This window comes from Eschrichtius robustus, chromosome 12 (genome assembly GCF_028021215.1).
Source record: "Eschrichtius robustus isolate mEscRob2 chromosome 12, mEscRob2.pri, whole genome shotgun sequence".
In the NCBI taxonomy this organism is placed as follows: Eukaryota; Metazoa; Chordata; class Mammalia; order Artiodactyla; family Eschrichtiidae; genus Eschrichtius; species Eschrichtius robustus.
In genome coordinates this window covers 83,242,058-83,311,602 of record NC_090835.1, presented here as the reverse complement: position 1 = coordinate 83,311,602, position 69,545 = coordinate 83,242,058, and the positions used below count along the sequence as shown (strand labels likewise).

General features: G+C 43.8%; 1 protein-coding gene across 3 annotated transcripts; it reads right to left on the bottom strand.

Moving 5' to 3' along the window:
- Nucleotides 1–9,218: 9,218 nt before the first annotated feature.
- On the bottom strand, nucleotides 9,219–48,330 carry PAQR8 (progestin and adipoQ receptor family member 8). Of its 3 annotated transcripts, XM_068558968.1 has the most exons (4): nucleotides 22,160–22,674; nucleotides 21,077–21,158; nucleotides 20,418–20,506; nucleotides 9,219–13,961 (listed from the first exon to the last, which is right to left on the bottom strand). In XM_068558968.1, the coding sequence occupies exon 4, from the start codon at nucleotides 13,940–13,942 to the stop codon at nucleotides 12,878–12,880; it is 1,065 nt and encodes a 354-aa protein (XP_068415069.1). In that variant the 5' UTR covers nucleotides 13,943–13,961; nucleotides 20,418–20,506; nucleotides 21,077–21,158; nucleotides 22,160–22,674; the 3' UTR covers nucleotides 9,219–12,877. The 3 variants fall into 3 exon arrangements, with proteins under 3 accessions (XP_068415069.1, XP_068415070.1, XP_068415068.1); XM_068558969.1 differs by lacking the exons at nucleotides 21,077–21,158; nucleotides 22,160–22,674 and adding an exon at nucleotides 45,932–46,007; XM_068558967.1 differs by lacking the exons at nucleotides 20,418–20,506; nucleotides 21,077–21,158; nucleotides 22,160–22,674 and adding an exon at nucleotides 48,238–48,330.
- Between the last annotated feature and the right edge of the window lie 21,215 nt (nucleotides 48,331–69,545).

The following is a 69,545-nucleotide window of genomic DNA, read 5'->3' as shown; positions in this document are numbered from 1 at the left end:
GCGTGCCGGTCAACCACTTTGATCTTTGCAAGGTATGGAGAAAGGTGAGAGAAGCCCTGATTTCCAAGCGGATTCTGGAACAGATTTAGGACCCACAGGAAATCTTCATTTGACACAAAAATCACACTGTTTGGGTTTAGACTGTTTTAGTTTTGCAGTGGGCTCCTGCCAGGGGGTTGAAAAAACTTGTGTTTCTGATGCTTTTTCCTCTAAGTCAAACCCATTCTATGACTTTACCTGATTTACTCAGAATTCCCTTCCCTCTGAAAAATCCTATCAAACATGACCTCACAGAATTAGAGATTCCATAGGATGTAAGCACAGGATAAGTGCTTTGTTTTGTTCAGTGCCATTTTCTCAGCTCCCTCCACAGTGTCTAACACCTCTTAAATACTCAATAAACAGTTGTAAAATGAATGACCAAGTAAATGAATAAATGATGACTTGAAAATCACCTGGTAAAGTATTTTTCAAATAGCCAGTGGATCCCCATTACTAGGTCTTAAAACCATCTTAATGCTTGTGACAACAGCTAGAATTTTTTTAAAAAAGAAATAGAGTATAAATGATCAGGAGGCATCCCATGTTGAATGGGTAAGAATAATTCAGTGAAAAAGTATTTTAAGATGTATACAAACATACGCATTGGTATCGTGGGTATTAGTGCGGTCAGAGTCAAAAAACTTGGAAAATGATTAACACAACCCAGCCCCTCATTTTACTGATGAGAAATCCCCAGATCAAAAGAGATTAAGAAACCATGGGTTAATGACTGGTTACTAATCAGGTATTTCTTTCTTTCTTTCTTTCTTTCTATACTCAACCTCAGTCCTCACACAGCTGGGAAGGATATTCTTCCTTCAGCACATGAGGGATCATTGATCTTAGCATCCAGCTTGTAAGACATCTGTGCCTTAATCAGGTTCTTCACAGGATGGAGAAATAGAAGTGTTAGAGCGATATGGCAGTAATATATTGGTTATAGGTTTAGATTCCAAATGTGGACAGGGCACGAATCCATTGATCCAGGTAAATGGCAACCTTGAACATGGGGAAATGCCTCTGATTCCTCCTCTCCCACTGAACATCTCAATCCACTCATCCTTCTCTCCTCTCACATATGCGGCATGGAACAGAATGCATGCAGCATGGAACAGAAAGTGAAATGCCCGTTTGGGAGTCCTGAGGGCTACATTCATGTCCTCACTGTGTCCTGAATATTTGTGTGAGCTTGGACAACTTACCTACCTGTGTTTCTGGTTTCTTCATCTCTAAAATGAAAAGCCTGGACCAGAATTAATGATCATTAATCGTTTTGAAAACCTAGTGAAAGCTATGGGTCCTGTCTCCCCCAAATGTGCATACTCACAGGTATAAATTTTAATTATGATTTTATGATTTTATGGAGCCCCAGTGGGTCTAGGGTCTAGAACTGTTCCCTCTCTGAAATACGATACAGAAGGAGTCCGTATCATAGCTCTCCAGAGGCGGAACGACGTGTAGGTAGAGAGTACTGACTGTAGGAAGCTCTTCAGGACAGATGACCCTTTTTTGCCAACAAATGAATTGCAGGGAGGGGGACAAAGAGTAAAGTGGAAGGGAAACCAATAGTTTAAAAGAGACAAATAAGTCGTCCAACTGCAACTTGTGGGCCCTGTTGAGATCCTGATTCAAACAAATACACTTTAAAAATAACAATGCCATTTATGAGACCGCTGAGAATTCGAATGTGAGAATGTTAAGAAATTGTTCTTCAATTTTTTAGGCATGATCGGTATGACGGTTTTGCAAGAATGTCTTCATCTTCTCTAAAAACTTTTAGAGATACATACCCAAGTGTGTATCATGGAGAAAAGGGTAAGATGTCTGGAATTTGTTTCAGAATAATATGAGAAGGAGCAAGTAAGTGAGGGTAGATGACACCAGATTGGCTGTGAGTTGACCCTTGTTGACATGACTAAACACTTCAATAAACATTTCTGTCTACTTTTGTATATATTGAAATTTTCTATAATAAAAAAGTTTAAAAAAAAAAAGTACGGACTCTGGAGCCAGATGGCCTGGGTACAGGCCCTGATTCTATCACTTACCAGATCTGTGACCTGTGGGAGTGTCTTAACCTTTCCTTACTATAAACATATAATAATAATTATTTGCAACTCATAAGGTTGTTGTGAGCATTAAATGAGTTAGTATATGCAAGCATGAAGCATGGTGCCTGTCACATAGGAAGTACCCAGTGACTGTTTGCCATTAGCGTGGTCTAGGGGACTCTTCTGAATGGACTGCTTGGAGAGTGACTGGGGACTTGGAAAAATTGTGGATGATCAACTAAAGACAGGAAGGTAAAAGGAAGACAGGGAAGGGGGCAAGTGTGTTAGGCATTTTAAAGCCTGTGTAACATTTAGAAGGTTTGGCACATGTGACTTATGTCTTTCCCCTTTACTCTTGTACCCTCCAAACTCTCTCTAAACATCTCACAGAGACAGACACACACACACACAGACATACACACACAGATACACACAGACACGCAGACACAGACACACAGACACACACAGATACACACAGACACAGAAACACACAGATACACACAGACACACACACGCAGACTCACAGACACACAGACACAGACACACACAGACACAGAAACACACAGATACACACACACACACAGATACACACAGACACACAGACACAGACACAGATACACACAGACACAAACACACAGATACACACACACGCAGACACACAAAGATATACACAGATACACACAAACAGATACACACAGACACGCAGACACACAGACACACAGATACACACAGACACAGAAACACACAGATACACACAGACACACACACAGACACAGAAACACACAGATACACACAGACACACACACAGATACACACAGACACGCAGACACACACACAGATACACACACACACACAGATACACACACACACACAGACACAGACACACACAGATACACACAGACACACACAGATACATAGACACACAGATACACACAGACATGCAGACACCCACACAGACACACACAGATACACAGAGACAAACACACAGACACACACAGATACACACAGACATGCAGACACACACACACAGATACACACAGACACGCACACATACACAGATATACACAGACACAGAAACATACAGACACACACACAGACACACACAGATACACACAGACACAGAAACGTACAGACACACACACACAGATACATAGAGACACACACACACAGACACACAGATACACAGAGGCAAACACACAGACACACACATAGACACAGATACACACAGACACACATACAGACACACACAGATACACAGAGACACAGAAACACACAGACACACACAGACACAGAAACACAGACACACACAGATACACAGACACACAGACACACACACAGATACACAGACACACACACGCACCCCAGATCCCTTTAGGGGGTGGGACTCCAAACTCTCTTTGCGGTTTGGGTTACAGAAAAGCACCAGCCTCCTCCCGTGCGCTGTGGAGGAGGCTGGGGACCGGAGCTTCCCACAGCGCCCCGACCTTTGCCCTGTTCCTGGGGTCACCACCTCCTTTCCGTCACCACTGGGATGGAGAGCAGACTGTGGTTTTGCAGCCTCTGCAGCCGAGGGTGAAGGCATGAAGGTGGACAGGTCGCTGTGGGAGCTGAGAGGAGGCAAGGACCCGGGAGGGAAGTTGCCAAGGCGGCCCAGGAGCCCCTGCTTCACTGGGTGGAGTACTGAAACTGGCCTTTTGGAATTTCTTCTCTGTATTTAACCTCCTATCACAGAGGTGCTACTGCATCACACGAGTGATAAGCTTCCCAGGAGTATTTCCACTGATTTCACCCATGAGACCACAAATCCCATTTCTCCCTTTAATGGAGTGTGGGTGGGGACAATGGGGTCTCCATGTTCTCTTCTCCCCCTGAGCCTGCTGAGCCCAGGGCCACTGGGCAACTAGATTGTATCAGCTGATAGAAGTAAAAACTGAGAACGGCCTTGAACCGGGTGTTAATTTCCTAGGGAAGACATCACACAGTAGCACAACAGAGGGGCTTAAACAGCAGAAAGTTCTGCTCTAACAATTCTGGAGGCCAGAAGTTGGACATCATGGTCCCAGCAGGGTCACACCCTCCCTCCTGGCCTCTGGCTGTTCCCATCCACCCTTGACCCTCCCTGCCTGCATAACTCCAGCCTCGGCCTCTGTTGTCACCACTGTTCTCCCCATGTGTGTCTGTGCTGTCACGGGGCTCTGCGTCCTCACCTTTTCTCCATGTCTCTCTCTTCCTATAAGGACATCGGTCACCTTGGACTAAGGGGCCACCCTACTCCAGTATCACCTCCTTACATCTGCAGCTGCCATTTCCAAAGAAGGTCACTTTCTGAGATCCTGGGGGTTAGGACATCAACATATCTTTGGGGGGGGGGGGATGTAATTCACGACATAACAGATGTGAATCAAGAAGTAAAAAATGAGGGGAGGGATAAATTGGGATTGGGATTGACATATACACACTACTCTATATAAAATAGATAACTAATAAGGACCCACTGTATAGCGCAGGGAACTCTACTCAATACTCTGTAATGGCCTATATGGGAAAAGAATCTAAAAGACTGGATATATGTATATGTATGACTGAATCACTTTGCTGTACATCTGAAACTAACACAACATTGTAAATCAACTATACTTCAATTTAAAAAAAAAAAAAGTAAAAACAGTGAGTGGAGCAGTGGGGTTTCCTGCATAGGCTGAGAACCCCTGGGGACCACAGTGTAAAAGGACCAGACTGCTAACCTGTCCAGGTGGGTCTGGGCACTGCAGGAAGCTTCTCTGCTGATGCTTGTGATGGTCTGTGACATGCAGACAGAGTGACGAAGGAGGAACTCCCACCCAAACACACGCAGAACCCTGGGGGAATGACATACGCCTTAATCTGTCATGGGTGGAGAGCGACCCTTCCCCAGGGCAGTGAGCTCCCACTCTGGTGAGAAAGTTTGGGAGCCCACGGGGAGGGTGGGCGAGTTTGCATAGAACCCACAGTTCCCTGCTCAGGGGAAGCGGTAGAAATCATAACAATTAAGACGATTGCCACTTGGAGTGATTGAGCACAAACTTTGTGCTGTTTTTCCCCCCAGCAGCAAAATTAGTCAGATTCTGAACTAATTTGTTCTTGTTGGAAAAAGAAAATACACTGAATGGAGATGTTTTGCATGTTGTTATTAAGTTGCTTTTAAGAAATTGTTTTAACTGGAATAGTGTTCTGATTGACTTTGAGGACTAGGATATTTTTAACAGGTTCTGAAGGCAAAGAAGGCTTCATGGGAGAAGCATAGGGAAATGATGTGAGGAGAGTCGGTGGTTCTTCGAGCTGCCTGGAGTCCTTGGAGGTTATCCAGGTGGTTACAGATGGCCTCTGAGACTAACGTGATTGCCTCTGAGACTAACGTGACGGCCTCTGAGACTAATGTGATGGCCTCTGAGACTGTGACGGCCTCTGAGACTAATGTGACCAGGTGTGCGTTGGAGTCCAGCACAAAGTATATTTAAGAATCTCACCATTGGTATCACATCAACGGTCACCACCTAGGGAATTTTCTTGGCCAAAGTGCCTAGAAATGAAACAAAAACTGCCTCTTTCAGTTTATTTCATTTATCAGAGCAAAAAAAAAAAAAAAAAAAAAAAATCCTCATTACATTTCCCTTTCAATTCTACACTTTTTCCAGTTCACCCAATTGGTAAAGGTCTGAGTTTCTGTGAGATTCTATTACTTAATAGCAGGTAGTTTGGGGGAAATTTATTTAATCTACCGGTTTCCTCATTTATAAAGTGGGAGCAATAACAGTACCTACCTCCCGAGGATTACATGAGGGTTAAAGGAAAGAATCTAAGCAAACAGCTCAGTGAAGGACTTGGCAAGGAGTGAGCACTAAATAATGTACACTGTTCAAGTTGTTATTATTCCTGGTTTGCAGATTCTGCCCTGGATGTTTCACTGCATTTCTGCCTGGAGGATTACCCAGAGCACAAACCAGGGTCAGTAGGACTTAAGGAAACATTCAAAGCCTGTCTGGGAAGTGGAGGTCAGCATCCTGTGAGCTTAAAAAATGCTCTGAGAATTTGGGAAGAATCCTGTGAGCACGAGAGTGTGTCCACAGGAATGCAACCTATAGGGCTAAGCCCGCAAGTAGAATAACTTAAATGATAAACTGGTTTCGTGTAGATGGCAGGCAACAGAATTTGCTCTACGTTCTGCCAGCAAAGGTCATGTGCAATTAGTAATTAGTCCACATAGATAAATGGCTACCCTGCAATTTTCTTGGGCAGGATTCTTCCCCAGCATTCCCCATCCTGAAGTCACAGTAAAAGCCCGACTCCTTACAAGGATCTCACAATCTGTCCTCATCTCTGACTCCTCGACCCCTCTCCGTTCAGGCAGGCTCTGGCCTCAAGGCCCTTGCAATTCTTCCCTCTGCCCCAGGGAGAGAAAAACACACACACACCTCTTTCTGTAGTCTCCCCTGGTCCTGGTTGAAGTTGCACACTCACTCCATCCCTCTGGCCTCTCCTTCCTTGCTTTCTGTTTCTCCTTGGCACCAACACCTTCTAACACCTTAACTCTCTGATGTATTTATTTGGTTTGTCTTTTTTTTTTTTTTGGCCGCGCAGCTTGTGGGATCTTAGTTCCCCCACCAGGGATTGAACCCGTGCCCCTTCGCAGTGAAGGCACAGAGTCCTAACCACGGGACCGCCAGGGAAGTCCCGGTTTGTTGTTTGTCTTGCCCTAGCTCCCCCACTGCTGAGGGTAAGGCTCTGTCAGGGCTGGGATTTGTTTTGTCCATGGCTGTATCCCTGGTGCCTAGAACAGGGACTGGCACCTGTGGCTCAGTGTTTGTGGAGTGTGGGGCTGGATTCACACAGAGTCCTTTCAACGCGAGATAATGTATCATTGGCTTTGTTTCATAAGCCAGTGTCCCAGCCACAGCACCAGCAAATTACCTACATAAATGTCAGAAGGGAGTGTCATGTGACTGTAAACTGAGCCAGACTGTTGATTGATTGTTTTTGTACTTTACAGAATCAAAGCATTAGGTTGCCTAAAAATTCCTAACTTCTGGCTTTTCAGGAAGCTTTATATCACACTGCTAATTTACTTATTGACAATGTTTTGACATGGCCTTATTCTTACTCTGAAGGGACTCATTTTAGTGATGTGTCCATGAATTATCTTTTTTCTCTATTTTTTAGCATTTTCTTTAATAAGCCTTTATTACTTGGAAATGAGAAATAACCAATGACTTTTGAGGGGGCCTTCCTACTAATGTGTGCAAAACTCTTTTATGAGGCAGAGAAACATTTTTAAAGTCATTGTCACTTGTCAGAATCCCTGGAAGAGCCAATCGTTTGAAGAATTGACAATCCCAGTGAAAGAGCAGAGGGCGGGGTTGTATCATCTTGGCGAGATTATCAATACTGGGTTTCTCTTCCCAGGATTCGAAGGTATTTTCAAGAAGCCATGATTGGAGAGTGAGATTTGACTTTAAAATCTAGGCCACTGAGGGCCTACAGCCAATGGAACTTTCTGGTTTCTGAGGAGACCATGAGATGCAGAGAATGCTTTATTTGATATCCAAGGACATCCACGATGTACTTCTTAATTCCCAAAGAAGTGATACAACCCTGGCTATTCAAGAGGTATTTAGGAACAAAAATTAAAATGAGATTAGGTAAAGTATACACAATACGTTAAAAAGTGCTTTACACACTGCAAAGGGCTCTGCAAATATTTGGTGTTGATGTTTCAAATTAGCTGGGCCCTGAATTTATCTGAAGGAAAAAGGACTTTGAGTTTAAACATTCCTAGTTGTGTGACTTTGAAGCAATCATTCTACTTTCTTAGTGTGTTTTCTGGTTTAATGGAGCTCTTTTTGGTTTTACCTCACATGACTCTTTAGGAACGCAAATGGTTGTGGAAATATTTGGGGAAGCATAGTGCTCTATATAATCTGAGCTGTTATTCTGGAGCCGTTGAATTGGCCAAGGCCTCCTAGAGTCTAAAGTACAGTGCATAATTTCCTATGAGAATCATGTTGGTAAGAAGTGCCTTACCTTAGGTAGATATGCTCCCAAAGTTAGTATCTAAATGAATTTTCTCTTTAATACAATGATTTTCCTTCTATATTAAATATTTCTAAAAAAATTCCATAAGGGATAAGGTGGATTTTTTTTTTTTTTTTTCCAAAGGAGGAAGCCAGGGTGTAGCATGCTGTTTCCAACTTACCAAATCAGGAACCTGCACTCAGGTTGGAACCCTACATCCCTTTCCCTAAAGGATGGGCTTTATGGGAAGTCTATACCACCTGTGGAAATATAGGCCTTCTCTCTGAGTCTGGCTGTGTCAAGGATTCCCCAGGACTGGATTAAATCAACTAGAGGGCAGGAAGATGGGCTGGGGAGGCAGCAGGAGTATCAAGACGGGTTGAGGTGACTCTAAGGTGACAGCCTTGCTGGAGTGGGAAGTATTTCCAGCCTCTGGAGGGGAAAGGAGAGAGCTCAATCCTTTTGAAAAGGGGCTGGCCCAAAGCAGGTCCCAGCCTCCCGTGGGTTTGGCAGGCCAACTGGCCCTCAGGCTGTGACTGGAACCAAGTCCTGGAGAGGGGCCCCTATCATGGCCCAAGGTGGGAAGACACTGGTCCTCCGTTAGCATGGAGGGTCCCGGTTTTTTACCCTCACTGTGGTTATCTCCTGAGCCAACATGGAGTCTGCTACCAAGAGATGCTCATAAATACTTGCTAAATCAGTAACTGAAGAGTGGTTAAACTATTAGCAGTGACAACAGAAGTATTTGTAAACTGCCCAGGGTCCCTACTGGTGATAAAAAGGATTTGGGCAAGAGGGGTATCCATAATTCTACCAGTGGAGCCTCTAGCCAGAGAATGCTGTTTTCTTCCTGTTATGGTGATCGTAGAATCACCTTTTCCACAGCTATTTAAATCTAATAGTTAAGGCTACAGAATCCTTTGGTTGATAGGTGCCACATTTCACAACCATAGTACCTGTTACGGTATAACAGAAGTACAGTTCATAATTTTTAGGTTTCAAAAAATACAGTCTATCAATTCAAAAGTTTGGAATATTTAACACTATTGTCCATGAGATTGAACTATTTATTCAATTAGATTGAAAATCCTTAGAGAAATCAACTCCATAGCTTTTGGGGAGGGGACCCATTTTGATCTACTCACAAGTGGGGATTTGGGGGAGGGGGAGCATATTTTGCGATTTTGGGTATGGAGATTTTTTTCAAAGCTTTTATACTTTCCTACTTCTAGGTGGCTATGAAGTGTCCTGATCTTCTGGCAATGTCTGTCTAGGTAAAACCTTTCTTTAAGACAGGCCTTGTCAAAGACACAAGGTAGCTGTTGAGAGTACAATAATGCATTTACAAAATCTGTTAAATGGTCATTTGTGTAAGGAGATTTATATAAACAGAAAATAGTTCTATTTTTTCTTTGCCAAGCAATCAAGCAAAACCCTAGGAACAACAAAATTAGGCGGAGGCCTTGGGGACAATGGCCATGCCTTCTCTGAGTAAGACATGAGCACCATCTGGAGGACCCATTTGAAAGTACAGCGTGGCAACTGAAGAACCTAATGTTTTCAAGCATCGGGGTACAACTGGTGAACAGGTGGGCAACAGAGGCAGGAAAGAACTACCTCCATTCCATGGCTTGAGCGCCTACTGTTTCAAGCTTCCAGTAGAGGACTGAGAATAGAGTTACTGAGTGAGGTACTTTCAGCCAAGGTGGGAGATGAAACCCTAACATCTGAAGAGTATTAACATTAGCTCCCTAGTAAATATAGGTCAGGAAGTGCTTGCAAGAGGGAAACAAACAGGCAAATAGGTCCCCAATTCGCTGCATCCTGTTATTCCCTCTCTCTGCCCTGAGTAGCGGGCCACATACAATACCCATTTTATTCCCAAGACATAAATGACTAATAGTTTAGTTTAGTTTTTGTTTTTTTTTTTCCCCAGAGGCATTTACATTTTAATAGGTTGAAAGCCTTAGTAAAAAAGAGATCAATAACAGGAGAATTTCCAATAGATGTCAACTTTTGGCTTTGGTGGAATAAGAAGAACCATCCCCTTTATCAAATACTTATTATTCCTTTTAAACAAACTAGGTCTCTTCCTTACTGATTCAATCGTTTGAATGAAAATATTTTAAAAGGAGTATTTAACCCCTTAAGAGTCTGAGTATTTAAAAACGCCTGCATCTCCTGTTTCTCTATTTCTCATGAGATACTGGAATTTCTAACCAGAAAGTAGTCCCTCAACACTTCTCAAATATCTCTGGTGAAAAAAATTTTTTTTAATTTCCAGTACTTGAGGGACCAATACTTGGGTAAATTAAAATCAAAATGTTATGAATTTTATGTTCATATCTAAGAGTTTAGTGTCTCTCTGTACTTATCTTGTCACAGACCAATAAGTGTGCAGACTGGCACTGGTCTGCGGATGGCGTTGGAGGATCACTGCTGTACCTTGTGTTTTCTCCCTTAAAAAATACCTGCATTTGGCCTAAAGATCTCTGCTCACCATGACCACCACGGTTACATGCAAGAGCTTGACTTACATCTCCCTTCCAATTTTTAAAAGAAGATAGCCTCTGAATCCATAATTACAGACATTTCAGACACTTTCTCATCTCCATTTAAACTGACCCTCTACTTGCACTGTGTTGACACAACTTTCCATTCCCTTGTTCATCAGTTCAACCGGTTTGGTGTTGCTAACTTTATTGGCGGTGAATTTGGCCTGGATGCCAGAAGTTCGTGTAAGACACTTGGGTAGCACAGAAGTTCAGGTATTTGAGGATTCCCAGGAGAAATCCATCTAGGAAAACAACATAACTGACAAGACATATGCTTGCTTTTTTTTTTTTTTTTTTTTTTTGGCCACTCCACAGCATGCAGGATCTTAGTTCCCCGGCCAGGGATCGAACCCACACCCCCTGCAGTGGAAGTGGGGAGTCTTAACCGCTGGACTGTCAGGGAAGTCCCGACATACGCTTTCTTGATATAAAGATTACAGGAAAGCCTCAGTTGAATTTTTCCCTCCAAAATACAGGTTGAAAGAGTCTTCTGATGGATAAGCAATTCTGGTATTCTGAAGTTTTTTCATCCATGGGTTAGAAGGCAATTAATTCTTTTTTTCTTATCCCTATAACCCCAAACTGAAAATTCCATGTGGCCATGTATTAAGTGTATTAAGTTGTACATTTCCACTTATAAGGCACAAACCCTACGCATCTCTCAAGAGAAAGGAAGAAAACAAAGATATGAAGACGACAAAGTAATCTAGGAAGAGAGGAGATTCATCAAACTGGAATGAAAACCCACCTCCCTTTTTAGTAAACAGAGGCCTTATACTGACAGGAAATACAGCCTCTGGGGAGGGTTCCAATGCAGCTCCCTTCACTGGATCAGTGCAGAAGGCAGTCCTCAGGGGGGCTGCGTGGCCAGAACACATCAACCGCAAGCCCCCCCCCCCATCCCATAGAAGCTGCTGGGCAACTATGTCCTAAACAGAACATTCTGCCTACAGGGTGCCCAGTTCACCATCCTCACCCAAAGGAGCCTTCGGGGACCAATCCACCATGAATGCACACATGTGCCTGTCCTGGGGCTTGATTAATTTAAGCTGCTCTAAGCTGAGGTACAACTGCCTCCCCGAGGACCCTGAACTAGGGTAGTTATGCGGGTCCTTCATGCGGCAGCGTCTATTTAAGAGGCTGGACCTTGAGTTCCTCTTGAAATAATCAGATCCCTAGTGGGACTCTTAGAACCAATTCACTCTACCAGGGGCTTTTTGAACATGCTGGTCAAAATCTGGAGAAGATGCTCTGGAAAAAGCTCCAGACCTTCTGGCATGTAAGGCAGCCCTAATAGATCTCAAGTAATCCTGCAATGCACAGGTATAAAACAGAAGGGTCCCATGACACCAAACGGTATCCATGCTTGCCGGCTGGACCTTCTGATGGCTCTTGGCACTGTGTTTTCTACTACTGTTTCCATTAGTATTATATGAGAGTAAGTTTCCTGAATGTCCACATGGATCCAAGCATTTCCTGGAAGTATGACTGCTTCATCGTCCTCTCTATCACCATGCAAGGTACAGATGGGACTGAACAGCACTTGGGAGAAAACAGCCAGGAAGACATCATCCTGAGAAAAGGGTCAGTGCTAGAGTGGGCCAGAGAAGGGACCAGAAGTCAGACGAACCGAGTAATTCATGATGTCTGAGGGTTTTACGGAATCTTCTTGAAGATTCTGACTTCTCCACCCCGGACAATCTGAAATCCAAATGAAATCGGGTCCTTGGGCCAATGTACCCAATTACCAAAGACCAGCATCATAGAAGAATGCTCATTTCAATACAGTGTGGTCCAGCCACCTCCTAACTTTTCCAGTCCAGTTGGATCATCCCTTTAGACCAGGCCTTGCCCCTGGAGGCCACAGTCAGAATTCTACTAAATTTTCAGCCATGACGATGGTTCTTAATTCAGTGTCCGATGAATCTTAGCCAAGGTCCCTTCCCTTCCTGTGTCTCGTAAGGCTACAACCCAGAGGATAAAGGAATACTTTCATTCACAACAATAACAGCAAAACTCTTGGACCCTTTGGCTTCCTAATGCCATAGCCATAGCCACCCTTGGAAATATGTACTCATTTAAAAGCCTGCTCTAAAAAACAAAAAGTCAACTCCTACTGTTGATTCAAGTTTTCCCCAAATCATATCAGGCCAGCTCCACACCACGCCCCACCTGCCAGCCTCAAGAATCTTTCTTGGTCAGTCTGGCCTTGATTTTTTGCCTCAAGAAGGCTGCAGTGGCTGCACTGCAGGCGACCAAGAAGAAGAAGGAGAGGCAGGCCACGTAGATGGACAGGGGGCTGTGGCGTTGCAGGAAGACCTCCTGTCGCCCCTTGTAGTCTAGGAGGATGGCCTCCAGCTGGGACAGTGTGCAGACAGACAGAAAAGCGTGGAAGATCTGATGCCCGTGGCCCACGATGTCACAGGAACCCGGGAAGTACTTCTCTGGAACCGGGCAGGAGAAGAAGTAGGCACTGACCAGGAAGAAGACGATCTGGAGGGAGTGGTACCAGACCGCCTGCTCCTGGCAGCCAGACAGGTGGCACAGAACCACGCGATGTGCCACGGGGCTGATGTCCAGGATGAAGGCCAGCCCCGCCGGCACCACCTGACAGATCTTCCTCATGACTGGGTAAGGCCTGCGGTAACGGTACTTAGCGTAGCAGCAGCCGGCGCAAGATAACCAGCCACAGAAGGCAGCTGCGGGCAGGAAGAAAAGCCAGAAGTGCTCGTACCAGGCCTGGTCGGAGGTGTAGAAGAAGTGGACCAAGGCACTGCCGTACTGGTAAACGCTCACGCCCACGTAGTCCACAAAGTAGAAGGTGTAGTGGGAGAGCTCGGACTTGGACTGCAGCAGGTGGGCCAGGAGGCTGAAGGTGAGGTAAGTGATGGAGGACAGGACGTAGAGGAGCAGGGGCAGGGCGTGGGCAGAGGTCCACGGCAGGCCCTCGGCCTCCACAAAGGCCCAGAACCGCAAGAGGACGGCCAGAGCCGCCAGCAAGTGGGTCCAGACGTTGACCACCTCGTTGTGTTTCTGAAAGAGGCTGAAGAAGTAGTAACGCCACTCGTGGCCGGTGGGGCGGTACCCAGCATGGATGTAGGGCTCCCGGAAGAGCTGGGGCACGTCGGTCTCTGGGACGGTGCCGGGCATCTTGGGCAGCCCATCCTCCAAAATCTTGGGCAGGCGGCGCAGATGCTGTCCACTCACGGACAGGGTGCTCAGACGCTCCAGGATGGCAGTCGTCATGGCTACACGGGGATGCAACCTACAGGAAACAGAGTAAAATGGGCAAAGATGCGGTGAGGGGGTGCTGAGCAAAGACTGTGAGGGAACTATGGGTTTTCTAGTGCAGCTGGGGAGGCGGGACTGCAGACAACTTCTTTGAGCCTCCTTTTTTTTTGTATGTAGGATAATAGAGTTGCACCAAGATCGCTTACTGCTCTGACATTCTAACTTTGTCTCTACTACTCACTACAGAGTGAGGCAAAGTCACATCTTGTAAAATGGGAATGTCAGCCACCCCATTTTAATGACATCTAGAAGGTAAGTGAGGGTGCCTTTAAAGCTTTCGAGTTTGCTAGATGATAATAAAATGTAACCATCAGGGCTTCCCTGGTGGCGCAGTGGTTAAGAATCCGCCTGCCAATGCAGGGGACATGGGTTCGAGCCCTGGTCTGGGAAGATCCCACATGCCGCGGAGTAACTAAGCCCGTGCACCACAACTACTGAGCCTGCGCTCTAGGGCACATGAGCCACAACTACTGAGCCCACGTGCCACAACTACTGAAACCCACGTGCCTAGAGCCCATGCTCCGCAACAAGAGAAGCCACCGCAATAAGAAGCCTGCACACCGCAATGAAAGAGTAGCCCCCGCTCGCCGCAACTAGAGAAAGCCCGTGTGCAGCAATGAAGACCCGACATGGCCAAAAATTAATTAATTAAATAATTAATTTTAAAAAATCACAGTGAGCCACAAACTCACTAAAAATCGCTAAAATTAAAAAAAAATGTAATCATCAGACAGGCTCTATCAGTACGAAGTTTAAGTGTTTTTTTTTTTAAGGAATGGTATAGCAAGAGACACTGTTCCATTTTATTTATAACAGTAAGAAATTGGAAAGAACTTTCTTGTTCAACAATAGGAAATTGGTTTTAAAAAATCATAGAACCATAATTTAAGCCGTAAAACAGAATTGTGAGCAAACAATAGAAATATGTTGTGAATGTATTTAATGACATGAAAAGATCTAGCTGTATATTCATTGTCTATTATCCCAATGTCTTCCTAGTGGAACCTAGTACTTTTCTCTCTTCAAATCTCCTATACTTCTTCATCCATCCTCACTCAGTCTAACATTTTTCCTATTTTATTGAGAAAATGCAATCAATCAGAAGAGACTTCTGCAATCTACTACCACAACATTTACCCACCAGCCAGCATTTCTGTCACATATGCTCCTTTCAATGGCTGGAACCATCTTGGTGAAGACCAACCCTTCACTATTCTGTCCCTTGGCGCCATCCATTGAAGAGTTGCACATCATTGTAATGACACAAGAGGGCGCTTTAAATGAGGGATCTTGTAAACCACTCCAAATCAAGTCTCGAATATCGTCTTGAACTGGCATAGACACAAGCACTCTTCAACCATACAAAGCTTTTTTATGTATTTTACTTAGCATGAAGTATTACACTGAAATACAAAAATTATCAATGTTGATATTACTAATGAGAGCCTACATTTCTTGAGCACCTAATCTTAAATTACCCACTAATTTCACTGGGAACTTGAAAATCTGAGATAAGCAATAGTTACTTGAACCTCAAGGTCAAATGGGTCATCAATCAGGTTGGTAAAAACCAAGGCATATTCTGAGAAATATTTTTTATAATTAATTAATTAATTAATTTTTGGCTGCATTGTGTCTTTGTTGCTGCGCATGGGCTTTCTTTAGTTGCAGCGAGCGGGGGCTACTCTTCGTTGCGGTGCATGGGCTTCTCATTGCGGTGGCTGCTCTTGTTGCAGAGCACAGGCTCTAAGCGCGCAGGCTTCAGTAGTTGTGGCACATGGGCTCAGTAGTTGTGGCTCGTGGGCTCTGGAGCGCAGGCTCAGTACTTGTGGCGCACGGGCTTAGTTGCTCCGTGGCATGTGGGATCTTCCCGGACCAGGGCTCAAACCTGTGGTCCCCTGCATTAGCAGGCGGATTCCTAACCACTGTGCCACCAGGGAAGCCCTATCCTGAGAAATCTTAAGAGCTGAACAAAATTAACATGTGGCCTAAATTTAATGAAATCTAATTGCAAAGACTGTGTGTGTATTTTTTTTTTTTTAATTATGCTCTGGAAAGCAAGTGGTTTTGGACTTGCCTCTCCTGAGAACCCAAATATGTATGCAATAAATTTCAGCCCTCACAAATGTTTAACTTGGGCTTCCCTGGTGGCGCAGTGGTTGAGAATCCGCCTGCCAATGCAGGGGACACAGGTTCAAGCCCTGGTCCAGGAAGATCCCACATGCCGTGAAGCAACTAAGCCCATGCACCACAACTACTGAGCCTGCGCTCCAGAGCCCACGAGCCACAACTACTGAGCCCGCGTGCCACAACTACTGAAGCCCACGTGCCTAGAGCCCGTGCTCTGCAACAAGAGAAGCCACCGCAATGAGAAGCCCATGCACCGCAATGAAGAGTAGCCCCCGCTCGCCGCAACTAGAGAAAGCCTGCGTGCAGCAATGAAGACCCAACACAGCCAAAAATAAATAAATAAATAAATTAAAAAAAAAAAAAAGAATGTGCATCAACCATAGAGCTTTTTCAGAGCAAGGATTGTCTGCTCAACAATATTCCAGGCTACCAAGGCCACAGAGGAAGAATAAAATAAGACCACCTACCTCAAGCCGCTTACAAGAAGAGTCAAACTTCACGAATCAACAGCCACCACCAGACCGCACGTAACGGAGTGTTAAGTGGAGAGAAATACAAACAGGCCTCTACGGAGCAGAGCTGCTCGGGGCGGCTGGGGTGGCCGAGGGGGACACAGGCCTGTGCTGGGCCTGGGAGGATAGGACTTACACATGTGAAGGGGTGAGGAGCGGGCCTTCCAGGAAAGGGGCAGAACACGACCCAGGATGCTATGGCCTCTGTGGGCCCACGAGCAGAGGGGCCGATGCGGAAAAAGGAGGAAGTGAGTGCGGTGGGTGGCGTGGCATTAGCAAAGTGAGTTTAGGTTTGATGTTGCAGAAGGAAGAGGGGAGGTTTCTCATCCCTGGAGTTTTTGCTTGTTCAATCCTTATGTCACGTGAGCTCGGGGGACTCATGCTATAGACCAGCACCTCCTCTCCTGGCTTAAGTGACACTGCCCTCTGTGGTCCCGCCTCTGCTTTCTTCTCCCATCACCCTGTCAACTGCGGCATCTGTCCCCAGGGTTCCACCATCGGCCCCCTTTTCTGCCTCTGGTACCTCTCACACAGACACTTCTGCCATGTCCTTGGCTTCAGCCAGGCCCTGTTATCATAGGATCCCCAAATACATGCCTCCAGCCAGATCTTTCCTGAGCTTGGATTCAAATATCCAGCAGCTCTGGTTTTGTCCAACTGAATATCCCACGGGCGTTTCAAACCCAACCTCTTCAGCCTCCTCCTTCAGCCCAGACTTGACCCGTCCCTACCTCTAATCAGTCATGGAGGCCTGTTGATTTTATCTCAACGTTTCTGGAATCCATTTGTCCTTTCCATTTCTACCGCTTCCCCTTGATTTGGGCCTTCAAGATGAACTTGTGTTGATGAGGAAAACAGCGGTCTCATAACTGACCTTTCTTCCTCAAGAGGTGGTTCCCCCACCTCACATCCCTAAACCCGCCCTCTAGTCTCCAAACCACTTCACGGGGATAGTTTAAAAGCGGAGACTGATCACTACTCCCCTCCTCAAAGTCCCTCAAGAGCGCACCATTGTCTACCACACAAATTCTCAGCCCGAATGTGCAAACAGGCCCTTCTGTAGACCTCCTTCCCCGTTCCTATTCCAGCCTCCTTTCCCAGAGGCCACACCCAGGCCACTTGGATGGCCTGGATCATAACACTGGGAGTTTTTCAAAGGTGCAACACTCTGTCTCCCCTGTATGCTTCTGCACAAAAGGGCAGCTCCAGCAACCCCAGCTCATCAACACTCTGCCCAGGCGCCAGCTCTGCCTGTGGGCTTTCCTAACCCCAGGCTGGATGAGGGCGCCCCAGCTCCCACCTACCCTGGCCTTGCCTCCCCATCACACTTCTCTCCTGGGGCCCTGACCCTTGGTGATGAGCTCACTTCCCACCACACCCGGCTGCTTTAAGGGCAGGGGCTGTGTGGCATGCAAGTTCCTATGTCTAAGATGATATGTGGCATATAAAATAATCATACACCTAATCATGATTTACTGAACAAATAGTTCTTTAGGCCCAGACGTACGGCATCAATTTCCTTTTGTTCTGCCAGGTTAAGGGAAAAAAAGAAATAATGGTTTGCAAGTCGGGAAGTCTGGCTGTTAATATTTGCTCTATACAATGAGCTATGTGGCCATGCCCAAGACATTCAGCTACTCAGGGTCATTTTCCTCATAAATAAGGGTGGGTGGGAGACGATTTCCTGTCTCTCTACCTCTCAGGAAAAAAAGAGAGTCGATAATGATAAAATGGGCAGTAGCTGAATGATGCTTTGAAAAGGCAAACCATGCACATTAAAGTACCAGCAATATCTGAACTAAAGAACACACAGAAGGATTATAATTTAGTAATATATATATATATTTTTCTACCTTATAATTGATTTTAATGCAATCTTTGAAAATTGAAAAGGAATATAATATTTTTAGTTACATTTCTGGGATTCTTCCAACTGCTTTATTAAGAGCTTTAATTAGATTTAGATTATAATGGGATTGGAATTAAAAGTTCTATTTCTTGAGTACAACATCTGCACCATGAATTCAGTTAACATTCACAAAAAAGTGTTATAAAATGTTACATCATGCCTTGGACTCTTTAGGGGTCCAATCTTAAAGTTTTATCTCAGGTCCTCCTTTAAAACTATTAATAATGCTAATAGTTTTACATCTAGAGTATGCCATCTAAAAAAACTAAAAGCTCCATGTTTGCGAAACGGACATAGTTTGGTACTGATGACATTTTATCCGGAGGCCAAATAGAGGACTCTAAAGCAATGGTGTTCCCTGATCTATTACAAGGGCCCTATGGGAACTGACCACAAACTTGGAATAGCTGATTCCCTGGAGAAGCCCTGGATGAGGAATTAGCAGTTCCAGCTCTACCACTGACTATGGGATTTTAGGCACATCACTCAACTTCTCTATACTTGTGTCTTTGTCCATAAATCCGGGGGTATAATCTCTACAAGTTCTAATGCTAAGAAATTCTGTAGTTCATCTGGACTATGTTTTGCTTCGTGCTAAAGATCCAGCAGTGTGCTGAAGTCACCAACAAACAGATCCTGTGACATCACCTCGTGTCACGGCCTCATGCAGATGTCAGGAAGGTGGCCTGCTGGTTGCTGGACAGAGAACAAAAGAGCAGCAATTTCCATCAAAGAGGGCAGAAGAAACGCTTCCAGAATCCACAGAAGCCCAGCCTCCCACAATGCTGCAAAACCATAAATGGCTGAGAAGGAACAGCAGCCAAAATGCCAGCTTGATACCCATTTATAAGGCCTGGAACCCTGCTGTGAGCAGCCTTTGGTCTGACCAGAGACAGAGGTAGACTTGCAATGGCCTCAGACAACCCCAGGACCTCCTCAGTCATCCATCAAGTGAGAGGCTGCTGGGCCCACACTGATCTTTGCAGCCACATCTGCCAAGTATCATACCACTGTTTATAAAGTCATATTTTAAAAAGCGGCAGTACCAGCAGAATCCTATTATGAGCAGAGACAATTTTAACATGGATTCAGATTCACCAACCGTTAATGCATAACCACTCCATATTTAAGAAAACCTAAAAAACAAATAGCATTTCAACATCCAAAAATGGGAGATCTGATTTAATGATGATAAATCTATACAATAGAATACTACACACCCATTAAAATAATTATGTAGATATATTACACTTATTGTTATGGAGAGATACGCAGGACATAAATATGTGCTCTATTTGTTTCTCACTGCAGTCTCCCCGACACTTAGAACAGTGACTGACCAGCACATAGTAGATGCTCAACAAAGATTTGCTGAATGAATACATGAATGGAAGACATTAGTACAAGGAAGAAGCAAATTAAAAGTATGCATCCCATTTTTGTAAAGATATACCTATGGCACAGAAAAGGTATGGAATTGCAAATAATCAAAACATCAATACAGACATTGCTAAGTGGTGGGATGACAGGGGAATTTTACTTTTTGTCTGGAGTCGATACTATTGTTATAGTACTTTTGATGATGAATATTTACTACTTTTGTAAATGAAGTTACTGCTATGCAACCAATAGGAATATTTGACAGAAATTTGTAAAAACTGGTAAAACGATTAATTAGTACAATTAATTAGTACATCCTCCCCCCAGCTGCCAAAACACCCCAGCATTATAAAGGAATACATACTTATTTGTATTATTCTGTGGATTTTGAGCTCAACTAGTTAGCAGATCATGTAATAAAGTTATTGTCAGGAGTGTCGATTAGAGAAAAAACACACAACCTAGAAGTTGAGAATTATGTTTTATTCGGGGAACTTACTGAGGACTATAGGCCAGGAGTCAGCCTCTCAGATACTCTGAGGATCTGCTCCAAAGAGGTGAGGGAGGAGCCTGGATATATAGGAGTTTCTGTTGGAAAAACAACAACAACATGTAGCAGAACATCGCAAGATCACTGCTAATCTCGAAAAATAGACATCTCAAGTTAATGATTTTAGTGCTTTTCTATGTATGGGCAGATGCAAGAGTCTGGGCTCATTGAAATTATTCCTCCGATTTGCATCTTAACTATGTAGGGCCAGTATCCAGTTTTTCTCCACCCTGAATTCCCCTCAGGGCTCACTGCAGGGGCAGCTGCAGTGGATGAGGGCTTGATGGTGGACAACATTCACCGTTTACTGGAATGGCAGGCAACACTTTTTGTCTGCAGGAGTAACCTAGCTATACTTGCCAGCACGGATGTAAGCTAATGGTCATGGGGCTGGGGGTGGGGCGTTAAAGGCGAAAAAAATTGTGTAACATCTGCTGGTAAGGCAGCAATCACGTTCTCTTAGCTTGGGAAAACCAGTATATGCAATATTGTCGCAAGACTTTTCCCGCTGCGCACAAACCCAAACAGAGTTAAGAAGGGAGTCAGTCCCCGACCTTGTGGGCACCTGGCGCAGCTGAACCCTGCCTATAAAAAAAAGCGAGGCACACCTGTGTGCCAGTGTGCCAGGAACACATGTCACCTGGGCTCAGTGACCCCTCCACCTCTGAACGTCTTCCTCTGTGGCTCCGCCTAACGTGGGCAGGAGAAAGAAAAGACAGCGTTATAATTTGCTGCTCTGCCCTGGGGATTTTTCTCTTTCTCCAGCTGGAACTCTCAGCTGGGACTCCTTGTATTTTCTTTTTTGTTACTTCCCGTCCTTCCCGCATCTCAGCTCACCTCCTCACTTGAGCAGGTACTATTTTCAAAACGCATCAGTACAGACCCAGAATGCACCGCCCACACGCAGTAAGTAGTATCTGTGTTTAATTCTAGCGGGAGAATTCGGAGGAGCTGGGAACAGTTTAGAACGTGTTGAGCAGTCTAAGGTCAACGGCCAGGCTGGCTGGTATGGTGATCCTTTTCCTTCAGAGACTGCTTGTTTGGGTAAAGGTAAGCTCTGATGTCTGAACAGCCTGTTAATTAAAGCCTGGGGTCAGGAAGCCTCCCGGGACTTTCCACAAGAGTGTAACCACTGGCTTCATTCAGCATGGTCTGGCTTCAGCTATGCAGCCTCTCGCCTGTAGGAAGCTTCATCACCTATCGGCAAACCTGCTGGGACCCGGGCCAGCCCAGGTGAACTCCGAAGAGAGCCGCAGATTGCCATTGGCAGGAAATCAATCCTGGAAATGTACTTTCCATAGCAGAAGAATCTGATAACCAAGAAAAGCCGGGTTGGTGCGCTGTGTAAGGAGTTCGGCGTTTCCTAGCAATTCAACGTTAACCCCTTTGCAGCTAATGCTGTACACGCCCCTGGTGGTCCCAAGACCTCGGCTTTTTATTTGCTACCAAGAATCAAGCAGGTTGCTTCATTCTCAGTTTCTCTTTAGACAGCCTCAAGGCCTTAGTTCAATTCCACATTGGCCATGAAGTTTTCTCCAGGTCATCTTAATTTCTTTCCTCCCAGAATGCTTACCTACCTACTCCACACGTTTCGGTTAGCAGAACGTCTGGACTTACGTGCTACTTCCCTGCTGTGTGTGCAGAGAGCCCTCCTGGGTTGCAAGTTCCCTGAGACAGAAACACGGACTTACCCATCCTTTATTCCTCCTATCAGCAATTATCAGAGGAAAGGTGGCCCAGAATGTGTCAATGGATGATTGTTCAAAAACAGAGTGAAAGAAGACTCTCCTTTGGCCCTCTTTGCTTCTAAAGGTAAAACCGGTGAGATTTTAGACAAGGAACATGTTAGGGATTTTTCAACAGGAAACAACATCTGACTTGGATGTTGTTTATCAGGGTGTAGTTCATCCACTTGGGAGGTATCCATAACAATATTTAAATTGTTCACCGGATTTCCAATCACCAGATGACTTTTAGTCTATTTCCTCCTATCATTGGTACTTTTGTGCCCAAGAATGCCTAAGCAAAGATGCAGGGAAGGGAGGCCAGGCAGAAGAAAAATAAAGTAAAGGAACATTGAGGCGGAAGAAAAATAAAGTAAAAGAACATTGGAGCAGGAGTTAGGAGACCTAGTTTTTTATTCTCATTGCATAGAAAAAAGCAGAACAGACTGTCCTGGTTCCCCGAACAAGCCACACACTTCGCATCGCCAAGTACCCCTCTACGCCTGGCAAACCCTGCTTCTCTCTCAAATCCAGGCTCAGCTATAACCTCCTCTGTGAAGTTTAGCAACAGACTCAAGCAGAATTAATCACAACCTGTTATATCCCCTTAGCCTTATGATGCAGCTGGTAGTACGTGTGCCTTCTTTATATTAAATTGTGAAATTCATTGAGTTGCACAAGGAAGTCACTCAAGACATTAAAAAAATCTAAGTTTGTGTTACTTAACTGTGAGACTACCTGAGGCATGGAGAATTTTTTTCGAGTTTCCACTATTATCTTTTTTATGCATATAAAAATTTGCATTTTTAATTTTTTAAAAATAATTTTTATTGAAGTATAGTTGATTTACAATGTTGTTAGTTTCAGCTGTACAGCAAAGTGATTCCGTTATACATACACACACATATATATATATATATATATATTCTTTTTCAGATTTTTTTCCATTATAGGTTATTAGAAGATATTAAATATAGTTCCCTGTGCTATACAGTAGGCCCTTGTTGGTTATCTATTTTATATATAGTAGTGTGTACGTGTTTAATCCTGAACTCCCCTGCCCCAAGACACAGAGAACTGAAGTGATTTATTCACAGCTCTAAACCGAATCAGCCCTAAGGTAGGGGCACTGCTTCTGACTTTCCTGCTCAAGAGCCCAGCCACCTAGGTCTCCGAAAATGAAAGCCCATAAAACACAAATGGAATAGGAAGAGCTGGATAAGACCTGGGAACCCGTGTGCCTGTGAGCTGACAGCAGGCTAGGAATCCTGGCTCCCGCTGGGACATCTGGCTATGTTGTCCAGAGCCCTCACCCAGGACATTCCAGGAGGCTCTCCTAAGGGAACCCCTCTCCACTGTGGCCTTTTCTACAATATGAAGGAGAAACTCATAATCAGTAGCTGATCTGGTTAAAAATCCTTAGTTATTCCACAGGCGAGTTTCATCGGAAAAGTTGATTATTCAGTTCAGACCAACAGCTGTGAAATGTCGCACTGCTCTGGTCTTCATCTCCATTCTATTACAACCTGGCTTGCAACAAGGCGGTAGTGGTTTCTCACTCGGGGTTACTCGAGCTCCAGGATCTCAGATTTGACGTTCCTCCTTCCTGATCACAACGCTCCTGATTTCCACCTGGACTATTTCCTCACCCCAGCTCACACGCTCCGGGCTCCTCATAACCCCCAGCCCTTCTGTCTTACTTCACCTGCTTCACTTGCCCCACTGCCATCCCAACGTGCCAGCCCCTTTGCTTCTACCCTGGAGTACTCCAAGCCTGCCACCCAGCCCCATCCTGATGACATCGAATTTTTCTGTTTCCCTCACCAGTACTGTGTACTGCTTTAAAAAGGCATCAACATTATGAGACCATGTTGTATCCGTGCCTTTTAACCTCAACAAGACTTCACTTTATCCATCTGGAGATCCCATCAGCATCTTAAGCTTTGCGTGTTTAAAACCAGACCTCTGCTGGGACTTCCCTGTCAGTCCAGTGGTTAAGACTTCGCACTTCTACTGCAGGGGGCGTGGGTTCCATCCCTGGTCAGGGAATTAAGATTCCACATGCTAAGCGGCGCAGCCAAAAAAAGTAAATAAAAAACAAACAAAAAATCAAACCTCGGCTGTGCCTAGTTCTGTTACCAGTGTGACCAATCTCCTAGTCACCAAGCCTTGAAATCAAAGTGAAATTTCTCCTTTTCCTCCTTCCCTCACATTCCAGTCATCAAATCCTGCCCTCCCTCCTTTTTTTTTTAATTGCAGTATATTCCTTCTCTCACTCCCCTGCAGGCTGGTACACTGTCCCAGCTAAACCATGATGATAACCTCCTAACAGACCTTGCCTCCTCCAATCTCTGATTTAGCTAAAGTTCAGCTCTGATGAGGATAATGCCCCAAAGCTGCCAGGAGCCCTCTCCTCTCTGCCAAGTAAAGCTCAAATCCCTGAGGCTGCCGTCAAAGTCTTCCCTGCCCTGATCCACATCCTCAACATTATCCACTGTCGATTTCATGAAGAACGAAACAGAGTGAAGGGAACAGAACATGTCAGGGTGCACCTCACACATTAAGGATAAGTACTGTCATGAAACTCCTGGTTCCTAAAATAAAATAGATCTCTTACTAAGGGTCACGTTAAAGTTTGAAAACCACGGATCTATATACCATTTACTATTCCTAAACGTGCCCTGTGACTTTCTCTTTCATTCTGAAATTACAAAATACTTCAAATATACAGAAAAGTATAAAGGATGATACGACAAACAATTGCTTGTCAAATCTTATGTCATATTTACATAAAAATAAAATCTTGTCAGATTTTATTTTAAAAAAAATTTTTTAAAGGTTTTTTTTTAAATTTATTTATTTAATTTATTTATTTTTGGCTGCGTTGGGTCTTTGTTGCTGTGCGTGGGCTTTCTCTGGTTGCAGTGAGTGGGGGCTACTCTTCGTTGCGGTGCGCGGGCTTCTCATTGTGGTGGCTTCTCTTGTTGCAGAGCATGGGCCCTAGGCGCCCGGGGTTCAGGAGTTGTGGCTCACGGGCCCTGGAGTGCAGGCTCAGTAGTTGTGGCGCACGGGCTTAGTTGCTCCGCAGCATGTGGGATCTTCCCGGACCAGGGTTCAAACCCATGTCCCCTGCATTGGCAGGCAGGTTCTTAATCACTGTGCCACCAGGGAAGCCCTTCTTCAGATTTTAAAATACATTCATGATCCAGAGAAAACTCTAATTTGAAAAGATACATGCATCCAGTGTTCATAGCATTACTATTCACAATAGCCAAGACATGGAAACAACCTAAATGTCCATCAACAGATGAATGGATAAAGAAGATGAGGTAAATATACAATGGAATACTACTCAGCCATAAAAAAGAATGAAATAATGCCATTTGCAGCAACATGGATGGATCTAGAGATTATCATACTAAGTGACGTAAGCCAGAAAGACAAACACCATATGATATTACTTATATGTAGAATCTAAAATATGCTACAAATGAATTTATTTACAAAACAGAAACAGACTCCCAGACATAGAAACAAATGTATGGTTACCAAAGGGGAAAGGGGCGGGGGAGGGATAAATTAGGAGTTTGGGATTAGCAGACACAATCTACTATACATAAAATAGATAAGCAACAAGGTCTTACTGTATAGCACAGGGAACTATATTCAATATCCTGTAATAAACCATAATGGAAAAGAATATGAAAAAGAATGTATATATATATATATATATATATGTATCTGAATCACTTTGCTGTTCACCAGAAACTAACACAACATTGTAAATCAACTATACGTCAATTAAAAAATATATATATGCATGTATATAAATATAAATATATGCATGTACGTATATATGTGTATGTGTGTGTATATATATGTATGACCGTACGTGTGCCTGTATGTATCATCTATGTCTATAATGCAGGTAACTGGGACCTAGCCTCCTATAATCACTCATTCCTTTCCTTCTTCCCCAGCAGCAGCCACTATACACTGAACCTGGTGTTTTTCATTCCCACTGTTTTCTTATGAAAACATTATGAGATTGTAAAATTATATAACTACATGTAATAATATAATAAAAAATCATAAAATTAAAAATCCAGGGCTTCCCTGGTGGTGCAGGGGTTAAGAACCTGCCTGCCAATGCAGGGGACATGGGTTCGAGCCCTGGTCTGGGAAGATCCCACATGCCACGGAGCAACTAAGCCCACGTGCCACAACTACTGAGCCTGCGCTCTAAAGCCCGCGAGCCACAACTACTGCAGCCCACGCACCTAGAGCCCATGCTCCACAACAAGAGAAGCCACCGCAGTGAGAAGCCCGCGCACCGCAATGAAGAGTAGCCCCCGCTCGCGGCAACTAGAGAAAAGCCCGCGCGCCGCAACGAAGACCCAATGCAGCCAAAAATAAATAAATTAATGTTAAAAATTAAAAATAAATAAATAAAAATAAAAATCCATAAACTATATATATTGTTTTGGATATTCTTAACCTTTATATAAATTTTGCACCTAACCTCCTGCAGCCTTCTTTCTTTCATTTAATGTTTTGTGTTTTTTCCACATTAATTAATTAATTAATTTATTTATTTATTTATGGCTGCATTGGGTCTTCGTTTCTGTGCCAGGGCTTTCTCCAGTTGCGGCAAGTGGGGGCCACTCCTCATCGCGGCGCGCGGGCCTCTCACCATCGCGGCCTCTCTTGTTGCGGAGCACAGGCTCCAGACGCGCAGGCTCAGCAATTGTGGCCCACGGGCCCAGTTGCTCCGCGGCATGTGGGATCTTCCCAGACCAGGGCTCGAACCCGTGTCCCCTGCATTGGCAGGCAGATTCTCAACCACTGCGCCACCAGGGAAGCCCTTTCCACATTAATTGCTACATGATTCTCTAATTGATTCATTTTCTCTGCTGAATATTTTCCAAATACCCCAATTTATTTGTCCATCCTCCTGTGGACGGACATGCAGGTTATTTCCTGTATTTGCTATGATGAACAAGGCTGCAGTGTGGTCTTCTTAGCTGTGTGCCTACAACGGGGATTCCCCTTCAGGTCTTGGGCCAGGCTGTTCCCTTTACCTGGAAGGGCCTCCTCCCTATCTCTACCTTAGAAAACCTCACGCATTCCTGAAGGCACCTCTCAGAGGGTGATTCCTCCACACCTTCCGATCTACCCAAAACAATATCCCTTCTCCTGCAAGTTTGTGTCACAAAATGATGTCATCTCATATAACTTTGTCCTGTGGTTGTTTGGGTACTTCTATATCCCTAGCAGGCCTTACGGGCAAGCACTGTCTCATGTGGCATTAAATTCCCTCCCCCCAACTTAGAGCCTGGCACGTAGATTTGCCCAGAGTAGACCCTCAATGAGTGAATGTGGAGTCCACTGAGCTTTCCTTCTTTCTTTTGCTACTAAGTACTGCTATCACCACGGAATGACTTATATCTAATGACAAAGGTATATACCTAAAGGGTGCTACCTTCCCATGAATTATCATTTCACCACCAAGAGAAGCCTGTCTCTACCGTCCACACTCTGTGCTGGGAGAAAATGGATGTAGAGGGGGACACTCTCAGCTTGATAACCACCTGGGGCCAAATGCCTGTGGGCAGCTGCTTGTGCATAAAGATCAAGGAAAATATTCTTCCTCCTCTCTTCAAAGCTCCCAAGATACCACGTTTATGCCAAAAATTTTATAAGAATTTTGTTCAGGGAGTTCCCTGGTGGCCAAGTGGTTAGGATTCCGGGCTTTCACTGCCATGACCTGGGTTCAACGCCTGGTCAGGGAACAGAGGTCCCACAAGCCGTGTGGTGTAAAAATAATTTTGTTCAGAACTAAAAGCAAACATTGGGCAGATAACAATGTTACCAAAACACGGGTTGGGGGGGTGAGGATGGGGCTATTTTTGAGCTTGGTGCTGTGCTTTTTCAGTCAACCTATGCTCATTGCCATCAGCGTAGACAGGACTTAAGAGAGGAAGTATGCTTCTCCTCCCTTCACCTCGCCCCTGCAACTTTAGCAATGATCGTGCAACTTTAGTCTGGGGAGAGAGTCTCGAACAGCATGTGTGTTTTCAGTGGCTGCTGGTGCGGCTTCAGAATCCTCGCCTGGGGCCAGGATCTTGAAGGGGCAAAGGTGCCTGATACCTACAGATGTTCATCTCCCTTCCAAGTTCAGTGTCGTGGAGGTGGGGGCATGGTGATGGGTTTCTTCCTGATTCCAAAGTAGAGATTCATGCTCATTGTACTTCTTTTTGATTAGACATGGAAAAGGTTAAAAAATGAGATGTGAAAAAAATCAACTCAAGAATCACTGCTGCAAACCTCTTTCAATTTTTTTCCTGAGTACAAAGTAGTGGCTTAAATGATGGTAAGTTGATACCTCTGTATACCAGCCTCATAAATTAGTAATCTAACATGTCCAGATCACAGGATTTTTATAAGCAGCTCACCATTCCATGCCCTATGACCTACCAGATAAAGAAAAACAGAAGTAAGTACTCTTGAGCTGCACTGCCTAGTTTTGGGTTGACAGAAAGCTCAGCTGAAGCCCTGAAAATCCTAGTCTTATGGAGTTTAAAACATGTATTGGAAATGGGCTAAACAACAACATGCAAACTTAGGTGTAATTAAAAAATCAAACTCCTGACTGTTGTTTCTAGGTTATGGAGTTTGACTGTAGAAAGGGCCAAGTATAAGAACAACCATTTCTCTTTACTGTAATATAACCTCAAGTCTCAGATGACATCTGATTATAATCTGTGCAAAGTGCTACCGGAGTGCCTGGATTGTTTTTCCAATTGAGTTGAAATGCCCATGTCCACAGTTTCTGCGTCAGCTGCCCACCACTCTTGAACTTTACAGATACACACCACGTGATCATTGCCCGGGCCTCGCCACATATCATCTGGGGGCCCTGGACGATCTAGATACCGACTGTAATCACAGCCGAGAGACAGACAACTCCTTCCAGGCCTTGCTCAAATCTCATCTTCTCAAGGAGGTGCAGACAAAAAATGTTGCCTGCCATTCCAGTAAACAACAAATGCTGCCCACCACCAAGCCGTCATTCACTGCAGACACCCCTACAGTGAGCCTTGAGGGGAATTCAGGGTGGAGAAAAACAGGATACTGGCCCTACAGAGTTAAGATGTACATCTACGGAATAATTTCAATGAGCCCAGACTCTTGTATCTTCCCATAGATAGAAAAACACTGAAGTCATTAACTTGAGATGTCTGGTTTTTGTGACTAGCAGTGATCTTTTGATGTTCAACTATGTGTTTTGTTTTGTTTTGTTTTGAGCAAAAACTCCCATATATCCTGGCTCCTGCCTTACCTCTTTAGAGCAGATCCTCAAAGCTGTCTGAGAGGCTATATCCTGGGCTATAGTCAGCCCTCGGTGAGGTCCCTGAATAAAACTTAACTTGCAACTTTTAGGTTGTGCGTTTTTCTTCAGTCAACAGGGGCCTCCCCACTGCCCTATTGATCTAATACTGCATTTGCACCCTCCCGAGCTCTCTAGAACCCTGATACTCTGCTTTACTCTTTTTTTGGTTTTCTATTGTACTTTTCACCTTGTGACCTAATATATTATAGTCTTTCTCAAATTTTTAAAAAAATTGTGGTACATACACCTAACATAAAATTTCCCATCTTAACCGTTTTTAGCTGTACAGTTCAGTAGTTAAGTACATTCACATTGTTGTGCAACCATCACCAACATCCATTTCCAGATCTCCCTTCATCTTGCAAAACTGAAATTCTATACCCAGTAAACAACAATTCTCCAATTCCCACTTCCTCCAGCCCCTGGCAAACATCCTTCTACTTTCTGTCTCTATGAATTTGACTACTCCAGGTACCTCATATAAGTGGAATCATACAGCATTTGTCTTTTTGTGTCTTATTTCACTTATTTCACTTAGCATAACGTCCTCCAGGTTCATCCATGTTGTAGACCATGTGTCAGAATATCCTTCCTTTTTAAGGCTGAATAATATTCATTGTATATATATACTATATGAATATGTATATACTCATCCATTGATGTACCTTTAGGGTGCTTCCACCTTTTAGACTATTGTGAATAACACTGCTATGAACGTAAGTATGCAAGTATTTCTTTAAGACTGCTTTCAGTTCTTATGGGTATATACTCAGAAGTGGAATTGCTGGATCATTGGTAATTCTATTTTTTAAGTTTTTGAGGAACTGCCATACCATTTTCTATAGTGACTGCACCATGTCACATTCTCACAATAGTGCACAAGAGTTCCAACTTCTCTGCATCCTTGTCAACACCTGTTATTTTCTGGCTATTGACTGTAGCCACTCTAATGGGTATGAGGTTAATATATTATTTTTATTTATTAAGTTTATTGTCTGTCCTAGCCCTGCTGCTGGCCCAGAATATAAGCCCCATTAGCAGAGGTATTTTTGTCTGTTTGTTCACTTATGTATCCCCTGGTACATAGAACATTACTTGGCTTATACAATAAGTGTTCAGTAAATATTTATTGTAAGAATGAGTGAACAAATGGATGAATGAAAGAAAGACATACTAAAAGTATACTGGCTTTTACCTTCCTTGTTTCTATGTCAAAATCTCAATCTTGGCTTTGACCATCATATATATATATGAACCTCCATGGATGAACCTGGAGGACATTATGCTAAGAGAAATAAGCCAGACACAAAAAGACAGATGCTGTATGATTCCACTTACTTGAGGTACCTAGAGTAGTCAAATACATATATATATGTGTGTGTGTGTATGTATATATATATAAACCTTTATCTAAGCTACATAGGACATTTTTTTTTTGGCTGAGCCATGAGGCTTGTGGGATCTTAGTTCCCTGACCAGGGATCGAACCCAGGCCCCCTGCAGTGGAAGCGCAGAGTCCTAACCACTGGACCTCCAGGGAATTCCCCCTTAGCACCTTTTGAAAGCATTTGCTGAGTCTACTATGTGCCGTTATTATGTTCAATATTATTCAGATGGAAATTCTGAAGCACCTGGAATTTAATTTGTTTTTGACAGCTCACAAGAAATCCAAAAGAAAACCAAGGAGAGAACCCGTAGTACACAGAAAACTTAGTCATTACGTGGAATGGGGCTTATTTAATGCCCACAAGGTATCTCTGCTCAGCTGTAACAAAGATACCTCAAAATGAATACGACCCACAAAGAGAATTGAGCTTCCTCCACTAAACCTATTTCTATCCCAGGTTCCTTGTTCCTGTTCAGTAAATAGCTTCAGCCAGGTGCTCAAGTCAGAAACCAGAGAGATATTTTTCCCTCATCTTAACCTGGTGCTCCTCTTTATCTAGTCGCCAGTAATAGTTATTATAATAACTCAGTATAAGGAGCACTTATTCTATGCCGGGCACCGTTCTAAGTTCTTTGCATGTTATTAACTCACAATCATTCCTCACAACTCTATGACATGGGATTTATTCTTCCTACCTATTGTACAGATGAGGAAAGAGGTTAAGTGTCTTGCCCAAGGTCACCTAGACAGGAAGTAGTGGAGCCAGAATCCAGAACCAGGTAGGCTCACTCCAGAGGCCACGCCCTGAATGTCTACCCTATTCAGGAAGTGCTTTCTGTTCCAACCTCATTTATTGAACATCATTCTAAAATGCATTAGTTCACTTTCCTAAATGTGTAAGTGATAATTTTGATAATTCAGAACTGTCCAGGTCCTTCCTCTCCTTCTGGATGTCAGTGGTCATGACGCAGCTTGGATGATGGAGGTACCAATGGTCAAGAAGACTGGACGGTGCCTGTGGTGAACCTAAGGATTTACTGGGAAGTTGTTCTTAAATAAAAGTTCCAACAGGACTTTATTTTCTTGTGTTTTGATGTTTTTGTCTTCAAAGTAGAATATGTCAGTAAATATTAGTTTAATTGAAGACTTTGATTAATCAAAGCTACCCTGAAGTAGATACACGGTCATTAATATCAACAAGCCACAGCCATTATAAACACCATTAAGAAACAGACAACGTCTTCTTTGAAGTTGTATTGATCTTGGAGGTAAAGTGAGCTGGAAGGCAGAAGGCCCAAATCCTACTCTCCTCAAATTAAATGAATCACATACTTACAAATAAACCACAATCCTTCTGGCACCAGTAGCGCCATCTGTAAACTGAGAATATTAAAGGCCAACAATTTGATATTTCTGAATTAAAGTTGAAGGAAAAAAAAAAAAAGAATGTCATTACAAGCCTAAGACAAGATGACTACAGGTCCAAAAAGTGCCACTTCCAAGTTTTAAGCTTATTCAGTGTCTAATAGCTAATTATATAAGCTCACCATCAAGTCAGCATTCAAATAAGATGATTTTAAACTCCAAAGAGTGTGTTCTCAAGTCCCAGGGTGCCGGGAGAAAACAAAAGACACAGTACCAGCCAGAAGCTATTCCAGCAAGTTCCACAGATCATATGGTCTTGGGAAGAGACAAGCACTTATTGTTACGAGAAAAATTCAAGGTCAGCACAGTACTTGCAGTTCCACTGCCCCAGTGCTCCCTTCCACAAAGGATTGTAGTATCTACTGAAAAGTTGCAATTATTCCCCAGCTCGCTATTTCAGCCTCACAGGCCACTTATCCACACCAGAAAATTCAAATACTTTGGACGTTCCTGAATAACAACAGCAAATGATGTTTTTTGGCTTATTTTTATATGATGTCCTAAAAGATGGAGAAAGTAAAGAATAATAGTAAGCCAGGAGTGATTTCAGCTTAAGTATGATTTTTAGATAAGCATTCCTAGACAAAAGTACACACTTAGGACAGGGATTCTAAACCTAACCTGATTTTTTGAAAAATACCTTTAGAACACTTGGTCAATCTAATGCTTTCTTTGACCTATATGGTTTTCCCCCTCTCCCTTCCTCTGCCCTCACTATCCTGTTGAGACTTCTGAAATGGAAAAAGTACCTCTGCTGGTCCTTGCTGGTAAGTCAGAGCACTCCAAAATGAGCTTTTTCTTGCAAGAAGACTTTTCTTGACTTTTTCTTGTAAAAGAATGTACCATTGATTAAAACAAGAGAAAACCACACTCATGCACACCAGCCTGATCTTAACCTCCCAGACAGCAGCTCGGCATCCTCTGTTAACCATCCTGGAGACAGCCAGGCCTGCAGCAGCCCTTGCAGCTTCTGCCTGACCAGCTTATCAGACGGTAACAATTTCTGGTGACTACAGACGGGACCAAACCATTCCTTACAGCCCTGTACATTATCTATAATATGGTCATAAATACTTATAACATCTTCTGTCAAGGAAGTCCTGTTGCTTCACAGGCATTATCTTAATACCTTCCAAATGTCTTCAAAAGGATGTTAGTCAGCTGAGAGTGAGTTAATTATAACCAGGCACTAAATTTCTCCTCCTCGCATCTCATTAAACTACACTGAATCTAAATTCAGCTTAATACAACTGCTCTACCAGATTAGGAACTCCTAAAGGACAGGCTTTGGGCTCCCATTTCCTTTATATTCCCCTTGGGCATTAAACATTCTGGTTCTCCATAAAAAGGATGACCTTAATTAGTCTTACTGACTCACCAACCAAATTACAAACCCAATCTACAAACCCACTATGGGTTGGAAAGGGAGAGTCACGACCTCCAATTCCTCCGTGAACCATCAATGTTTAAAACATTTTCCCCATCATCTGTTTTCCAGAAAGGGTTTAGCATGCTTGAGTGGTAACACATCCCCTCCCTTTAATCTGATTCTTGGTGAAAGAGGAGAGCTGGTCCCTTGCTGTTAGGGATCTAATGTGACCACAGGCAGAAAGGCTCAAGAGATTTTAGTGTGGGAAGGGCTTTAAAGACCACTTACTTAGGAGAGGGCACAGAGGTGTCAACCCTAGGCCACACTCTTGGTAACTGGCTTCCTGGGGTCCCACACTGAGAGGCATTCAGGCCCCAGCGAGCTCCAGAGAAGATGCTGTGATCGATGTACAAGTCTGCCACCGCTCCTGGGGGACACCAGGCTCAGGAGGGGGCCGTGGCACAAAGCCATGTATTTGCCATCCCTGAGCTGACTCTATGATGAAGAGTTAGCAACTCACAGTCTACTGTTTTCCTTAGTTTTCCAAAAAGTAGAAGTCACAGCAATCATAAAAAATTATTTCAGGGACTTCCCTGGTGGTCCAGTGGGTAAGACTCTGTGCTCCCAATGCACGGCCCAGGTTTGATCCCTGGTCGGGGAACTAGATCCCACATGCATGTTGCAACTAAGAAACTCGCACACTGCAACTAAGAAGTCCGCATGCTGCAACTTTAAAAAAAAAAAAAAGGATCCCACGTGCCACAACTAAGACCTGGTGCAGCCAAAATAAATAAATAATAAATAAATAAATAAATAAATAAATAAATAAATAAATAATTTCAAAGATTTGCAACAGCAAAGGTTTAAGGAAAATAGATGTTCCCTGAAAAAGACACAGACTGAGGTCCTCATGGACCCAGAAATTGTTACCGTCTGATAAAGTGGTCTCATGGTGTTCCCAGAGAGAGTCAAAGGTGGAATTTCTAGGCTCGTTCTCACCTGCACCCTGACAAGGACCACCATTCGGTGTTTCACAGGCGAGAGGATTAAGAAGAGCTGGGTAGTCCGCCAGTGATTACACGGCTTCTGTGATTGGACTTCATGGGGAAGGGGGTAAGAAAAGAAACTGAGGTTTGAGAATCACTTAAAAGTCAGCGATTCCCAAAGCCAAACGACAAGTATTAAACAGAAAAGTCAGTGTGATGCTTGTTTTGATAGGAAAAAATGGAGAATCAATTTCTTGAACTTGAACTAGCAAAGCTCCTGATCAGTCAATCAATAGTATTCACGTGTTTTCTGCTCTGTTCTTAACCCTGATGGGCCAAAAGGGCAGCCACAAGGCAAATGATACGGTTCCTTTCCCCACCAGCTTATATAATCTCTCTCCCTCTCCCCTGAGGTGGGCTTGGACGCCTGAGGCCAGGTCAGATCTCTGGAGAGACAGGTGGCCTCCCAACATCTACTCTGTGCTGTCAGCCAACTGCTCCCAGGTGAGAGGAACGTTTTTGGCAGCAACCGTAGTACACAGCAGGCAAGATACCTTAAGAAAAGGCAAGGGAGAGGAGGCAGACATGTGATTCTGGAGACAAATAAACACAATTAGCTGTGCTAGAAACGAAATGAAAAGACTCAGTGGGAAGACTATGATTCCTTCTGCCAAGAGAGAAAACCAGAGGAAAATTCATTTTAAAAGAAACCTTTTACTTCCCTTGGCAGCCAAAGCACAATGACAGTCATATTCTCTGTGAAGTCTTTTTCATTGTGGGTTTCTCCACCCTTTCAAACACTAGCACGATAAGGGTTTGATTGCTTTGTCAGATTTGCTGCCCAAAGAGGATCCATTAATATTTCAGGCCAGTCTTTTCATTCCTCGAGATGACAAGTCTAAGACTTTCACAGCCATTCTATCCCTGTGTACCTAAATAGACCCTGCTTGCAGCAATGATTGGGTGGTTGAATTCACAGAAATCAATAGTGTTGTCCCTGGGAGTTTGCTTTCCTGCTTCCAGGATCCAATTCCACAGTGCAGGATTAGCTACAGCAGAGGGGTCTAATGGCTACCTTAACAGAATGTGGTGGTTAACAGGACAGGCTTTGGAGTTAGGCAACTTGGGTTTGAATCCTGACTCTGCCTTGGATGACCTTGGGCAAATAATTTAACCTCCTTGTGTCTCACTGTCTTTACCTATAAAGTAAGGATATAGTGGTACCTAATAGGGTTGTTGTCATGTTTAAAGAATTATGATAAAAGAGCCCTCGTCTTTTAGAAATGCACCCAAATCATGAAATGGTGGCTTGGGTTTGCTTCAAAATCATTTGGAGGTAAGGTGTATGTAGAGAAGTTGGCCATGAGTTGGTAATTGTTGAAGTTGGGGATGGGCACGTGGAGGTGTATTCTACTATTCTGTCCACCTCTGTCTGTCTGTCTGAAATATTCTATAATAGAAAGTTTAAGAGAGAGAGAAGATAATACAGGTAAAACTGCTAGCACACAACATGTGCTCAACTAATGCAATCTGTCCTAGATCAGAGAGGGTTTTGAAGCTGTCACTTCTAGGTTCAAAAGGAACCAGGATCACAGCCTGCCTCTCTAGACATGGGTTGGCTCTGGGGCCAGAAAGATGGGGGGTCAGGGGGTTGCAGCTGAGAACTTCACTGTCACTCTAGGCCATCCATTATTGCCCAATCTTTTCATCATCAAACCTGGTTTTTTTTTTTGGTTTTTGGTTTGTTTTTTTTTTGCCAAACTGTGAGGCATGTAGGATCTTAGTTCCCTGACCAGAGATCAAACCTGTGCCCCCAGCATTGGAAGCGTGGGGTCTTAAGACTGGACCACCAGGGTAGTCCCATGAAACCTGTTTTAAAGTGATTATTATAAATTCTCCATGCTTTGAAAGTTTTCTAAATCAACCACATCCATTAAATGATTCATTACTCTGTATCTTTCAGCCAGATACACCTAATCACAGGCCAGAGTTTAGATGAGCTGTCAGGTGGCTCCAAATGAAGCTACTATCACCCCAGCCTAAAGCAAAGGACTTTCAAGTTTTAATGGTCTGTGCAGCTGTTTGACACACATATACAGTATGTGGTTTTGTAAGCATATGAAATCATGAAGACGGGCTCAACGCACTACCCCCAGCCTGTGCCCCCCGAGCCTATGCTTTCAATAGGTTCAGGGAACCACATATATAAATTTAGCAACTCCAAGCTTCTGGAATCCCTTAAATAGGGTGATGAGCTGGGCAGACAGGAAATCCCACCCTGGACCCATTCCAGGCTACAGATGCATTGTAAGGGAGCCCTTTATTAAACCCAAACTCATCTGCCCCAGGCCCTCTCAGAAATGAGGATCTGTAACCAGCTCTGATACTTACTAACTGTAGTGGCCTTGAGCAAGCCACTTCATTTCTTTTTCTCATTGGTAAACTGGGATCTCTCTCTCCTAAACTTGTTTCGGGGAGTAGAGACAAGGTTAAAAAAAAAAAAAAAGTGCATTGCACAATGCCTGGCACACAGGAATTGTTCAATACATAGTAGGTATTTTATGTTTCTGTATGCCTTCATGCACACGTGGGTGTATTATCATTACCTCCTTTGGAATTAGGTCAATATATCTAGACACGATGGTCCTCCAGGCCATAAGACATATCACAGCCACATAATTATAAATAGTTTAATTTTTTTTCTTTCATGGGACAAAATTGTATACATACTTCATGAACTAACCTGAATCTCTTCACCACAATGAGATTTGATGAATCAGTTTCTACCTGCCTGAAATGCTGCCCAGTTTCAATGAAATTCTTGGCACTTTACCTGAACCTGTCTGTTTGGGTGACATTCTACCACTGCAGCCAATTCCAACCCCAGCATTAGCCCATGCATGAAACTGACTAATGCTACTTTATGAAGTGCTCAGGGTTCCTGGCAACTCAAGAGAACAACATTGATGCCCCTATCTTGCTTAAGTGCAGGAATAGAAAAGCTAAGATGAGACTCCTGGAATGACTTCTTTGGACAGAGTGAAATACACCAGGGAGAATATAAATTTTCTAATTCAAGAGCCACTACACTCATCATTGATTTTACATCCTCCTCCTTTTTCTTCCATATTTTATACAACCAATTTGAGTCTAAAAGGAAAATGAGAAGATAGTTTTCACCAACAAAGTTTCATTTCTCACAAAAGAACGATCTACAGGCAATATTCAGCAGAGTATGTGTATTTTCATTCCGTCTTCAAGTGGTTTGGGTAAGGGTAGCCCTTCTCCAGTTTCTAGACTGTAGACTTATCTTGAACCTCGGGAAATTCTCTCAGACTCCAAAGAGCAGGTGCAAGAATAGGGCAAATACATAGTTTCAAGCTACTGGTGAAAAGCAACAAATTATCTATTCCTTAAGAATTGAGGTTTTTTTTTTTTTCTTCTTTTCTTTTTTTTAAAAAATTATTTATTTATTTATTTATTTATGGCTATGTTGGGTCTTCGTTTCTGTGCGAGGGCTTTCTCTAGTTGCAGCAAGCGGGGGCCACTCTTCATCGCGGTGCGCGGTCCTCTCACTGTCGCGGCCTCTCTTGTTGTGGAGCACAGGCTCCAGAAGCGCAGGCTCAGCAGTTGTGGCTCACGGGCCTAGTCGCTCCGCGGCATGTGGGATCTTCCCAGACCAGGGCCCGAACCCGTGTCCCCTGCATTAGCAGACAGATTCTCAACCACTGCGCCACCAGGGAAGCCCTTCTTTGCTTTTCTTAATCTTGGACTACATCACCCTAATCAGATAAATGTCACTGCCCTTAATGCTAGTGTCTCAAGACCAACAAAAACCTCTTAAATCAATAACCCTAGCTCTGATCTCCTTTAGGTTCTTACAGCCCCAGGAACCACCTCAGCCTGGAAAGGGGGGAGAGCTCGGTTCTTCTCTGGGTGTGTTCGCCTCGAAATCTTGAAGTCTCCCATTACCTCTATCATAGACTAACATTTATTATAATTATTATTAATTCACTCATTCAACAAGCCCTGCTCTGCTATAGTATGGAGTCTTCATTACATAAGAGAACAGGGTCAGTTTATTAGCGATCTAGATGGCTTGGAGCTTGTACCCTTCCAGACACGCTGAGGACAAAAGACTTCCCTAAGCCCCAGGCTTAACTCAACCTGATCGTCCAACCCAGGTGACTTCCAGCAGAGGGCGGTTCCCCACCTTTGGGGAAGTGGGGTTCTGAATGTCATGTGGGATAACATGAGGTCTTTTTTTTCTTTTTTAATTAATTAATTTATTTTTTAAACATCTTTACTGGAGTATAATTGCTTTACAATGGTGTGTTAGTTTCTGCTTTATAACAAAGTGAATCAGCTATAAATATACATATATATCCCCATAACATGAGGTCTTATTCTTCCACTCTAAGCTCCTGAGTACAGCCAACCAGCACCTTCTACTTACACATGGCCTGAGCTTCGCTTCAGCTCTATGCACAGGTATGAGAAAGACTTGAGGAATCCTTTCCCCACCTACCTCTGAAGCAAAACATCCTCCCTACAACTCAACTCCAAACTGTCACCTCTGTAGGGGCGGGGACTGCATTTGGGTTCAACATTCCATCTTTACCCCACGTTCAGCATAGACCCTGGCCCTGGTAAGCCCTTAATACTGATGAATGAATGAACAAACGAATGAACAAGATATCCTTTGCTTCTCAGACCACTTCCCAGAAGTCCATCAAATCTCACTCCACAGGGTTACTGTTCAGGTTCCTTCTCAGCCAGGACTACCCAGGCCACACGTAAGGTTGGCACTCCTAACCCCCAGGCTGCTCAAGGGTCAACTGTACATTTCCTGACATCAGTAGATGTTCAGTCAATAGTTATTATTTTGATGTATTATTTGAAGTTGCATCAAGTTCATGCTCCATCTACATCAGAAGAGACAGAAAGGTGTGGTGGATGGAGCCCTGTAGCAGTAATCGGAAGCTACTCAGCCTGGGTTTGAGTCCCTGTTTTTGCCCTTTTCTCATTGTGACTTTGACAAATTTCTTACCATCTCCAGCCCCAAGTTTCCTTCATGTGTAAAAAAAAAAAATCAATATGATATCTGCCTTCCATGCCTCACAGGGTGGTTGCAAAAGTTGTATTTGACAAGGTATATAAAAGCACTTTGAAAACTGTCCAGCAGGACTTCCCTGAAGGCACAGTGTTTGAGAATCCACTTGCCAATGCAGCGGTCACGGGTTAGAGCCCTGGTCTGGGAAGATCCCACATGCCGCGGAGCAACTAAGCCCGTGTGCCACAACTACTGAGCCTGCGCTCTAAAGCCTGCAAGCCACAACTACTGAGCCCACGTGCCACAACTACTGAGGCCCACACGCCTAGAGCTGGTGCTCCAAAACAAGAGAAGCCACGGCAATGAGAAGCTCGCACACCGCGATGAAGAGTAGCCCCGTGCTCGCCACAACTAGAGAAAGCCTGCATGCAGCAACGAAGACCCAACGCAGCCATAAATAAATAAATAAATAAAATAAAAACAAAAAAACAAAAAAAAGCCTGTCCAGCAGATGCATGCACAGAAATATTGAAAGAGGTAAATTTGTCAATATTAATTAAATACCTCTAAGGCTCTAAAGCAAAGTTTTCCAAACTTTTTTGACTGCAACCCATTAGAAGGGACATATTTTACATCACAAGCAAGTATACATTGATCACTAAAACAAAAGCTTAACAAAACAATACTTATGTTACTCTCACATTTTTAATTCGGTTCTCTTCTTTATACTTTTCTTTCTTTCTTTTTATCCTTAAATGCAGGTCATTAATTTCACAAGGCATGGTCCTGGCTCTCAACTCTCACTGGGCATCAGAATCATCTAAGGAGCATCTTAAAACATCTGATGCCCAGGCCCTGCCCACTGAGATTTTGAATCAACCGTCTGGGGTGGGGCCCAGGCATCTGCATTCTTAGAAAGCCCCAGGTGATTCTATTGTACAGCCAGGACTGAGAACCACAGAACTGATGGTTTCTAGCTCACAGCTGAAAAACCACTGCATTATTTACATGTGGGTCTGCTAAACACTTTGGAATGTCATCCCACCCCCACCCTGCTGAGACTCCCCTGGTTACTCTGAATGGACCACCCACTCCTCTGGCTCAGAGCGCAACAGAAAAACACAGCAAAGCAGTAAAGTCAAAGCGGAGCCTGGGCTTTATGGGCGGCCTCCTTTCTCCTCCCAGATGGCTGGGGAGCCCCATGCAAAGCAAAAACTGCAGCAGATTTGGAGTATTTTGTTAAAACTGAAGGGACCCCTCCAAAAACTTTTTGCTTGAGTACGAGGGGCTAAGGAAAAGTAAAGAGAAACTGCCAGACACCTGGCCTGCTCACACAGCAGAGGAAGCTCTGACCATACAGAGACCAGGGTCCGAGTAGAGCCTAGAAGACAATCTGGGGGTGTGTGGGTAGGGCTTCCCCACCTGACCTTCTCCTCCTTCCAAGTGTGGCTTGGAGGAAACCGAAAGCTGCTCCAGCCTCAGCTCATCTTTGCCCTCCACAAGAAAGGTCTGGGGCGTTGCCCTGCTCACCTGGTTGGAGTGATCTGCAGCCCACTGCCAGCAGAACCAGGGCAGAACCTAGGCCAGAATGCAGAAGGAACCACAGACACCAGGGGCCCTACTCTTGGACACATGAATGGAATCAAGAAACCTGACTCGGGGTTTCCCTGGTGGCGCAGGGGTTAAGAAGCCTCCTGCCAATGCAGGGGACACGGGTTCGATCCCTGGTCCGGGAAGATACCACATGCCGCGGAGCAACTAAGCCCGTGTGCCACAACTACTGAGCGTGCACTCTAGAGCCCACGAGCCACAACTACTGAGCCCACGTGCCACAACTACTGAAGCCCGCGCAACTAGAGCCCGTGCTCCACAACAAGAGAAGCCACTGCAATGAGAAGCCGGCGCACCGCAACGAAGAGTAGCCCCCGCTAGCTGCAACTAGAGAAAGCCCGTGCGCAGCAACAAAGACCCAACACAGCCAAAACTGAATAAATAAATTTATTAAAAAAGAAAAATGAAACCTGACTGGGTTCTGTACACAATGGGTTCAAAAGCCAAAGCTGTCTATTTAAAGCATAGTCCCTGGATTTACCAACCAGACATAATACTAAGAGTTACCATTTACAGGGCACCTCTGTGAGCTAAGTACTTTATTTACACTATCTCATCTAATTCCACAATAGCACTTCAGACTTGCATTTTATAGACACTCAGGTTAAGGAACTCACCCAGGGTTGTTCCAGGATGCTAACAGGTTGGTCCCCACTCCAGGTCCCTTGCTATAGTCCAGGGTCTCTCAGCGCTACTGACATTTGGGGCTGGAAAATTCTTTGTTGTAAGGGGATGTCCTGTGCGTTATACTATACCTAGCAGAATCTACCCATTAGATGCCAGTAACATCTCTCCTCTTCCCAGCTGTGAAAATCAAAAACATCTCCAGACATTGCCAAATGTCCTGGTGGGTTGGGGGGCGGGGGGATGCAAAAACACAGCCCCTACTCCTTATTAAGAACCACTGCTCTAGTCTAAACCACGCTGCTGTATTGTTTTCTGGGTGTAAACCACCATTCAGAAGAGAGATAGAGCAAGGGCCAAACACCGCTATGTAGGTGATAATCAGAACACTCCGGGAAAGTATGGAACAACAATAATAGCCCCCTATCCTATGGTTATACAGTGATCCCTCAGTATCTGTGGGGGATTGGTTCCAGGACCCTCCTCAGATACCAAAATCTGTGGAGGCTCAAGTCCATTATATACAATGGCATAGTATTTGCATGTAACCTACCCACATTCTCCCATATACTTTAAAACATCTCTAGATTACTTATAACACCTAATACAATGAAAAGGTTATGAAAATAATTGTAAATACAATGTAGATGCTATGTAAAGTAAATGCTATGTAAGTAGTTGCCTGCGCATGGCAAATTCAAGTTTTGTTTTTTGGAATTTTCTGGAATTTTTTTCCTAAATATTTTCTGATGTTTATTTCAATTCACAGTTTAAGGCAAGACAAAATTTTAAACATGAAATTTTTCTCTGCCCTTTGGCCTCCTCCCTCCCCTTTACCATTCATTGTGAATCTGCATTATGCATTAACCAGACTCCCCAGTGGCAGAAACACCTGTTCAAACATAAAGATCAATTGTTCTTCTGACTGCCACATAACTCCTTAGAAGATAACATTCCTTTGTCAGTCCTTAAGGGGTCATAATAACACACCCTCACCTTATACCTGCAGACATCTTTGGTGAGCTTTATGTACAATACCAATATATCATTTCCCTTAAAGATAGCGATTAATGCAGAACAGACTGATGAGAGATACTGGGCCACACCTAATGAAAGCTCTTCACTTAAATACTTGCTTATGACCTTATTAATGCTACTAGCTATATTACTTGCATTCTGCCTATTGTACAGGATTATTGCTTCTTGCATGACCAAATGTGTGACTGAGCTTCCAATAAAATTAATGATGATTAGTCGACTTGAAACAACTGATCAAAGATATAGTTCTACAAAATCAATTATTATAATAGTGTAACTCTAGATGTGGGAAGAAGCAACAAGAGGGAACCATTTCCTGGACCATAACGGAATATAAGACAGGTGATCCAGAGGCTTTTGGCTACTGTTAACAGGGCCTAGTCCAGTAATAGCACATTGAGTGGCTTATCAATCAAATCCTCGCCTGACCTGGGAATGAGCATTCCTAGGGCCGTGGGACAAAATGGTCATGAAATGCCTCCCAAACCTTGACTGAAATTAAGACTAAAAGGGAAGGGATTGTAAGACGAAAAATGTTGCCACCATCCATTTCTACAAGGAACAAGTCATTGGCCACTGCAGTCGCTGACCTATGTAGTACCCCCTGAGAGGGATTCAGGGCAAAGATCAGGATGAGGCATTTTGTGCTGCAGGAAAACTAACAGAACTGGCCCTCAGGTAGTTAGATATCTTCAGGAGAAAATTTTATGAATCCAGTTTTTTGCATCTTCCCATACTTACAGGAGCACTAAAACCATTAACTAAGGTACCTGTTCCTCGCAAATAGCAGTCACCTCTACCAAGATGCGTGCTTGACTGCACGTACTCCCTTCTCCAAAATCACATCTGTACTGGCCTCCCCCTTTACCTCTTCAGAACAGCCCTCAGAGCTCTCTGAGAGACTGTCTCCTGGGTTATAATCCTCAGGTTGGCTCAAATAAAATTTTCCATTTCTTTCTCGGATTGACTATGGATTAATTTTTTTTTAACATCTTTATTGGAGTATAATTGCTTTACAATGGTGTGTTAGTTTCTGCTTTATAACAAAGTGAATCAGCTTACATATACATATATCCCCGACTATGGATTAATTTTTTTGTTGACCTTTCCATCCACAGTTGGTTGAATCTGAGGATGCAGAGCGGCACCCCCCATCCAGCCCCCACAGGGAAGGCAGACTGTGTATCACTTTACAATACACTAAATACTTTTAGAGCCCTTATCTCCTTTTATGGCATCTGAGTGCACACCAGGATCTAATCCACGTCAAAAAATATGAACACTATCGAGAGATCTATATATTTAACCTTCTCCAAGAAACTGAGGGAAATGAACATGCAGTGAAATCCATATTAATCCTTAGCCCTATAAGCCATTAGGTGAAAAAAAACTCTTGCCAATGCATTGTCCTAAGAGAGCACATTATGTGAACTTCTGGAGGAAGAAATCTGTTTCTTATACCTCTGTCTCCTGAACAAACTTCGCTGAAACACAGAGAACTCTCACTAAATGTCGAACATTTCATGAAACCTCTATTTCATAGTAACCCCAAACCATTTGATTAAAAATTAAGATAAAATTATTTGTATGCAAATATTTTTAATAAAATTCATTCATTCATAAATCTGCAAAAAATTAAAGTCAATATTTATGGAAGAGCTGAGAACATAGTGCCAGGTTCTTCCTCCCTATCATTTAAAAAAAAGCAAAACAAAACTCCAGTTTAACTGAAACAAATGTTCCCCAGAATCATCCCTTTCAATATATGCCAAGAAAACTATAGCTATGTTGTTAGAATAATATTTTATTGGATCAAGGGAAAAAATTATAGGAGAAGCTTTTAAACAATTTTCCTTCAGCTTTTGACCAAACTCTTATACCTAACACACAATCCAAACAGGACTGTTCGTTTTTTTAAAATATCAGAATTCAAAATAAAGTAGCTAGCTCTGGTTGCAGTTAAGGTGACTCTTTAAAAACTCCTGAGAGGCCAGGAGAGTGAAAACCAGGTGTTCTCATTGACATGTTCATTTGCAAAGCCCAGCCAAAGGGAATGTCATTACTTGGAAATGATAAATTTCTACATGGCTTAAAAGGAATTTTAATACAAAACTATCCATAAGCACTATTAATAACAAGCAAGACTTTATGGAGCACTGATTATGTATGGGACACTGACCTCAGGGTTCTATATGCATAATCTTATTTCATCTTCATCACAGGCCCATGAGGTACCTACTCATTATATCTCCATTTTAGGGTAGAAAAACGGAGGCCAAAAGAGATGAATAACTTGTCCAAGATCACAGCTAAATCAAGATTCAAGCCATGGCTATATGAAGCTTTAGGTTAACAACCTGAAAAAAACTTGGGAATTTATGGAACCAATGGCAGAAAAGGGATATGTTAATTTTTCACGCTGTGTGCTATGGAATCCCAAAACTGAAATGGCTTTTCAGAAATCATTCTCTTCCCCTTGATTCTATATAGATTCTTTCACATAAAAACTCAAGTACCAGGCATTAATGACCCATGAGGTAAGTGACTTTCTGACTACATTTTTTTCTGAAAAAACAAGTCTTTTGTTCATCTTGCTTTAATGCAAAGGGATGGAAACTGCCTGGTAAAGAATACATGGAAGGGGAAAAAAAAAGGCTTATTTTCTCCAGCCCAGTAAGCCATAAGGTACAGCAAGGTACTATAGGGCCAGTTTTTTACACACATACCAGAGCACAAACATCCAAATGAAGGTTGCATTTCAAAGCAACTACTTTACAGTCCTAAACACATACATATACTCTTTACTGGATGACCCCTGTAGACCTGCTAGTCCTTCAAGAAGACTTTCATTACCTTAATGGACATACTTCCTATTACAACCTCGATTCTCCACCACAGCTGGCTCCACACAGTGTTTGGCTGTTTCCCAGCTTCAGAAGGTTTGCCATCACAGAGGCAATTCAGTCAACGTGTTGCCAGCTCTGAAGGCAACTCCAAAGCAGGAGCTCCAAAATTATTCTTAGCAATGACAGCATCACTAGAATTAGTACACAGCTGGCCAAGCCAAGGCTTCTGAAGGGGAGAAACATGCATTTATTTGAATGTATAAATACTGGCGTATTTATCCTAACATCTGGATAAAGAATTGGAAGAATCAGCTAGCTCTACGTCCAAGTGGATAAATATGCTAACGCAATAATAATAATGCAGATTTTGGTTCAAGGTTCTGACCACCCCCTGGTGAAAAAAAAAGAAAAGCTTGTCCTGAAATGATACCTGTGAAATGAATAGATCACTCTTCCATTAACTTGCATAATTACTGAAGAGCTTTCCTTTTCATGAAGGGGGAAAAAAAAAAGGGCCCAACATATGCTAGTTGCCAAAAATCTTTGGTCCTCCCAGGAAGCTCAAATCTCAGTGTGCATCAGAAGATGGACCTATAACTACAGCAGAAAAGAAAGGGAGTGGGAGGCATCTCTCACCCACTGCCCCTTAAAGCCCAGGAACCTTCTAAGGGAGAAATCCACTTAACAGGATTCCCAGGGCCCTGGGTCTTCCAGAATTAGCTGTTATATCAAATAATTAAACTAATTACAACACATAATTAACCATACAGGATATGTTAATATAAGATGTCAATATTATTTAACTAATTAAAGGGAGCCAGGCACCCAAGACAAACAACAGAAAAAAACAAACCAGACAGGGTACGAGTCGTTTGTTTATCTTCAGAAAGACTCTAGAATGCCCATCCACTGAGGTCCTAAGCCGCCTAGTGCCCTGCCGGGTGACCTGTTCAAGGGTGCAGCAGCTCAGGGATGGGTATAGGCTGTGCACATCCTAAGAGGGCAGTCAAGGGCAGTCCACCTTCCATGCAGGTAACTCCTATTAACTCCAGTAAAGGGAGCCCTCGCCAAAAGAAACAATCCAAAACTGCACAACACTCCTCGAGTTTACTCGGCTGTGGAATGCAATGCATTTGAGGGCGGTTCGGGTGTGTATGTGTGCATGAGAGCGCCTTCCTGATTTTCCTCCAGTTTTTACTCAGAAACAGCCTCTCAAAAGTACAGGAGAGGGGGCAGCAAGTAGCACATGTGCATCTAAAAATTACACACACACACGTAGAGCTTACCTGTACATTTGAAAACTCACTCCAGAACTATTCTTTTAAGCCCATACTCTTCTCATCGGATCCCTGGGCAAAATCACTTCTAACCCAGCTCAGAAATACGAGATGCAACCAAAAGCCTGTCCGGCCCGCGGGTCTCGCTTTTGTGAGTCTGTGCCTGAGGGCCCACAGATGCACAGGGCGCTGCGGTGCCCGCGTGGGGTCAGCGAGGTTCGCCCCTCCCTGGTCCCCCCGCCCAAGGTCCCAACACTCCCCGAGCTCGCTTGGTGCGGGGTCCCAACCTGCCCCCGTCTGGGGTGGCCCGTCTTGCTCTCTCGAGTGGGTGCCCTCTCGAGATTGCCATGACCCCATTCCACCGAGGGGGTTGCGTCCCCTAGGCCGAGATGTTCCCTGAGTCCCTGACGCACCCCTCAGCCCGCCACCTTGGACCCCTGCCGCGGCGTTCCGGCCCTCCAACCCCCTATCCTCCAGAACAGAACCCCAGGCTCCCCGCACGACTCCGCATCCCGCGCCCGCCCTCTCGGAGCCCCCTCCATCTTTCCCCAGAGAAGCCACTCGCCTCGCCCCACCCTACGCTTTCCGGGGCTCCCCTCCCTCGGGCTCCCCTCCCGCCCCGCCCGCCTCGGGCTTCCTCTCTCCGCACTCCCTTCCCGGGTTCTGCTCCCCTCCGCCCGGAGGAGGGCGCCCCAAGAATGCCGACAGGGCACCCCTCATTCCGCACTCCTCCGGACCTCTCCAACGTCAGGATCCTGACCGCTCAGTCCTCCAGGCTCGGGCTTCGGGACGCCCCAACTTCGCCTTCCTGACCCGCCGCCTCGCCCTCGGGGCTCCCGGACTCCCCAACCCCGGGGCACTGACTCCCCGCCCCCGGGCTCGGGTTTCTCCACATCGCGACCCTCCTCCGGGCTGGGGTCTGGGGCTCCCCAACGTCTCGAGCCTGACATCCCCGAGCTTGCGCCCGGGGTCTCCCCAACAGCCCGGTCCTGACGCTCCTCCCGCCCCGCTCCGCGCCGCCCGCCCCGGGACTCACCGGCAGCGGCGGCCGAGCCCGTGCGCGCAGCCCAGCCCGCACTCCCGGCCCGGGGTCCCGGCTCCCAGCTTCCTGCAGGCGGCAGAGACTGAGGCCGGCGCTTCTCAGTGGAGCAGCAGGGAAGAGGGGACCGCGGGGGGCGGGCTCCGCCCGGCTCCGCCCCTTCCCGACCCGGGGGCGGGATGCGCACACCCGCGCGGCCACAGCCGTCGCGGTTGCAGCCGGCGAGGAAGTTGACTTACGCCTCTTCCTTCCAGCCCGGTGTTAGGTCTGCACAGCCCCCTTTCGGCGGCTAAAAGCCCAAGGGGACGGGAGAAACAGAGACGAGTCTACCGCTGCCCTGTTCTTTCTAAGACCCACCCCAGGGGGGCACTGCCGAAGTCTTTCGGGCTGGGGAACAAACAACAAACTTCATCTTTTATCCTAAGACTGAATTCAGTCTACTCTCACCACCCGAATCTGCACATTAAGGGTCATTCTGCCTGTGAAATCATGTTTTGACACACCCAGGAGGGCTATTGCAGACACACTTTCACACCCCTGAGATACACCCTCGAAGGACTTATGCACCACAGGAACACACCTCTTATACTGACATGCTAGCACCCACTTCTATACTCCTGTCTCTTCTAGCGGGTACCGATAACAGTGACCTACTTACACAAGGGGGGCGGGGTGGTCAGGAGAGGAAATTCCACATTTGGTCCCAGATTTGTCCTCCCCACCCACAGTGCTGTCCATATTTTACCATAAGAAAAATACACTTAAGATATAGGAGCATCGGTACTTCCCTGGCGGTCCAGGAGTTAAGACTCCGCACTTCCACTGCAGGGCGCTCGGGTTTGATCCCTGGTCGGGGAATTAAGATCCCGCATGCTGCGCCACGTCAATTAACAAATCAAATTGGCTTTGCTGTTAAAAAAGCAGTCTTCATTATCTAGAAAAAAAGAGAAGCCCATCAGATCCTGGGAGGATGGTCCACACCAGCGCTATTCTAAGAGATTCATTTAATTCATTTCATGACTCTGCTGAGACAGGCAGGCCCAACTCTTGTCTGTTGAAACCTGGCACTTTTCCATTATATACTGTATGAAATCACTTATATGTGGAATCTAAAAAATAATACAAACAAATGTATATGCAAAACAGAAACAGACTCACAGGTATAGAAAACAAACTTGTTACTGAAGAGGAGGAACAAAATAGGCCTATGGGATTAAGAGATTCAAACTACTGTGTATAAAATAGATAAGCAACGAGCATATACTGTATAGCACAAGGAATTATAGCCATTATCTTGTAATAACTTAGAATATATTCTTCAAAAATACTGAATCACTATGCTGTACACCTGAAACTAATGTAATATTGTAAATCAACTATACTTCAATTTAAAAAATTGAGATCGGGCTTCCCCGGTGGCTCAGCGGTTAAGAATCTGCTTGCCAATGCAGGGGACACAGGTTTGGAGCCCTGGTCGGGGAATATCCCACATGCCACGGAGCAACTAAGCCAGTGCGCCACAACTACTGAGGCCACATGCCACAACTACTGAAGCCCACCCGCCTAGAGCCCGTGCTCTACAACAAGAGATGCCACTGCATTGAGAAGCTTGCGCACCGCAAGGAAGAGTAGCCCCCGCTCGCCACAACTAGAGAAAGCCTGCACGCAGGAACGAAGACCCAACACAGCCAAAAATAAATAAATTAATTAATTTTAAAAAAAGGTAACTATCCTTTAAAAAAAATAAAAATAAAAAATTGAGATCAAACCAAAAAGTAACAATAAAAATAAAATTTGCTTTGCTAAATACACATAACAAAATTTAAAACATTTTAATTGTGGTAAAATATGCATAATATAAAATTAACCACCTTAACCATTTTAAAAAATATACAGTTCAGTAGTGTTAAGTACTTCCACATCCTTCATGCCTTTTAAATCTACTTGGATCTCATACTGGCCCCTTTCATTTCCTACTCTGAGATGATGGCCCACTTTGGTAACTCTGGAAAAAAGAGTGACCTTATTATTATTTTTGAGTCATTATAAGAGGCTCTTGGATCTTTCATAAAAGGGATGACATAAAATTCATATTTTAAGCCAAGAAAACTTTAAGCATAAACCTTCTTCTCTGTCCTTTGGCCTCCTCCCTCCCCTCTACCATTCATTGTGCATCTGCATTCTGCATTAGCTAGACTCCCCAATGGCAGAAATACCTGCTCAACCATAAATGTCAGTTGTTCTTTGGATGCCAGCCACGTAACTCCTTAGAAGATAACATTCCTTTGTCAATCCTTAAGGGGTCACAATGATCCACCACTCACCTTGTACCTGCAGACGTCTTTAGTGAACTTTACATACAATAACAATATGTCATTTCCCTTAAAGACAGCTATTGATGCAGAGCAGACTGGCAGACTGGTCAGATGACCTGGGGAGATACTGAGCCACACCTAATGGAAGCTCTTCACTTAAATACTTATGACCTTGTTAACGTTACTAGCTATATTACTTGTATTCTGCCTATTGTACAGGATTATTGCTTCTTGCATGACCAAATGTGTGACTGAGCTTCCAATAAAATTAATGATGATTAGTCGACTTGAAACAACTGATCAAAGATATAGTTCTACAAAATCAATTATTATAATAGTGTAACTCTAGATGTGGGAAGAAGCAACAAGAGGGAACCATTTCCTGGACCATAACGGAATATAAGACAGGTGATCCAGAGGCTTTTGGCTACTGTTAACAGGGCCTAGTCCAGTAATAGCACATTGAGTGGCTTATCAACCAAATCTTCACCTGACCTGGGAATGAGCATCCCTAGCGCTGTGGGACAAAGTGGTCACGAAATGCCTCCTAAACCTTGGTCAAAATTAAGACTAAAAGGGAAGGGAGTGTAAGACGAAGAATGTTGCCCACCATCCATTTCTACAAGGAACAAGTCATTGGCCACTGCAGTCTCTGACCTATGCAGAACACCCTGAAAGGAATTCAGGGCGAAGATCAGGATGAGGCATTTTGTGCTGAGGGAAAACTGACAGAACTGGCCCTCAGGTAGTTAGATATTTTCAGGAGAAAATTTTATGAATCCAGTTTTTTGCATCTTCCCATACTTAGAGGAGCACTAAAACCATTACCTAAGATACGTGTTCCTTGCGAACAGCAGTCATCTCTACCAAGATTCGTGCTTGACTGCACGTACCCCCTTCTCCAAAATCACATCTATACTGGCCTCCCCCTTTACCTCTTCAGAATAGTCCTCAGAGCTCTCTGAGAGACTGTCCCCTGGGTTATAATCCTCAGGTTGGCTCAAATAAAATTTTCCATTTCTTTTTTAGATTAATTATTGATTAATTTTTTTTTATCCACAAAAGACAGCATAGCCTCTAGTACATAGAAATTCATAGCTAATGTCCCTCTATGCAACACTCTCATATGGCAACAACATTTTGACTTGTGGTTTTTCAAAAGCTGGAAAGAGGCAAGATCTTGGATTGCAGTGTTTCCTCTAAAAGGAGAATGCTAAACTCTTACTGCAATCCACATTCTATCAGACACAGTGCCCTTTCAGATTGCTCTTGAAAGCCACAGAACAGGCATATGCAACATGATTAAAAACTAGATATGCAAGACTAAGGGGCTATTTTTGTCCCAAGCTCTAAGGAATTAATTTGGTCCATTTTCTACTGTGTACATACCACACAGACAGTGTTTTTCTGTCATTTCTACTGTGCGTTTATATAGAATTGCTTCTCCAAGAAGTCCAAAGTGCAAGTGATGACATCATATCCCTAAACTTCATAATTTTATGTAAAGTAGGAAAGGGGTAAGAAATGTTAGCCTTACTGTAACATGGAGACATGGAAGTGTGATGTAGTTAAACCATCTGCCTGGAATGTCTGGTATACTCATTTATACTGGTCTATCCTAAAAGAAGACCAACTACAAGACCTACTTGTGAAAACTTACACAAGAAACAGAGCTGTTTAAAAGCCCTAGTTATTATTGTTTTCTTTTCACATCTAACAAAAGACTGAGGGCCATTGACTTCTTTGTGATGTTGGCAGAGAAAAAGAGAGGCACTTTGCGATGAGGTTAGAAGTGTGGTCTTGGAAGTGAGACCATTCTGAGCCTTAGGCCCAGCCCCACCACTTAGAGCCTTTGGTAAATTACTTAATCTTTCTGTGGTTCAGGCTCCTTATTTGTAAAATGGAAATAATCATAGCCACTTCATGCAGTTATTGCTAGAATTAAATGAAAGGCACACATTAGACACTCAGCATTGTGCCTATCACATAATAAGGGCTTGATAAACGTGGGTAAACAGGCAATAGTTTCATGTAAGTGGTTGCTTATAGGATCCTTGATCCAATTCTACTTGAAGGAAAGATGTAGGGAATGGCATGGGAGGAACTGGGGAAATTTAAAGATCTATATTTTTAGCCTGTCAACTGAAATAAAAACAGATAATGTGAGTTTCAGTTTTATTTGGGGACTTACTGAGGACTATAGCACAGGAGACAGCCTCTCAGATAGCTCCAAGAAACTGTTCTGAAGAGGTTGGTGTCGACGTGATTTTGGCAAAGGGTATGTGCAATCAAGCACACATCTCGGAGAAAGGGCTGCTAGTCATGAGGAACAGGTATCTTAGTTAATGGTTTTAGTGCTTTTCTAAGTACAGTATGAGAAGATACAAGAATTTGGGTTCATAAAATTTTCTCCTGAAAACATCCAACTATCTGAGGACCCGTTCTGCCAGTTTTCCCAGAGCACAGAGTGCCCTGAATTCCTTTCAACTTGTACTGCATGGGTCAGTGACTGCAGTGGCTACTGACTTGATTTTTTTTTTTTTTGGCCGTGATGGATGGCATGTGGGATCTTAGTTCCCCCACCAGGGATTGAACCCACGTTCCCTGCAGTGGAAGCACAGAGTTTTAACCACTGGACCGCCAGGGAAGTCCTGACTTGATTTTTGTAGAACTTGATGGTGACAAACACTCTTTAGCTGGCAAACCCTTAAGTCAAATCTATCTATTCCTTAACATTCCATCATCAGATAGCTGCCCATACTTAGCTTTTCTATTTATATTCCCTGCCATCTGGCCAACTGGGAAAGTGACCATGACACTAATTTCACCAATTTCACACACAGGATGCTGATGAGCCATGGTTGAATCAGATTGAAAATGAAAATAACGATTTTCTTATATTGTGTGTCTATGTTATCTCATTTAATGGTGGAATGATAAATTTCATTAAAGGCTAGCTTGATTTCGTCTGATGTGATTCATTCCTTTTAATTTTTTCCCTTTTATTTCTTTTTCTTTTTTTAAAATAAATTTATTTATTTATTTTTGGCTGCATTGGGTCTCCGTTGCTGCACGCAGGCTTTCTCTAGTTGTGGTGAGCGAGGGCTACTCTTCGTTGCAGTGCATGGGCTTCTCACTGCGGTGGCTTCTCTTGTAGTGGAGCATGGGCTCTAGGTGCCCGGGATTCAGTAGTTGTGGCACGTGGGCTCAGTAGTTGTGGCACGCGGGCTCTAGAGTGCAGGCTCGGTAGTTGTGGCACACGGGCTCAGTTGCTCCGCGGCATGTGGGATCTTCCTGGACCAGGGCTCGAACCCGTGTCGCCTGCATTGGTAGGCGAATCCTTAACCACTGTGCCACCAGGGAAGCCCCTATTTTTTCCCTTTTATTTCTTAATAATAACTATTAATTAACAATTCTGGGAGCAAACCAATTAACACAGGTAGACAAGAGAGACAAGATGCAGAAATTGCTCCTGGGACCTCAGTAAACCTGAGTACGTTTGCGGTTGTGTGGCATTGCATCTGATCTCCCCTCTAGGTAACTAGTTCCTGGTTGAAGACTTACCAATGGCAAACTGAAAAAAATGAATGATAAAGTGACCAAACAGGAAACCTTCATATTATTAATAAAATAACATGAATTGCTAAATGCCAGCAACGTTTGATGTGTACAAGGGTTAATTTTAACATTTGTTCCTAAATGAGACTTAAATTTAAGACATACAGTATGTAATTGGATCAATTGGATCAATTGTAAATTACCATTTACAATTACAGTATGTGATTGTAAATGGTAATTTAAAGGCAAATAAACATGTGGATATTAAAATATGAGGCCTTTTCTTACTCTTCAGTAGAAATTTGCAACTAAAAAGCCTCAGAGTAAAAAGCCCCAATGGCTCCCCTCTTCAAAGGTCCTGAAAACTGTGTTTCTTCCATTCACTTTGCTCCTGATTCTTAATCATTATATCCTGGGGTAGGAGTGCGTGGGTGTAGGGGATGGGGAAAATCAGAAAAATTGAACTTCAAAGACTGATGTCAAAAGTTTTGAGAAGTAAATGTTTTTCAGTCTGCCCAACTCCAATTCAATCCAGACTGAGTTCTAAACGAAGATTTTGGAGGGAAATTTCTCAGATTTACTAAAGAAAGAAAGCCATGTGAATTTACCCAGGATGGAAAACTGAGGTTGAACCTTTGGACTTTGCCACTCCCTCTTTGGTGTGTTGCTAGGGGTGGTACATACCCTCTGATGGCTCATTTTGGTCAATCATCTGTCATCTAAATTAGGCCGATGAGCAAAGCCATGCACCATCCTCTGTTGAACAGCTGGGGCTCAGAATCCCCTGCAGTGGCAGTGTTCAGTCCATAGCTTTTTAGCTGATTTCTGTCTGGAGGACTTATCTTGGCTCTCAGTTCCTTTAAATAGGATGGAAAAATGAAAACGGCAATTTTGGACAATAAGAGTAACAATTGCACTATTCATGCTTGATTCTGGTTTGGTTTCAGAGTTTTAATGATTTAAAAAAGAAAAAAAAAAGCATTTTATCAATTGACCAGTTTAATTCAGCTGGTGTTTACTGAGTCTCTTTTCACTGCCTAGGGGGGAGCTAGGGGGCAGAACTGGCCTGTCCAGATGAGACTGGGATGGGACAGATAAGTGTTGGAATCTTCTCCAGTTCATATTTATGCCTCTCTGAATGAGCTCAGGGACCTGGGTAATGAGACATAGCAACTTTTTTTTTTTTTTGAGACATAGCATCCCGAGCTGACTTCTCTTACATCGTTACATCATTTTGTAATTCCCCATTTACTTCTTTAGCTCCTCCATTGGACTGTAAGCTTCTAGAGAGCAAGGTTTATGTACATGCTATTAATTGCCAAATCCATGTGACCTAACACATAGTACACGCTGGAAAAATATTGTTGAATGAATGAACCAAATAACATGAATGCTTAGCATATTTGGAATTCAGTTAGACTAGGAGTCCACGATCATTTACTCCAGAACTCTTAGAGGATGCTAGAACAATCTAGAAATGGACTAGAAAGGGATGTGTTCTAGGCGTGGAAACGACGACAAGAAAAAGTAATTGAGGTGAAATGCTTTCCCATCTGGGAGAAGGGGGAGAGAAGGACAAATAATGAACAGGGTTAATTCTGGGTCCCTAGTAGGATGTGCTGCAGAAAAGACCACTCAATTGTTTTTTTTTTTTTAAGTGACGAATTGAACTGAAGTAAACTGAGTTGTAGGCATGCAACCTACAGAAGGGGCATCCAGAAGCGTTCCAGCTAAAGCAAAAATCTCCTTCGTCGACCTCCCAATTAAGTTGAATTTCTCTATTTCTCTGATTACCCTTCCCACCAACCTGGGATCCTTCAGCTCTGAGGACAACAGGGAGGAACCTGAAAGCCACTCATGTGTGGGACCCAACTTCACTAGGTCTTTCTCCCCAAATGTTCCTGAGAGACTCCAAGAATGATGTGACAGCCTGGGGGTCTGTACCAGAGCCTTAGAATCCTGGCAACGCCAACCAAAGTTTCTAGCAGGAAGCTTACAAGGCAAGTAGTCCCTAGGATAAGATATAACCACTGAGGGAGGCCTGACCAAATTAACTAGGGTCCGTGCATGAGATGGAATGCTGTACAGTCTTCAAAAATTGTAGGGGCTATATGGCACAGAGAAACACGCTCCTGCAGTTCTGTGGTTTAGTAAAACAAAGCAGGTTAGAGTGAAGTGTGATCCATTTTTTTTTTAATGTTTTTGAAATCCATTTATATTATGGTTCTACTAAGAAGTGATCCAATTTTTAAAAAGACATATATGCGCTACAAAAAAAAAAAGCGATATTCCCACAAAACTTAATTTTCTTTTTTATAATTTTCAATATTTTTCAAAAATAGCCTTAATAAAATAAATACACAAATGAATGGCTGTTGTTCATTGTTCTGTATCTAAGTATAATTCTCATGGACTATAATTAAGTGTAGATTATTACAGGACAGAAATATAATAAAGTTAATTATAGCAATTGTAGGGTGCTTTGTGGGCACTGTGCTTCTGAGCTCATAACAACAACAAACGAGAATCTTTATTCTCTTTTTAAAATAGTTGTTAAAAGAGGTAACCTGCTCAAGGCAGCAATGAACTGTGTCAGTCACTTCATCATCAGTGGTACCACAGGAGCAGGAGGCAGGGAGGTCAGCCTCAGCGAGCTCAGATCCCAGGAACCCGAGGTTCTTGGAGGGGACACGCGTGCAATAGGCAATGTGTCCCTTCTCTTCACAGCCACTAATGGGCATGACTGTCTCCTTTGACCTGCTCCTTTGGATCCCTTCCTTCCACATACCCTTTTAATGGTGCATTCAACACTTGTCCCTCTATTAAATCAGGGCTGGAGGACAACTGTGCCAGCTGATCCAATTTTATTGAGATTGAGTCCAGTAAACTTTGCAGCAAGATGAGGCTTGGCTGCTTTAAGTCTCTCCCCCCACCACCCCATCATTCTCTTCCCTCTCTCTCTCTTTTTCTCCCTATCTTCTGTTTAGATAAATCCAATTAGCCCTGACCCTTCTACACTTCTAACAAGGGGATCAGCAAATTGTTTAGGTGAGAAGGGAAGCTCCTTATTAGGATGCTGTGAGGATACTAAATAAGATTTAGTCTGGCGACAAAGGGATATGTGGCAATTATTCAATATGCAGTATTCTGTTCTTAATTCTTTCATCTCTTCAGAAACTATTTATTGAAAATGACCTAGATTGCTAAGAGCACTTTGCTAAGACCTAAAGATAAAGAGATGAACATGATACAACCCCTCAACCTCCATCTAGTGGCAAGGACACACAAACAATTACAATACAGTGTTACAAGGGCTGTAAGAGAGGCACACTGGATGTTATGGAAAAAGCAGAATAGGTGCTAGTCACATAGCTTTTTAGCGTTAAGAGGGTCAGCAAAAGCTCCAAGGTGAGCCATGAAGGATGAGGTCGAATAAGCAGATAAGATGGGAGGGAAGCATTCCAAGCTGAGGGAACAGCAGGTGCGAGAGCACAGAGGCACACAACAGCCCGGTTTACAGGGAATGGCGATGGCTAGAGTGTAGGAACATATGGGTGCAACCCCTGCTCACACCCCTCAGTGGAAGGATGCGATGGTACCGTCCACAACCAAGTAGTTTTAGTGTTCCTAGCTATCAACACACATGGATTATAAAAGAAAGTAAAAGCAGTTCTTTGCTTTGGGCATGTTCCAACTTGTATAAAATCCTCAAGAGAAGAGATGTTTGGGGGCAGCTCTTCTTACCCAAACAGTTCCTTTAACTTGCATCAGGACTCAGTGTCAACATGCCCAGCGGCCACATGGTCCACACCTAGAGGAAGCAAGGGCAGGGAGCCATCTCTCCTCGTCCGGCTCTTTCTGTCTCCTCTCTCCTGCCTCCTTTCCTTGGTCCATTTAAACTCTTTTGTTTCTTCCTCTCCCTGCACTGCCCAGTGTCCCTCTTCTTCTTGAGCTGAGTCTTATGGAGGTAGTCAATCACTCAGTTCCATCCACTTCTGCTGCTGGACTGGATGGGGGCTTCAATCAAGTGGGTGCAGGATAGAGACCATGAACTGGCCTCAGGGTCAAATATCTGAAAGATTTTCAGAACTTTAATGTGGCCTTAGTTCAGCTACCTGGCAACAAAGAATTGATGAATTTTTATAATAAGTCTATCAATGTCTCTGCCTCAGGGAGCATTCTCAGCTTGGTGATGAGTAGACTATGGGGATTGGGAGAAACTGGAGAAAGAAAATCCATCCTCCAACCACATGGGAGGAGCCATGGTAGTGAGATTGGAGAGGTAAGCAGGGGTCACCTTATGAAGGACATGGCATGTCCTGGGAAGGAATTTGAACTACACAATGATTCTCCACCGGAGTTGAGGAAGAGGGTCAACCCTCTTCATGTCATAAGTCACTCTAGCCTTTGCTCTGATGGGAGCATGTTATAGCCTTCAGGTGTGTTGGGTCACTATAGGAGATAAAATATTATAAATAAGGAAATTGCATGAGGAGGCGTTTTGTTTTTGAATGATCTTTCTGGCAGCAGGGTGGGAGGAGGATTTGAGACTAGCAAGGCTGGAGGCATGAGAAACTGGGACAAGGACACCAGTTAAGAAAGCAGCTGTGGTCATGTAGACAAGGAAGGAAGGCAAGGGTGCTTTGAATGAGGAGCAAACACCAGATTCAAGAGGTACTTAGAAGGCAAAATCAATAGCATTTGGTGAGTAATTGGGGGTAGGAGTTGGCTCCCTGTACCCCCGTGCCATTGTTCTCATCTCACTGTGTTGGAATGACTGATTAGTCTCCCCAGGGTCCTCCACAAGGGCCAGAACCATGTGTGTCTCATTCCCAGCTATGTGTCCAGCACAGAGCCCTGTGTCTGATATGTGACAGGTTTTTAAAAAAAGATTTGTTGAATGGATACACAAATGATTGAATAAGGAATGACTCACACATGGATGGCTTAAATGACAGAATGGTCAGGGGAGCTATCAACTGAGGGAGGAAATACAGGAAGAAAAAGAGGTTAGGGTCCAACACTGCAATTTTATTTTCATCAGGTTGGGTTTGAGGTGCCTATGGGATCTCCAGGAAGGTGTCAGCTGCAGGGGAGTCCTAGGCTGGTGTAACAGATTAGGGAGCTGTCAGTGAATAAACAGACATTCACACACAGGTGTAGGTAGGACAAGTATAGCAAATGAAGCAAAGAAGAGAAAGAAGCTTTTTCTAATCAGAAGGCTGGTGTTTTTTAAAATTTGTCATTGTATTGTTTTTGTTTTATTGAGATATAATTCACATACCATAAAATCCATCAATTTGAAGTATACAGTTAAACTTGTTTTGTATGTTTGCAAGGTTGTACAATAGTCACGACTAATTCCAGAACATTTTCATCATCCTCAAAAGAAATCCTGTACCTGTTAGGAGTTACTCCCCGTTCCCTCCAGCCCCTGGCAACCACAAATTATCTTTCTGTTTCTATGGATTTGCCTATCATGGTTATTTCATGTAAGTGGAAACATACCATATGTGGCTTTTGTGCCTACCTTCTTTCATGCAGCATAATGTTTTCAAGGTTCATCCATGCTGTAGCATGCATCAGTACCTCATTCTGAAGGCTGGTGTTTCATCTTGAGAAAGGTTCCAGCGCAGTCCCATCCTTGACTTACAAAAAGCTCCCTCGGACCTTTTGAATACAACCTTCAAAGTCCACAAGGGGGGACTTCCCTGGTGGCGCAGTGGTTAAGAATCCACCTGTCAATGCAGGGACACAGTTTCAAGCCCTGGTCCGGGAAGATCCCACATGCCGCGGAGCAACTAAGCCTGTATGCCACAACTACTGAGCCTGCGTGCCATAACTACTGAAGCCCGCGCCCCTGGAGCCTGTGCTCTGCAACAAGAGAAGCCACCGCAATGAGAAGCCCACGCACCGCAACAAAGAGTAGCCCCCACTTGCCGCAACTAGAGAAAGCCCGTGCGCAGCAACGAAGACACAATGCAGCCAAAAAAAAAAAAAAAAAAAAAGGTCCAGATGGGGTCCCTTCATTAATCCATAGAATCTGGAAAATCTTTATGGTGAAAGGAGACATAGAAAGCGTCCTCAGCCACTCCCCGACGGTGTCCCTGACTCTCTGGTCCACAGGGAGCTCTCCTCTCTCTGATTCCCAGGGCACTCACTGTGCGCCCTGTACAATTAATGCCTGGTTCTGTAAATTTTTCCTGTCTCGAATGAAAGCTCCTGAAGGCAGAGGGTAGGGAGTGTCCTGTGCTATATTTTTCTTTCATTGTTTGCAACACTTGGCACACTGTTGTGCTAATAGAAACCAAAATGGCACTTAAATAATCCCTCTACTTGCTAAAAAAAAAAAAAAAAAAAAATTCCAGGAACACTATTACTTTGTTTTTAACATGGGCTTGAATATTTTTTCATAGACTCTGGACAGACCACTCTTGGATTAACAGCCCAGTTCATGATTATTTTCCATTTGCTGGGAACTTGTCCTCTTCTTTCCCCATCCCAGGCTAGACTGGTCCAGCTGCACTGATTCTCTATGGCTGGTGTCCATTCTCAATCACTGAAGCCCATCTCACACCAATTGTTAAGTATTTCCAATATTGTTCCTGTGCTATCATCCACATTGTAAGAGCAACAGGCTCCCAGCGGCTATTTTTTTCCCAATATGATGAAACCATCCCGGTCACAGGTATATGGTCCAGGAAAAGGAACCTGACCCAAGCTTTGCCAGTTAGACCCCTTTCAAGAGGAATTTGGATTTGGTTCATCCCTAGTCTACGTGATATTTAGAACATATTTATTTGTTGGGTCTTCGCTGCTGCATGTGGGCTTTCTCTAGTTGCTGCGAGCGGGGGCTACTCGTCGTTGCGGTGCCCGGGCTCCTCATTGAGGTGGCTTCTCTTGTCGCGGAGCGCGGGCTTTAGGCACACGGGCTTCAGTAGCTGTGGCACGCGGGCTCTAGAGCGCAGGCTCAGTAGTTGTGGCGCACAGGGTTAGTTGCTCCGCAGCATGTGGGATCTTCCCGGACCAGGGCTCGAACCCGTGTCCCCCGCATTGGCAGGCGGATTCTTAACCACTGTGCCACCAAGGAGGCCTCTGTACATTTCTTGAAGGCAAATACTATCAAATATATACTGTATACTATATATACTGTATATCAAATATATTTCTGTATACTGCCAGGATAAAAGCATTTAAAAATCCATTAAAACCTTGAGTAGAACTTCTTAATGATACCTCAATTCAATTTAGCAGCAGTGTATCAACTCCCTTCTGTAGTGGTGATCGGTTTCTACTTGGCATCTTTTCCTTTAGAAGCTCAACCTCCCTCGCATGGCGGTGCTGACAATCACATCGCTCCACTTTCCCTGGCCTGTGGGTCAGGAATGGATCCGGGCTGGCCAATCAGAGTTTCCTAACCCTTGGCAGCAGGGATGAATATGGAACCCAAACTGGACCATTTGGTGTTTTCTCTGGGACTAGCAGGAATCACTAGTAAAGAGACACACTTTTTCTCTGCATCATCTGCTTAGCAAGGACCATGTAAACTCAATGCTGCCTTTGGGAATAATGACTGCCATTTTGAGAGAATCCGCCTGAGAATGAAACCATGTACCTTGTTCTGGCCTATGCAACTTAAAGAAAACCTGCTAGACTTGGCTCTGGAAAAATTTCTGTTAGTAAAGGAGACGGTCATGGTCCCTTTTAGTTTTCTCTTCTGACATGAATGCATATGTTATGATTGGAGCTGAAGCAGCCATCTTGAGACCATGAGGGAAAGACAAAGATCATCACAATGACATCAGTCCTGACATCTTCAAGCCACCCAAACAGTAACTAGCAACTACCTTACTCTAGTCAGGGGTTGGCAAACTACAGCCCTCAGGCCAACTTTGTGTTCCTATGCCTCAGAGGTACCGTAAGCTGTGGAGACCAAGCCAGGGTATCCTGCTCTGCCCCTACTCCTCCATCTGCCCTCCTCACGGTACAGAACATCTCGAACCCCTTGTATCTACAGCGACTGCAGCTCAGAGCGGCAAAGCAATCTCATTTTTCACTCTTGTGAAGAGAGAAACTTTTTGACTACAACCAGCATTTTTAAAAAGAATGAATGTTGTAAATCAATGCCAGTAAAGATATAAAATGAAATAAAATAAAATAAAAAGAATGAATGGAACAAAAAAAAGATAGCATATTACACATAATAAGGGTACGTATTGTTTTGTAAAACTTATCTTCTAGTTATATGTGTGTATGTACATATATGTAGGGTCATAATGTAAAAAATACACGTATATTACATATATACATTTTAATTATAAATTATATATATTACTTTATACATATAATATATATTTTATAATATATAGTGTATAATTTTATAGTGCATATAGATTAGATATAATATATAGTTAAACATTATATGATATATAAATATATGTATATTATGTGCATTTTTAACATTTTGACTATATATATAAACACACATGTAACTAAAACAAATGATTTACAAAGCAATGTTTACCCTTACTATATATAATACACAATCTTTTCTCCTTTTTATATATTCTATATTTTATATATGATTTATAGTATTATATATTATGTTATAATATTTCTTGTTGTGGGTAATGATAAAGTGAAGAGTTTAAGAAACTCTGTAATAGAAGATGGTGAAAAGGTAGGCTGGGGCTAGATTGTAAATGTGAGTCTGAGGAGTTCTGGCTTAAAGCTGCCTTCCATGAGGTGCCCTGGGGGCTTTTCAGGAAGGAGATGGTGTAACCAGATACACAGAAGCAAGAGATGGAGGGGGAGAGAGGCCTACTAGTGGGCAGTAAATTCCGCAAGGGTACTGCAGGTGCTAGAAGGCTGAAAAGAGAGTGTAGAATTTGAGGTTCTTTCTGTGAAAGTGATAGAAATTCAACTCAGACCCAGGGAAGCAAGAGTTTATTTATTGCTGGCAAAGCTGAGGAGAACATGCGGGTATTCCAGAGAATCGAATGGTATGAGCTGCAGGAAAGCAGAGCTTTGGTAACAGTATGGGGACTCCTTGCTGCTAAGTCTCTCCTTCTCTCTCTGAGTTTGGCCTTGTTCTTCCCTCATTCTCCTTCTCTCTATGAGTTTGGTACAGAAGCCCTCCGAATGTGGTGGTAAAGACTGTTTCCCCAGTTTAGCAAGCCTACAGGACTTTGTCCAGAATCGGGACATCAATCCCAGTATATGACTCTGAGAGGCCCTGCTTTGGTCGCATGCCCATCCCTGGTTCCGAACTTTTTACAAGGTTTCAGAGTGTTTTGGGCTGGAAGCTGTAGAACATCCATTTTAAAGTGATTTAAATATGAGGATAACATAATATTTTACTTACAAGAAATTCTGAGGCAGGTTACTGTTTGTTAAAATAGCGATTCTATGATGTCAGGGTCCCAGGTGGGCTTCTCTGCTGTTCTCTTGACTTTCCCTCAAGGGCAAGACAGGTTGCTGCATTTCCAAGAGTCATCTCCTTTTATAACAGGTCCAGGGCAGGAAGAAGCAAGTCCTTGACTTGCATCTATATTTAGGATGAAGAAAGCTTCCCAGGAAGAACCCTCTTCAGTTTTGCTTGCTAGAATTGTGTCATAGACCCGTGTTCAACCAGTCAATCATTGGTGAGGCAAATGGAATAAATGAGACCGGTTTAGACCAATCAACCTATACCCCATAGGGTTGGAGAGGGACCCATAAAGCACATGGGTGCTCAAAACCTAAAACACAGTTAGTGTCTGACAGAAAGAACATAGGGGAAAATGGCTGATAACCAACTCACACATTTGCCATGCAACAGGGAATGGGATACTGCATTAGTTTTCTATGGCTGCATAAAAATTTACCACCCATTTAGTGGCTTAAAACAAGACACATGTCTTATCTCGCAGTTTCTATAGGTCAAGAGTTTGGGCAAAACATCACTGGGTTCTTTGCAAAGCTGCAATCAAGGGGTCAGACAGCACTAGGTTTTCATCTAGAGCCTAAACTTGGGCAAGGTCTGCTTCACTCAGGTAGTTGGCAGAATTAATCATCTTGCTATTGTGGGATTGAGGTCCCTTGTTTCTGGCTGGCTATTGGCTGGAGGCTGCCCTAAGCTCCAAGAGGCCACCCACAGTTCCCTGTCATTGGGCTTCCCCAACATGGCCACTTACTCATCAAACCTGCCAGAAGAATCTCTACAGCAAGTCTTCTAGCAAGACAAGTCTTATATAACACAATGTAAACATGGGAGTGACAGCTCATAGCCTTTTGCCATAGTCTGTTGGGTAAAAGCAAGTCATAGGTTCCACCCACACTCAAAGAGAGGAGAACACACAGGGGCATGAGCCCAAGGAATTGGAGACCATGAGGGGTCACCCTAGCATCTGTCTGCCACAGACATCATGAGTAGCCATGCCTGGGTCATATACCCGCTCAGTTACCAGAAGAAAGGGGATGCGAAAGCTTTCTGGGAAATAAAAAAATACGGCTCCTTCAGTTCACATGAAAATGAACGAGATATTCTGAAAATGGAATTGCTGAGACTTGGCAAGCACTGAGTATGGCACAATGGTGTAGGAAATGGAAGACAGAAAGGTGACTCAGGGCTTTAGAGCCCGTGACTGGAAAGAGGACAGCACTATGACTGAATCTGGGGATTTGAGCAGAACGAGAGAGAAGGAAGATGAAGAGATTCATCTGATGTTCCCATAGGATATCCACATAGAGTTGTGTATCTGGAGCTCAGGACAGAGGCCTGAGACTTAGATTTGGATATCATCAACCTAGAAGAAGAAGACATGTACAGTTGTGGGAATGGATGAGACATTTGTGTACATAGCAGTGGGTGACCATGTCCACACACTCCCCTGCTAAAAGCCTTTCGTATTTCCACTCATACTCCTTAAGCTTGCAAGATCCTTCGTGGTTTAGCTCTTGTTTGTCTCTCTCCACTTTTGATAGACCCTCTCCCTAGAACTCTATTGCACTCCTACAAGTCTCCAAAATGTCCTGTGCTATTTTCTCTGAGCTTTGCTTACCATTTTCCCACTGCAGGAAATACTCTTCATCCCTCCCCCCTCTCATTGCCTGGCTATGTATCCTTTGAGTCTCCATGTAGATTATACCCCCGGAAAGCCTCCCATGATTCCCTGAGACAATTTACATGTTCCCTCTTTGTGCTTCCATAACATGCTGTACAAACCGCTTTTGGAGTACTAATGGCACTGTCTTGTCATTACCTATTTACTTGTCTCTTACTAGCTTACAGGCTTCTTGAAAGCAGAGATAGGGTGTAGCTTACAATGGTCTCCAGGTCCTAGCTCAGTCCTTAGCACAAAGAAGATACTTGATGGGTATTTGTGGTTGACCGGGAAGTGAACGTTAATGTATCTCTCTCTCAGTTAAAATTCATTTGCTTATATGTATCAGAAAACTCAATCCAAAAGGGGATTAATGCTTAAGCAGAAAGGGGACTTAATGGCTCATGGAAGCAAGGAAGTCCAAGAGTTATGTTGCTTTCAGGTATGAGTTGATGCAGAGGCCCAAATAATGCCACCAGGACCCAGGTTTTCTTTCACTATATTTTGGCTCTGCTTTCTCTGGTTATAGCTCCATTCATTAGCTAGGTCTCCCTCTTGGGAGCAGGATGGCTGCATTTGTATCTGGTCTTAAATCTTCAGGCTTTCAAGCCCAGTGGGAAAAAAGGGCCTCACTCCCAGAAGCCTCAGTAGATATCTCAAGGACCGCAATAATGCTGTGGAGTCTCCAGGCCATTCCTGAACCAAACACTGTTTGTCCAGGAGGATGCAAGACTCTGACTTGCCATGCTCAGATCTGCTCCATCAAAACCACTCGCAAAAGGGTGGGGGGTAGGAGGAGTCAGGGAGGGGGGAGGTTGGGAAGGGAGAGACTCTCCAGGCAGAAATCTTGGACTTGCCCTGGATTTTTGGTGAGGGGACCCCCCCCCAAAAGCTAATTTCCACTAAGCAATGCCTGCAATTCAGGGGGATTGGGAGGATAAAGATCCTACAAAGAAATTCTAAGTAAGAGAGATTAAAAAATAAACAAACTAAAAAGACTGTATAGTGTCATCAAAGGAAAAGAGACTAATATTTGTTTAGCATCTACCATGTGACAGGAACTTTTCACACAATATCTCATTTAATCCTCACAATAACCCTGTTGCATAGAATTTTCAAATTCCCAGTCAACAGAGTCTCAGGGTAAACATCCCACAAGAGGGCTGGGACAAGTGAGCACAAAGGTGAGGATTGGACATTTGGAAATATGAAGTCCCTGCTGATGTTCCTGATGGTTATTTCTGAAGAGCTAGGAGGACCACAGGGAATGAGTAATGAACAAGTGGTTATTCTTCCAGGGAGTTTGACAATGAAAAGAAGGATAAAGGTGGCACCAAAATACAACTGTTTAAATGTGCTTCCTTGGGGCTTCCCTGGTGGTGCAGTGGTTAAGAATTTGCCTGCCATTGCACGGGACACGGGTTTGAGCCCTGGTCCGGGAAGATCCCACATGCCGTGGAGCAACTAAGCCCACACACCACAACTACTGAGCCTGCGCTCTACAGCCCTAGAGCCACAACTGCTGAGCCCGCGTGCCACCACTACTGAAGCCCATGCACTTAGAGCCCGTGTTCTGCAACAAGAGAAGCCACCGCAATGAGAAGCCCGTGCACTGCAAGGAAGAGTAGCCCCCACTCGCCACAACTAGAGAAAGCCCATGTGCAGCAATGAAGACCCAATGCAGACAAAAATAAGTTAAAATAAATAAATAAATAAATGTGTCTCCTCGACCACAAAGTGGGTTTCTTAAAAGGCAAGGACCTTATCTGTTCCTATGTCTCCAGCCTAGGAGAGGGCCTTGCCCACAGTGTCCATCACTATGTATTTGTTAAATTAATGAGTAAATGAGTGAATGAATGGAAGAAGAAAAACAGTATCCCAAGAGGAAAGGAAGAAAGAGAAAGAAATGTAGAGATAGGTTAGATTTAAACATGTTTCTAGAGCAAGTGCAAAGAGGTTGACAATGAAAGAGAAAGTGGATGAATGAAGCAAAATTCCCTATGAGGTTCAAATCCCATGGAGGAATAAGTCTCAGATAAAGATTTCCGTTTTCTTCCCCCAAGGCAAGAGGGAGGGCTATGATCTTCAGAAAGTCTAGGGTGGAGGGGACGAAAACCAAATGCACTTGTGTCTACTGCCCTCAGTCTTCACTGTGAAATAGTAAACGTGCTTATTTCTCTAACTCTGTTGAAGATACTTTCAAGGCAGCCCTAATATTTTAATTCATGTCTCACTCCCACAGTGCTGGGCATAGAATAGATGCTAAAATAAATGTATCAACTCAGTGAGTTGAGTTGCATAAAATTAAATTATCTTTTATAAAGTTTGAACAGAGCCTGCAGAAAGGACAGCCACAATATAGTCCTGATTTGGTGGCTTGTAGGGACTTTGTAGATGTGGAAAGAGGGAGGCAGGCAGTGCAATGTGTACATGTGATCTCCTCTCCAGAATGTCTTTGATGGGCAAATAGCTCCTTATCGTTGTGTTTTTTGTTTTTTTTTTAGTACAAGCTTACACCCCATTTCTTCAGAACATTTGGGCTTTGGCTGTGATTATGAGGTTGAGCATTTGTAATGACAGGTCTGTCTTGGGAAATTATAGGATGTAAGGTCTCAGAGGTTAGCAATCAGGAGGGATTTACTAAGCCTCTTCTGGGACAATGCCAGGGCCATCCCTCTTAACAGACTGACTCAGCCATCATTGCCACCTATTCAGCAGGTGGCAGAGTTGGTCACACCGCCTCTGCCCACATGCCCATTCTGCCCATGCCCTCAGGGTCTCCGACACCAGCCAAGTGAGTAAAGCCTAGGGCTGCAGGGTACCTCCAGCTTCAGGGGGCAGCTTCACCTTGAACTCTAACATGGCGTTAAATGTTTCACTCCATAGAATGAGGTGACCAGGAAGATGGACGATTGCTGATTAGAACAATAGTGAATTGAAAAAATAAAATAATCCACAGTGAAGAACTCACTCTCCCGGCTGTATTTAGTCTCTAACAGGTACAAGGATAAAGTAAATGGATGGAGTGGGGGTGGGATACGAGGTGGGGTGGTGACATCAGGAGGCCCCCTTTGGCGTGGGCACCCTTATGGATGTGTTCCTGGGAGGAGAAACAAGGAAAGGAGGCTGGAGAGAGTGGAGTTTAAGTCCACGCCTTTGCGGTCGTGGATGGTCAAGAGCAGGCTGGGCTGGGCAGGGAAGCAGGAAGTGTCTTGCCCACCTCCAGGGATTTCTGCTCTTCTCTGTACAAGCAGGTGGTTTATTTCCATGTAAGCTATTTTGAATTTTTACTTTGTACAGAGTTGGTGTGTCTTTTCTGCAGAGGCCCAGAAAGAGGCAGGGAGGGCAGGGAAGTCTGGCATTGAACCCAACCAGAATGAGGTTCTTGATGTATGACTCTTTCACCTAATTTCAAGTAAATATATCTGCTCCCTTTACTGTTCCACTTACCCAGCTCTACCAGGCAGGGTTCCCATCTGTACCAACAGGTGTACATTCATCAGCTGTCCGTTTATGGGGGAGAGTCTATTATCAAAACATGGGCCAGTCCTCGGAAAAACTGTACAATGATTGAAATCCATCTCAGCTCCTCCCTCTCCTGGCCCTGCCCTCCCCACCGACTCCCCAGCACAATCTAGTTGTCAAGGAACTCAGTCAATTTATGGTTGAAGAGGTGACCTTTCTCATTGTCTATATTCATTCTAATAACAGACCTTATACTTTGCTTTCCTGTACATTATCTCATTTGGCAGTGACCCTGTGAGGAAGGCAGTCATGGTCATTATTTCCCAAAAGGTATTTCTGACCACTTATGAAATGAACTGTCATTTACTCAGTACTTTTTGCTCGCCAGACCCTGTGCCAAATGCCTTACATACCTCGATTAATCATCATGACCACTCTCGGAGGTTGACAATATTATCCCTATTTTACAGAGGAGAAAGCTAAGTATAAGCAACTTGCCAAAGGCCATGAAGCCAACTAGTGGCAAAACCAGGATTAAGGCCTGAGTCTGGCCAAGTCCAAATCCTGTGCTTTTATCTCCTATGCTATTCTGCCTGTGCAGGAGGCAGGCTAGTTATTAGTACACCCCTTTTTAAGGGATCTTTTTCTCTTTTAAAAATGGAAGTTCAGAGAATTGTTTTATAGAACCTGGTAGAGCTGGGGCTAGAGCCCCCTCAAATAAATGATACCAGAAAACAAATTACTCCATCTAGAGGGATTGGACTGCCGTGTTGGATTTCATGGTAATAAGCAAGGAATAGGGACTTCCCTGGTGGCACAGTGGTTAAGAATCCACCTGCCAATACGGGGGACACAGGTTTGAGCCCTAGTCCGGGAAGATCCC

Bases quoted from the DNA above. Each gene is read 5' to 3' on its own strand.
- PAQR8 (XM_068558967.1), bottom strand. From the start codon at position 13,942: ATGACGACTGCCATCCTGGAGCGTCTGAGCACCCTGTCCGTGAGTGGA.